The 71,113-nt window shown below is 39.8% G+C and overlaps 4 protein-coding genes and 1 non-coding gene across 7 annotated transcripts; 2 read left to right on the forward strand and 3 right to left on the reverse strand.

Moving 5' to 3' along the window:
* Positions 1-445: 445 nt before the first annotated feature.
* On the forward strand, positions 446-24,257 carry LOC120717577 (voltage-dependent L-type calcium channel subunit beta-4-like). 3 transcript variants are annotated; one of them, XM_040005721.1, is made up of 14 exons: positions 446-673; positions 2,137-2,220; positions 12,542-12,712; positions 12,869-12,991; positions 13,091-13,218; positions 16,046-16,122; positions 16,600-16,619; positions 18,361-18,441; positions 19,399-19,457; positions 19,681-19,790; positions 19,897-20,048; positions 20,960-21,055; positions 21,368-21,553; positions 22,614-24,257. In XM_040005721.1, the coding sequence occupies exons 1-14, from the start codon at positions 611-613 to the stop codon at positions 22,875-22,877; spliced, it is 1,614 nt and encodes a 537-aa protein (XP_039861655.1). In that variant the 5' UTR covers positions 446-610; the 3' UTR covers positions 22,878-24,257. The 3 variants fall into 3 exon arrangements, with proteins under 3 accessions (XP_039861655.1, XP_039861751.1, XP_039861818.1); XM_040005817.1 differs by lacking the exon at positions 16,046-16,122 and having other exon boundaries at positions 449-673; positions 16,601-16,619; XM_040005884.1 differs by lacking the exons at positions 446-673; positions 2,137-2,220 and adding an exon at positions 7,063-7,575.
* On the forward strand, positions 14,608-14,713 carry LOC120721081. The gene has a single exon (XR_005693111.1). It is a non-coding gene; the product is annotated as a U6 spliceosomal RNA (small nuclear RNA).
* Positions 23,040-34,048, reverse strand: LOC120720697 (uncharacterized protein in ribF 3'region-like). The gene is made up of 8 exons (XM_040010500.1): positions 32,589-34,048; positions 32,269-32,336; positions 31,807-31,997; positions 31,498-31,697; positions 31,333-31,351; positions 31,016-31,128; positions 30,852-30,919; positions 23,040-24,395 (listed from the first exon to the last, which is right to left on the reverse strand). Exons 3-6 carry the CDS (start codon positions 31,984-31,986, stop codon positions 31,018-31,020), a joined length of 510 nt encoding a protein of 169 aa, XP_039866434.1. The 5' UTR covers positions 31,987-31,997; positions 32,269-32,336; positions 32,589-34,048; the 3' UTR covers positions 23,040-24,395; positions 30,852-30,919; positions 31,016-31,017.
* Positions 34,049-34,166: 118 nt separating this feature from the next.
* Positions 34,167-41,269, reverse strand: LOC120718996 (inosine-uridine preferring nucleoside hydrolase-like). The gene is made up of 8 exons (XM_040007854.1): positions 41,086-41,269; positions 40,510-40,690; positions 40,221-40,400; positions 39,638-39,749; positions 39,402-39,538; positions 39,166-39,243; positions 34,475-34,591; positions 34,167-34,397 (listed from the first exon to the last, which is right to left on the reverse strand). Exons 1-8 carry the CDS (start codon positions 41,151-41,153, stop codon positions 34,245-34,247), a joined length of 1,026 nt encoding a protein of 341 aa, XP_039863788.1. The 5' UTR covers positions 41,154-41,269; the 3' UTR covers positions 34,167-34,244.
* Positions 41,270-47,376: 6,107 nt separating this feature from the next.
* Positions 47,377-67,016, reverse strand: LOC120716613 (protein-tyrosine kinase 2-beta-like). Its single transcript, XM_040004199.1, has 30 exons — positions 66,580-67,016; positions 66,152-66,483; positions 65,570-65,748; positions 64,926-65,013; positions 64,774-64,853; positions 64,623-64,685; positions 64,160-64,214; positions 63,925-64,065; positions 63,630-63,701; positions 63,403-63,504; positions 62,959-63,073; positions 62,351-62,390; positions 62,055-62,086; positions 61,907-61,954; positions 59,357-59,451; positions 59,123-59,204; positions 57,564-57,664; positions 57,360-57,475; positions 57,024-57,124; positions 56,815-56,904; positions 53,895-54,099; positions 53,689-53,794; positions 52,671-52,718; positions 52,323-52,442; positions 52,124-52,156; positions 51,272-51,296; positions 50,985-51,019; positions 50,726-50,860; positions 48,168-48,248; positions 47,377-47,871 (listed from the first exon to the last, which is right to left on the reverse strand). Exons 2-30 carry the CDS (start codon positions 66,353-66,355, stop codon positions 47,623-47,625), a joined length of 2,841 nt encoding a protein of 946 aa, XP_039860133.1. The 5' UTR covers positions 66,356-66,483; positions 66,580-67,016; the 3' UTR covers positions 47,377-47,622.
* Positions 67,017-71,113: the final 4,097 nt, after the last annotated feature.

Consider the following 71,113-nt stretch of genomic DNA (forward strand, 5'->3'; position numbering starts at 1 on the left):
AACGTTTGAAGTGTGCCGAGAAGAAGAAATCTTTCTGTTTTTGTAGAGGTGTAGCCTCTAGTAAATTAGCAGTGTAAATGAAGCTCATTTACTCTCAGTGGTTTTTAAATTGTTTTAAATTTTGTTTACTATTTTGAACACACATGAATACACGTGAAAACAAGATAAAACAAGACAAAATAGGATGTTATATGTATTCTTCATTATCACACTTCAGCAACAGCAGTGGTTTTTTTTTTTAATAAACTGCCGAATAAATGTGTCAGGGGCTGTTAGGGCTTTGAGCTTAAATTAGCTCCCTGTTATGTTTAAAATAGTCACCTGAGGCGTTTTAAATGGTAACACCCCCCCACCACCCCCTCCTCTGCTTCTAAAATAGTTCCGTCCATCATCAGGGCGCATCTGGTTTTGAGTGGCTCGAGCGGCTGCAGTGTGTCTGATTTAGCTCCCGGCGCGCGCGGCAGGAACAAGCAGCGGGAACACCTGTCTCGTGACGAGCGCTCATGTTCTCCTGTGTGGCGTGAAACTGGAGCACGCAGCCCGGAACCCGCCGCCCCTCCGCTGGGCTGGACCGGAGCAGCCAGCCCTCTGGACCGATGTCCTGGCCGAAATGTCCCGGCACATCTACATACGAAACAAGATTGGCGAGGGCATCCAAGCGCCCATCTTTCAGGTAGGTCAGGTGTCTTCAAGGCTGCTAGTTACAGTTGCGGAGGCTACATTTTAATTTAAAAGTGAAGAAAAAGTCTTTTAAATTTAATTAAAATAAAAATGTAACCAGAATAATTCAGTAGCTCAGTCCACTACAAGCGTTATGGTGACCGCAAAAGGTAGCTTTGTTTTAAAAAGAAAAACAACCCCCCGTTTTAATACATTATGAATATAGGCTTTAAAATACCTAACTGTACTGTTTTAGTATTTAAATATCGATGAGACCGTTGACACAAAACAAAGCAGATGGTCAACTCTTTATTTTTATTTTAACTTTGTGTTTTGCAATGCACATCTTCCCACCTTTATACTCTCTAGGTGACAGTATAGTTTAGATATTAAGAACAATAAATGAACTGTGTCTCGGGGAATAACAGATCAGTGATGTTTTACTTACGTAAAAGTTTTATTTTTTGAGTGGACTTTAGTTCTACTTAATAAACTACATTATTTGGAAATCTCGCTTTCATAATGGTTTTATTGACTTACTGATTCACCTCAACATAATTATTTTGAGCCTTTACACATGCTTTCTTCCTTGTTTATTTATGAATCAAAGCATTACAAAACAGATAGAAAAGACATAGTCATACCAGTGTGTCAGCATTTCATTGGCTTCAGTTTAAGGTGCATTCCACTTGATGTTTAAAAGTCATGCTTTTCATACAGTTTTTTTGCAATTTCAGCTCACAGAAATGCCTTACTTGCCTTGCATCTATAAAGAACATAAGACTGGCCTAAGCTTTCTAACAGTGCATCTATTTTAATAGCTGTGGTAGATATAAAGGGAAGGAAGTGCATCAGTCCCCCGATATCAGCCCCCTGCTAGATAGCTGATAATTTATTTTTCTCCAGTTTGATCGATCTTTACTGTGTGTAATAATAGCGGGTCAGTTCTTGGCTTTGGGCTCTTAGCTTGAAAGTGAGAGGCAGAAGAGGGATGGTGACCCAGATTAATGGCCCTGTTTTATAAATTCAGGGAAGTAGGCTCTGACTTTTTAATGGTGACATTGTCATTAACTCTGGAGATTTGAACAGAAATGGGGCAAATCACTGGCAGATAATTAATTTACCTCCCTGGAGATGAACTCTGTTGGTATATTTGGATTTTTTGGAGGAGAGCAAGAAAGAAAGTCACGAGTGAGGTAAGGAGAAAAGTAAGTTGGCAAGTGCAGCGTATAATGCAGAAACATATAATAGAAGTTAGCTTGTGTTGCATGTCAGATGGCTTGTAAGGTTGACCTTATCTAATCTTGGAAAGAGCATCAGCTGCTGTGTGAAGCACATGTGCCCGAATGTCACTTTGCATCATGTATTAGTCTCATGTGGCATTTCAGCAAGCGATCCAAATATAATGGATGTGCACAAGAAAACGTAAGAGTTGACACTGTAGCTGCTGGTTAAGAGTTCATTTTTTTCCGTCAGGTGAACCGAGGGACTTATTCCAGGAGGAGTCGCCTCAAGAGGTCTGACGGCAGCACCACCTCCACCAGCTTCATCCTCAGACAGGTACTGCAGGGAACAGATGCTCTGAATGGTTGTAAAATTGTGGTTTGACGTGGATATTTCTGTGCAAATCAAATTTTTCCCTAAATTAAATCCTTGTTAAGATATTTGCTTACCCTGTGTTGTAAATGGGCTACATCATACATGGTGTTTTTTACTGAACAGGATCTTCATACCTCAAGCCCCCCCCCCCCCCCCAGCTATTCATGATTTTTACTCTGCTGAGTTTCTGATTGATGATCACACATTTACGACATACACTGCTTTTGACTGCAGGGGGTGGTAAAGTGCCGGTAGTAGAAGGTGGCAGTGCACCAATAACATGTTTAGATGCAGTTATACAACATCTTTTCTTTCAACATAAAGTACTTAACAATATTATTAGGTCACCTGATATAAAAACAAGACAACACCAGTATTTTAAAAGTCAAAAATGTGTTCAAGCTAACAATTATATCATTATTTATTAGGCAAATACCAAATTGAATTCACATTTTCATACCCAAATCCGAGCTGGCACTCTGGACTACTCTGAGAATACAGAAATTAACAAAGCATAACAATCAAGCACTAAAATGAATTGCAAATAAATAACTATAATATTACATCTTAATCAAAAAATATCAATGTGCTTTACAATTTTTTTCTGTTTTTTTGTTAAGCAGTACATTTGAAAATTTATAAATAACAATAATAATCAGATTTTAGCATCAAATTTCTAATTTCTATTCAAGAGCTTGGATCAACCATTACAGAAGCATAAAAATGATGCTGCTAATTACCAATAGTGTTAATTTAGGGCAGCTGTGGCATAAACCCTACATCAGGCAGTGTCTAATACTGCATAAAATGCAAAATATGAACATTTACAGCATATCTGAATATGGTGTCATTTAGTTATTCCTCAAAACAATCAATCAGTTCTGGTGCTTTACTGGAAACATAAGGGGCAGTAGATTTTACTGTTTTATTATTGTGTAGTGTTGGTTGGTATGTTGAAAATTTTGTCTAATGATATCTTTAAAATTATTGGCGTTATAGGCAAAAGAGTGAAATTATTATTATTATTATTCTTGTTGTTATTATTAATCTATTTTTTGCATAAGCAGGGATTTATATAGGATTACAATGGCCCATTCCTCTGTCATTTATACATAAAAAAAGAAAAAATAGATCAAATATAACAACCAAAATAACCAAATAGTGTAGCATTCTTAGTCTCTATTAGAAAATATTGTGTTGTTGGCACAGGGCTGTGGAGTCGGGCCTCAGCAGGCTGGCTGTTCTGCTTTTAGGTTAAATGTAATGGTAGTTTTTGCTCCCACTGTTTTTACTCAGCATATGGCTCATTAGTGTTAATGTTTAATTAATGTTCCCATAGCTAAGTTGGCTTTTAAAAGTGGACTTACATTTAGACTTATATTTCCAAAATTTGGGGCAGAAATTATTCTGCATTGAGGAAAAATACGTGTTAGTCTTGAGTAAGATGTTGCCTCTTCTTCACCGAACAAACCAGTTTCAATATTTAAAATGGAAAAAAGTGCATAAAGCAGACACAGCTCGTCTGTTTTTATCAAAAGTTATTTTTGGAGCATATCTGCTCTCTTTTCTTCATCCTCCATCTGTCTTTACTGTTGTTGAATGTGGCACAGAGCCTGTCACAGCTCTCAGCAGACTCTTATTCATGGTGTTACCCAGCATGCTATACTCAGTGGTGTAATTTTTTTTTTTATAAATGTGCCGTTTCTAGTGTTAGTAATAGTTATTCTGTACTATTTTTTATGTTGAAGAAAGTTTATTTAATGTATATGAGTCATATGGTTGTGAGTAAGGCGGTCTGCTTAAAATACACTCATCAAGCTTCTAGTTGCCAGTAATGTAGTGCATTTAAACCCCAGTGCACATTTTGTTGGTTCACTGGTATATTAATATTGGAAAAATGAATTTTATGTTAAGTTGAGAGCAGCATCTGGGTACAGGGTATGTTAAATGTGCTTGATTATGGTAAAAATGATCAGTACTAAAGTACACAGCTATTTCGTTTAGTTATCATTAACATTTTAGCCATTGCTGAAAATTATAAACAATTTATATTTGTTAGTCTGTGTTCAAAGAGCTAAATCTAGGGGCTAAATGCTAAGAGCTAAATGTACTTTTCTTGTTGACCAAAGGCCATCTTTTGTCGTCTTGGCTCAAGCGAGCTAAACATTAATTTAATTTGAGCCTTTAGGTAGGCGCAGAAGCAAACCATTGTAAAGCATGAGCCAAAAAAAGTGTGAAACTGATTATTATTAGATTATTGTGCTGACAAGTTATAGTATATTTTTCAATTTGTTTAGACCAAATGTGAAACTGAAATGGTTAGCCAATTGAATTTGCTTATTTCTCTGTTTTGTGACTTAAAACTGAATTTCTTTGAATTTGGAACTGTTCATGTGATTCTATTTAAAAAAAAAAGGTAAACAACACCTTCTCATCACATTTGGATTTGACCATCCAACGAATAAGCTGATATTCTTTTTACTTTTAGACAAGATTTCCCTAATTTTTGTGTAGTGATTTATTGACTAATTTGCGCTCTACCCAACTGCTCAGAACATACAAACATGTGGTACCAAATGGGAAGCTGCAGAGTGCCCTCTGGTAGACAACCTATGCAATATCAGCACTCATAACATGGTTGAAGGGTGTTTCTCCATTCTTTCCTTCCGTTTTTAATATTTTCATTTGTGGTTTCATTTTTATTTAAAAATGATGATACCAGTCAATTGTCAAATAGCTAATATCTGCCAATTATATTGGTCTGGCTCAAGTATTTTCTTAATTGATTTGGAAATTCTTTAAGTTAACCAGAGTTTTCTAAAGCATGTGTCCACTAGGGCTGCCACAAACGACTAATCAGATCATGCATCCATTGAACGTAAAACGTACAGCTTATTGCACCAGCAGCATCTGCTCTTATATAACTATCATTAGCTTACAGCTTTAAGTGTTTCAGGTATGTGCTAACTAAAAATAAAGACAAGATGATAGTTTATTAAATTTTAATGAAATTCGCAGATTGTTTCAGTGAAGTTTAATAAACTCCTTGCTATCTAAAATATAACAGGACACCGGAGTATATTCTCCAGCATCTCACATTTCTGATAATCAGTTGTCTGCTTGACGTTTATTCAGCTGTGTAAAAACTATAACTTTAATCTCAGCCAAACCGATTTACTCAGGAACAAATAAAATACTGAAAAAAGCCAAACAATAACATTTTTAAGTTATCTAAGTGACTTATATATCATGTTTAACCTGAGTAGCGAAAGACGGCGGTGGGTTTGAAAATGATTTGCCGGGAGTCCGGTGTTCTCACCGGCTCTAATGAGCCTTGAACCCCGGCTAGCTATCGAGCTAGTGGGTAACAGACGTCTCCGAAAATTTCGGAGCGCGTTTGAAAATATGTGGTGTCTTGATAAACTGAGCAGATATTTGAAGTTTACACAGCTACATTCTCGCCTGAAAATATGTTTAACGTTTATTTTGTGACCCAGAAAGAATAATACGAGTAATATTGCTGCTGCCATTGTTGGAAATGGAGTAGGGCTGCGCTATGAATTCTGGGATAGGTTGGGCCACGAAGTATACACCCGACCCATCCTTCAAATCTGGGGAAATGAAGGGCGCATTTGTCGGAGTCTTCGTTGTGTCGCTGTAACGTAATCGGCCTACAAATGCGGGTAGAGGAGGATGCCGTTCCTGAATTTGGACACAGCTACGATACCGGACACTGCTTCTTCTTCTTCGGGGTTTAACGGCAGCTGACATCCTTGTACATGCAGTGCTGCCATCTTCTGTTTCAGTCCGTTATTACACTCTTAAATCCTACTACTTATTGCCACGTTTTTGGGATCTTACAAAGCTTCAAACGACGCATCGACTATTAAATTAGTCGTCGACGATTTTGATAGTTGACATAATCGTGACTAGTCAACTAATCGTAGCAGCCCTAGTGTCCACCCTTTTTTTTTTTATTTTCCAGTAGCTAAATAATCCGGTATCATAGATAAAAGAGATTATCAGCAAATATTCACCCACAAAATATTCATTTTTAAGTATTAGTTGTTTCAGTTTAGTTGGAGCAGACCTTTTCAGCAGCAGCTATTTTTGGCTTAGCACAGGTTTTACTGATCACATTAATTACGCCTGTGTACATAAATAGAACCGATTCTCTGCAGGTCTCATCAGTAACACCTGTGTTTTTGCACCATTTCAAATGAAAAGCGTTTGTATTCAACTGCCATGAAAATGGTTCCTTATTATTAATAACATATTATTTAAGCATTAACTTCTGACTGTGTGGAGAGGACTTTGAAACCACATTTAGGCCTTAATGCCAGGAAATGATTTATAAATATAAAAGTTACATTAACATTTAAAGAGATAAGGAGATAAGGCGTGTTTGGACTGTGATACCCTAAGAAATAGTACTTTCTATGTCTTTAGTAATTATTTTAAGTATTTGTTAACAAAAGATTGGCTCAGGTTCAATCCAAACCATTCAGTACCTGACTTTTATTTTATTTTATTGGTATTAGTGGTGTAGATGTGTCACAACCACATTAATTCTCAAAAGAAAATGAACTTCCATGAATTTAAATCCATGTTTCTAATAATGCTCCTGTTATTTTAGCTATTTAGCTGTTTTGTCTTTCTCTGGAGAATAAATAAGCAGAGTGAGAAAGAGAGGTAGCAAGGAAATGGAGGGTGCTGATCCCCCATCCCCCTCCCCCGATCCCTGCTACCTCCCCGCACTAACAAAAAAAAAAAAAAAAAATCAAGGAGAGCGCTCATCCAAGATGAGTGGACAGCCAGTCAGCCAATCAGCTTCTTGCACATTGGCTCTGTCATCAGGCTTGGATATTGAGGAAGGATCCACTGCTCTGCTGCTGCCTCTGCTGCTCTCGCTGTTGTATATGTGTGTGTGTGTGCGAGGAAGCCTGATGAAATGAAATGCCAGGATTGGGCTACCTCCAGGGAGAGCCTCTCCATCCTATAACGTGAGCCAGCCAGCAGCACTCTGGGATCGGGGAGAAGCTGCATCCATCAAGCGACGGGCCTCCGGAGGACCAGGCGTGATCCAACGGGAGGGGAGATTTTTTTTTTAAATCATTCTTCTCTGCTGTGGAGAGAAGGGATTGTTGTCACCCCCCACATCCATCCTTTTTTTTTTTAATCTGGGGCCCCCTCCTTCCTCGTCCGCCTACACTCTTTTTGTTTTTTACCCCCTCGTTCTTCTAGAGGCGCTCACTGGAATATCAAACCTCCATGTATGACAATTTGTACCTGCATGGATTTGAAGACTCGGAGGCGGTGAGTGTTTGGATGGGTGTGTGTGAGTCTGCTTTTGTGCTCTCAGCTGTGTGTTTTTTGATGGAAGTAGCTCACTGCACACACACACATATATACACACATATGAGGCCTTCGATGGGTAAGCCAACGGTACAGTGTAGCGTGATCGTGGGTTATGCTTGACTAGGAGGGGGTTGGGTGGGTGGGTGTTTGGCAGATGGCTTCTGATGTGTGACATTCACACTGTTGTGTGTGTGTGTGTGTTTTGCTTTATCTGCATGTGTAGTTGTGCATGTGATGGCAATCTGCCTATAAAGCTGTAAGATTGGACGTCAGGAAACCATCGGATCCAGAAGGAGCCATTTAGTGCTCATCACACTCATGAGGTGAACCAAGCCCAGATTCAAAGATTCAAAGATGCTAATCACTCGTTTCTCCACTCTGATAGATCCTCATTCCCATATTTGACTTTCTCAAAAATTGTCGAGCTGAGTGTTTTTTTTTGTTTTGTTTTTTTAATCTGATCGTGCCACTGTGTGCTGTAAGGGCTCTGACGAGGCTTGGCGAAACATGCATCGTGATGTCATGAAGTGGATTCTGATGCTGATGAGTCACATGCTGAAGCTACTCCATTGGATAATAGCTCAAGTGCTACAGTGCACCCTCAAATCTTCCGCACAGATACATGAGATTGAGTTGAGCAGTGATGCAAAAATCACATCGGGGGGGAAAAAGACGTTTTTATATAAAATTGGTGGACTTGTGAAAACCAGATTATGAGACACATGGTCAAGATTAAAAACTGCAGAGACTAATGTGTTCTGACTTGTAATCTAACATTTAGACATTGTGCCCAATGAACTGCATCCTTATAATGCAACTCTGTCATTATTTGCTCCTTTCTTTCTGACTTGATACCCTGAAACTGAAGCTCAGGCCTCCTGTTCTAAATTATCACTTCGCCTCCAAGTTAAAACTGAGATAACCCAAATTATATCATTATGACATCAGCAGGGTTATTTTCCCCCAGACCTGACAAAACTCCCTTTAGAGCCACAGATAACACCATGTAACAGCTCTCACAGGCTGAGGGTGAATAAACTGTACAGATGGACTATGTGTTTGATACAGCTGAAAAACAGCCAGCAGGAACATAGTGATGTGTTTGTTCCTCTGTAATCTTTTTGTTCTTGGAAGTCCTACAAAAACACCCAGTTAGTCTGGGATGGGATGCTTACATTTCAAATGAGCAGCATGCTGAAGTCAGGCCTTGCCACTGCTGGCTTGTAAAAAAAACAGCAAAAAAACAAAACAAAACAGAAAGTGCTTAGCTGTGATGACTAAATTGATTGATCTTCTTGGGAGTAATGGTCTTCCTTAATTGAATCATCATTAGTGGCTGATTGTTTAGATTAAAACAGCAGAAGGAAGCACTTGATCCAGTCGTGTTTGAGCAAAAAATGTTGCACTGAAGGAATTCCTACTGGGTGGCTGGATGAACTGCTGCAAGCCTAGCGGTTTTTTTGAGGCTCTAAGTGAAAGGAAAAATCCTGACAGGTTGCAAAAAAATGGACCACCGATATCCTGTATCAGATGTAAGGGATACGCAAGCAGGTGCCAAAATTTGTAAATTAAATGTACACGAATAGCATGCTAATAAGAAATTTTCAGCATAACCGGTATAAAAATGTTCAAATATCATCCAACAAAGTGACAAAAGCTCCTTTTCTCTGTCAGCAAACTACCTAATTAAGTACTTGAAGAAGATGACGACTTCTTATGCGCTGGCGATTGACATGCTAACATTAGCTGCAGGTCCTTTGGCAAATTTGGCTTTTAACCTATCAAATATTCTCCACTTACCAGCTTTTAGAGATATCATTCTTTTGTGTTTAACCAGGTGTTTCCGACAGGTTAGATGCATTGCCCTGACCAGCTTTGCATTTTGCACTACAAATGCTGCCGAGAGCATAGAGTCTGCATCGAGTTTTGTTACAACACCTGCTTTCAGCTCGGCACTGCCACCATTACCTTGCATTTGTTCTTCAACACATCTCAGGGGTCACGTCGCGTGGCCTCGCTCCGATTCTTCTTCTCTAACTCAGATCTGCTCTGTTGGTGTATAGGGGGGAAAAGTCAGGACAGTATAGTATTGCAGTAGTTGCACAGACACACCACATATTGATATTTTAATAAATACATTAAAATGCACTGACAATACCATTAACCAGAGATCTCTTATCCATCATTGTCCTGAGCTAACATTAGCCAAGAAAACTGAAATTAGATTGGCTCAACTAAAAAAAAACATCCAACAGTGGACACATTTAGCTGAACAAAGCTACCTTCTAATTTGGAGCAAGCCAACGGCTCAGTCACACGAGTAAAAACATGACAGCAACTGCTTTACATCTAAAATAATAATAGATGGCTGTCTGATTGTATTGAATTTTGTTTTACATATAATAGAAGGAGGGTAGAAGAGGACTTTACTGCTGGTTACCAGCTGGTTGTATATCTTAAATGTAAATTTCTGTATATGTAGATAGCAACAAATATGTAATAAAAAAAAAAGGGTTTATGACAGTGAATTACTGCATTATCAGAAACAGATTACATGTAATCACCAGCTTGACCCCAATCAATTGCAGACCGTCTGTCTTATTAAGCGAGGTTTTCGTCACAGTGTTGTTATGTTTGGCATTTGGCATTTTTTTTGACCCAAAACAACAAAAGAAAATCTGAAGTGAGATAACTTTATCTTATTAGACAAAACAGGTATTAACATAGTTTAACTTTAAGGACATAATTTGGAGCTGGTATTGGAGTAACATTGTATCGTGGGGTGCTTGGGGATTCCCACCTTTAGTGCTGTGGTTACTTGGTAGTTTTGACCCAACCCTGCTGATTAGAGGTCTTCAGTTTACACAGTGTGTTTTGTTCTGTAAAACAAGTCATGGGCAGATACTTGCATATGTTTGTCTTATAAAAGCAAACAAGGTATTACTGTTTTAACTGCACCAAGTAAGCGAGCAGAATAGACAGTCATGTTTGTTAAAAATAATTAACAATTTTTTAAAAACAGTTTTAGCAAGCTTTTTTTGTGGTCACATGACGTTTTCATTGAAAACCTTACAGCAAGGCCTGCACATTAATTTAAATCAAAAGGAAACTAATGCAAATCTTTTTCCCCAGTGGTCACTCTGTTTAGTGTTTTTTCATTGTTACTCATTAGTTTATATTTCATTTTCTTATTTTGATATTCTTTGGTTTTAATAGTCCATAGTAGCTTTATTTTTTCTGTAGGGAAAGGTGTTCTACCAGAAAAACCAAAATGTTGCCATGTGCATAAATGTCTGTGGTTATGTTTGAAGTATTTTCTGTAGCTGTGTAGACTGTAGTTTGACTAATACAGTTTCATGATTGTATGGGATGATTGCTTCAGATGAGTAAAAAACAACTAGAAGACATCTCTCACTCTGAGAACAGAGAATCATCTTCATCAATTAAATGTATGAAGACATGCAAACTGCTGACAGCACAAGAATAGAAATCCACTTTGTCTGAGATGCTCCTGGCAGCCTACTCTTTTTTTATAAATATATATATATCGTTGATTTTACCTGTTCTGCATTCAGTGTGCCAAGCCACCACTCAGTATTTGGCACTGTGATTGTAAGCTGATGCGCATTGAATCCCAAAACTTCAGCAAGTGATCCCATAAACATTTATCTTTATGGTGCTTAGCAGCTCAGATGCTTTCAGATAAAGCTAAAGCACATCCTTGTTTTGAAACGTGTCCTCTATCACCATGTGACTGAATGAACCTCAGAGCCTTTGTGCTTTTTTTTTGTCTTTTCAGGGAGAAAATTCAGGTCATTTGGGTGCATCTGTCCACACTGTTCTAACTTTTTCTTTAAAGTCCTTGATATTGGGACAGTGTTTCGCTGTGCAGAGATGTTTTTTATGTTAGAGGCCTTGAGTGTAGTTTTCATTTTCTTTAATAACCCTATCAGGAACAGAATGCTAATATTAGTTTGGATTAGCCATAACTTGATAACAAATTTAAAGCACTGTGACTATTTCCTGTTCTTGTTGGGCAGCAACTCTTGCTCTAGAATAATTTTGCCATGCTTAAAGACAACATACTCCCAACATACACCCATCAGGCATAACTTTATGACCGCCTGCCTAATATTGTGTTAGTCTCCTTTTTGCCACCAAAACAGGTGTGCTGTGGTATCTGACACCAAGATGTTAGCAACAGATCCTTTAAGTTCTGTAAGTTGGTTCCTTCTTCCCATAGTGCATCCTGGTGCCAGATATTCCCCAGGTAAGCGACTTGGTCCTCCACATGATGTAAAAGAAAATGTGACTCACTAGACCAGTCTACCTTCTTCCAGTGCTCCATGGTCCAGGTCTGATACATGCGTGCCCATTGTTGGTACTTTTAGCAGTGGACAGGAGTCAGCATGGGCATCCTGACTGGTCTGCAGCTATGCAGCTCCATATGCAACAAACTGCGATGCAGGGTGTATTCTGACACCTTTCTGTCAGAACCAGCATTACATTTTTTCGCAGTTTGATTTACAGCAACTTGTCTGTCTGATCACATGGGCCAGCCCTCTGTACCCAATCATCAGTGACTCTTGGCCACCACTGTTCCTTCCTTGGTCCATTTTTGATAGATACTGACCACTGCAGACTGGGAACACCCCACAAAAGCTGGAGTTTTGAAGATGCTCCTACTCAGTTGTTTAGCCATCACAATTTGTCCCTTGTCAAATTTGCTCATATCCTCATGCTTGAATATTTTTTTCTGACTCAAACTCATCAACTTTGAGAACAAAATGTTCACTTGCTCCCTGATATATCCCACTAACAGGTGACCTGTCAGTGGCCATAATGTTATGCCTGATTGGTGCACTTATCAAAAGATGTATCCAGTCTGTATAGTTTCAGTAATCTCTGTGATTTCTTTTCGTAGGGATCAGCTGATTCATACACTAGCAGACCATCAGACTCAGATGTCTCTCTCGAGGAGGAGCGGGAGGTGCAGGCTCAGGTCCAGAGCCAGAGCCCAAGCCAGAGTCAAGGACCGGGACAGAGCCGACAGGAGAGGGAACAGCAGGCTGCCGTTCAACTGGAAAGAGCCAAGGTAGACAGGCTGTGACAATGTTCATGCTAGTTTATCTTTATTATGGATTTTTTCCCAGATCAATAAAAAGTCTTCAAGTCTGTTAGAGTACGAAGTTTTTAATCATTTTAAATATACTTTTCTGATCCTCACTGAGCTTGTGTTTCCGTCCTTCAGAGTAAACCTGTGGCATTTGCTGTAAGGACCAATGTCAGCTATTGTGGCGCACTGGATGAAGATGTTCCAGTGCCAGCCACAGCCATCTCCTTTGACGCCAAGGACTTCCTGCACATAAAAGAGGTTAATGAGTACTTTGTATTAAAACATCATAACTACGGCATATATGTGATGATACAAAATTCAATTTGATCTGATCGCTTTTCATGTTTGCATCTTCAGAAGTTCAACAATGACTGGTGGATCGGTCGGTTAGTGAAAGAGGGTTGCGAGATCGGCTTCATTCCCAGCCCTCTGAAGCTGGAAAACATTCGACTCCAGCAGGAGCAAAAGAGAGGACGAGTCCAAGGGTAAGTAGCACAAAACCACAGTCGTCGTCTCATTGTTTTTCTCACGTAAATCAAACCTTACTTGATCACACAAACGTTAACGTAAGCACAAAAACCTGGCGTCTAATGTGTTGAGTAACAAGAAGACAAGGATCATTTAAAGTCAACTTTGCACCAAAATTGTAGCATTTTTGATCGTGAGAAGCAAACATTATTCAGATAAACCAGAATTTGGTAGATTTTGTAGCTTGCACTGAGCACACTACTTCTACGTGTTCTACTTGCCACATTTTTTTAAAGCAAAGTATTTAAAATCTCATGAATCTAGCTAGATGACATTTTATTTAAATGCATATATTGCTAGGAATGAGAATGAGGTAGCATGGAAATAGATGCCATCAGTAATTTTAGATCATCTTTGGACAAATCATGGTTATAAACAGGTAGAATTGCCCAAACAAACAAACAAAAAAGACAAATAGTACATTTTGGTAATAATTTAATTAACCTTTCCTGTGTAAGGTTTCGTTGTTTTTCTTTGCTTGACAGTGAACTTGCTATCTTTGTGTTTAGGATTGTGTTAATGGGACACAACAAGACATTTAAGCAATTCAACTTTTATATGGAACTACTGTGGACATGTTTTCAATTTTATCAACATAACTTTTGTTCAGCTAATGAGATAATGAAATTGCTCAAGAAAATCCTGTAATTAGTTGGGGGAGTAGGAAGGGAAGGGGTGCCGTGGGAATTTTGACTTGTCTTAGCGATGGAAATGGTGATTGATTGCGATCCAAAATGCCAGTTTATATTAACAACCTGAATTGATTCCTTTATCAGCTTCACACCTTTGAATATTTTGATGCAATACTCTTGACACAGCCCCTGAGACTGCTGTTTAACCAATACAGAAGTTAAAATAAATTCATCCTATATAAAAGCATGTAACTTCTCCATAAAAGCCTTGTCATCTGTTTGACTGTGTTGGTGTCTCACTGTGTGTTTTTTTTTTTTTAATTTTTTTTATTTACTCCTTAAAGTTTCCTTTGACTCTTTCGTGACTCATGCCCATTTACTCCGTCCTCTCCACTCGTGTCGACTGTACCAGTCCAGCGGTTTCAATAGCTGTAATTAGCACACCTATCAGCCTTCGACTTTCCTTGTGTGTGTATAATGTGTCTTGAATGTTCTGTCATCCAGAGTTTGTACAATAACTCACAGGCAGTTCCCCGAGCCTTGCTGCTGAGTTTAATACTAATCCTACTCGACTGGAATGCTGAAGCTTCACTTAACAGCGTGGCTTCTGTGGCTTTTTGTCATCGAACCTCACAGACAGGGAGAGACATTCGAACCCCCGTTAAACAGGACTACTCTGTGTAACTGAAAATTAGGACCACTATGTTAGAGATTGCTTGCTTCGGCAAGCGCGTACGCTAAATTGGATACGATACAGAGAAGATTAGCATGGCCCCTGCGCAAGGATGACACGCTAATTCGTCAGTAGCAATACTTAGGCAGGCTGGGGCATTTACATAATGATCACTTGGTACAAAAGGAAACACACTGTGCCAGGAAAATATCCCCCAATCCATTACACAACCACAACGCCAAGTTCTAACCAAATGCCAAACCAGAAATCATCAGAGCAGGCAACATTTTTCAAATCTTCTATTGTCCAATTTTGATGAATCGTAGTTTCCTATTCTTACCTGACAGGAGTAGTGTCTGGTATGGTCTTTGGGTGCTATAGTCCTCCTGCTTCAAATTTTGCCATGTTGTCCATTCAGAGATGCTCTTCTGCAGACCTTGGTTGTAATGAGTGGTTGTTTAAGTTACTGTTGTTCCTTATCATTTCTGAGCAGTCTAGCCATTCTCCCCTGACCTCTGGCATTTTCACCAAGAAAGAAGATGCTTACTGGCCCTTTGAACATGAACAGTCACATTTAAAATCACACACAACAAAGAGTCTTTGAAAAGGTGTACCTAATAAAGTGTCTGCTGAGTGTATAATAGCTGAATAACAATGAGCCTCATACTCTTTTAAAAATGGACATCTGTAACAAAAAGCCAACCTAAGGTGAATTCCCAAGTTTCATGAAAATTATTTTAGTTCTAAAAGAAGATGCAACTTTCACTCAGTTTCTGTTCAAATTATTCGCTGTATATTTAAAAAAAGAAAGAAAGTAACTTGAAAAAATTCTTGAATTAATAATTGTTAATGCTGTGATTAGTTTTGCCATACTTAAGATGATGTAAATATTTGAGGAAGATGTGAAGTTTTATGGGGAAAAATTCAGCAGTGGACCTAAGTGATGACAGAAGGGGGAAATCCAACTTGGGCAACAAGCAGACACGAGAGGAGACTCAGGAGAAGTAGGTAAAAAGATATGCGAACTAAATGCACACCAGGGAGAAGGGCAACAAGAGATGAACTCAATCAGAGAGTAATAAGGGCAGGAAAAGAACAAAAGCAGGAAGTATAAACGCAGTCACATAAATTTCAAAATAAAACTGGAATTAACTATGCTAAACACAAAGAGTAAAGCCAAACAGACAATCAGGAAGACACAGGAAGGAACACAAAGAGAAAATGAAAATACTTACAGTAGAAACTATTAGAAAAATTAAAAAATATGGGAAACTGCAGAGACTTGTGTTACGGTGTTCTGATGTTTAAGGTGGTGTAGCTGACCAATATTAAATTAATTAAATGTTCATTATTATTAGTTTTAGTTTTTATTAGTCTTAGCATACTATAGATTTTTTTTTTTTTTTTAGGTTTCAGTCCTTTTCTGAATTAATACTGTGGGTTTTTTTCTGTCTTTCTTTTTCCCATTGTCTTTTCCAGTAAGTCTGGAGGGAACTCTTCTTCCAGTGTGGAGGATGAGGTTTCTGCCTCTATCCGACCACTCATATCCTCAGCAGGTGAGAACATCGGACAGGGGGAGAGGGCTTTTAATAGCCAGCTGCCAGCTTAGAGCCAAGCTTCTCGGCCACAACAACATAGAGAAAATAAGACTCTAAAACCTTCCCATGTCTCTGCGTAGAGCATAAGTTCAGAGTTGTTGGTACATTTTCCCATGATCCTCCTCTTCCTCCAGTTGAGGACTGCAGGCGCTCTGAGACTGGGGCTTACCACAGTGTGAACCCAACGACAAGACTATGACCCCCCCTCTGAACTGCACTCATGTGACTTTGTGAATATAACCTTAGGACAATAGAACTGCTTTTTTTTTCTATTTTTCATATTATAGTTATCCTTGGTAGGTTTCATTTGTTATGGCTTATAATGGAAAGTTGCATATGTGAAGCATGTTGGAGTGTTTCTGAAATATTCTGGTGACTCCTCCTGTGGCAGCAGCTACTGACATCACTGTCGCTGTCTTCTCTTTCCTCCTACAGGAAAGCAGAAACAGAAAGTGGTAAGTTGGTGACGGTAAAACACACTCATATACTATTCACTCAATTCTTGTTGTTGTGACAGGAACGGGTAGCATTTAGAGGAAGTTACAGTAACAGCGTACAATACTTCAGATCTACTGAAATATCCAACAACAAGTTATAATGATTCCTGTGACGCCATCAAAGTGCCATCACTGCGCAACATAATACATTATGATAGGTACTTTACAATAAAAAAAAAACTGTCTCTGCTGTGTGGATTAAATATGAAGCCACATGTGGTTACCTAGTCTTACTGTTGCATAAAGGAGAGGAAAATGGGGGAAAATGGTTGACCTGGCTATACTAACCCCCCCCCCCCCAAAAAAGCCAGTAACATCTTATGTCTAAGTTTATTATATTCACATTTTTCAGTTTGTAAGGGAATATGACATAGATCAGTACATATATAACAAGCATGAGAATTTATGCATCAGGCCATTTTTGCAGAAATATGTTGACTGAGTGCCAAAAAACCCAATCAAACCAAAGGCCAAGGAGTTCAAAACCAAGTAATCTAATCTAATCTAATCTAATTGAATCTAATCTAATCTTGTAAATTATATAAAAGTTGGGATCCAAAAAAACTTACCTGAAACATTTCTCATTATGAACATTGTTTACTGTCAGCTGATATACTTAGAGAGAGACAGTGCAATAGATCATTATAAATTGAATTAATATCTGAATTTTGTAGGCAACTGCATATGCTATTTGGAAATTCAACCACCCCTGAATGCTTAATGTGAATCAGTCTCATCCATTTACATAATTTTAAGTTGTGCAGTTGAACGATCTTGGTTTGATTCCAGAGAAAGTTAAGCAGTGATGTTAAAAGACTATGCCATGTCACCAAAAGTATTATTAATATTTACTTTGTCCTAAACTTCAATGTTTTTATTCACCACAAAATATACCCCAATCTGATATTGTTATTACCTTGTAATACACAGTTTTTGTTTAATAAAATGTGGCTTTTAACTGTGTGAACGATCTACACATGAAATGTGTTGGCTTACATAACTAAATGATACCAAGTGTTTGCTGTTTTGAGTTGTACTGTGTCGTGGTGGTACCTTTATTGTGAAATTGGGTTCAACTGTAGTTTTGTGAGTGTTTGGGCAAAATCTGTGTACAGTGGTCGTTTATGTAGCAAATGATAAACACCGGTGCATTAACCACATTTTGTAAACTAACATGTTAAATTAACGTTTATTTGAGGTAATGTGTTAGATTTTTTTGTAAAGTTGAGTAAAGTTGGGACAATCTAAAAGTATTCTTAATATTCTTATTTTTTTTCTTTTTGCTTCAATTGTGACAAATTAACTTACCATTTGCTACATGCCCTGACATGGCAGTAAACCAGCTTCCCATTTACTACGTGTGGTTGTGTGTTGAGCTGACTCTGCAGTCCAGAAACCCGTTTCTAGGCAGACGTTTCGCCTCGTCACTGTAATGAAAGCATAGGTATAATAATGACTGCTTAGCTTTATTTAGTGTTGCAGTGACTCATGATAGTGAACCAGCATCAGCAAAAGCAGGTCCTGCCCTTAATGCAGCCATCGTTATCACACCTGTGCTTCTCCTGCTGTGGCGGAGCCACGGCGTCTGCTATGAAAAAGGTTTATCGCAGCTGTCTGCTTTGCTTTTTCGTCAGTCTGTTGTCTCTTGTGGTTTTATTTTTGTCAGCCTGAGTGTACCGCTGCTTCTTTGTGTTAACAGACGGAGCACATCCCCCCGTATGATGTGGTTCCCTCCATGAGGCCTGTAGTTCTGGTGGGACCCTCACTCAAGGGCTACGAGGTAAGCTGCCTGCCTCTACAGCCGAATGAACAATCGGACGTTCTCACATTAAAAACAAACAAACATGAATAATCTGAATTTAATTACAAATAGGACAAGAAATGAGATGACTCCTGTACATTTTTCACTGAGTCCCCCAAAATAGCCTTCTGTTGGCACTGTTAATTATGAACGTGTCATCGCCCACGTAACATCCAGATTGCAGCCAGACTAGCAAGGAGACGAAGAGTTCAGATAAGAATATGTTGAGTAATTGGCAGATTTTTTCTTGTTGCTTCCAATACTGCTGATAATTGTGGCTTGTAGAAAAGCAGAATACTAGAACTGCTTTGAGGTACATCTGCAGTGCCAGGTATGGGACTGCGAATACTCCTCAATGATCACCAGCTTGTAGCTAGCTGTGTCCGTCATGTCCGTTTAGTGCTGTGAAGTCTAGACTGTTCTCAACTGTGAGCTGTGAGAGCCAATCAAAACCTTTCAAAGTAAAACCTAAAAGCTAGGAGTGTCTGAATGCTGACTTGTGGAAAGGTTGTTATTCAACAATGGTTTTTATGTTCTAAAGTATATTTGTACAGACAAATTATGGTCAGTTATTACAGTGGTGCAGGGTGCATGCCTTTTACCATGTTTCCTGTTTTAAAATACCAATTATAACAACAAATATCATAGGTAAATGAAAAGAAAAAACTTTATACATAAACAACAGTACATTTCATTGATTTATGCTGCATTTGGTCACATGGTAACTATCTAAGCTGATGATGTCATTTCCATATTGCTCGCTCAGATGGGGCATCCGACATCATTATGTTTTTTTAGCAGCAGTAAAGTGCCATCTGTCTTGTTGTCCTGAATTTGCCTGATGGATGGTGGCTTATTCATACTGAGGATCACAAAGCACACAAAGCCATATTCCGAGATTAAGTCCCTGACCAATTTTTCATTTTTGCTTCGCAGGTAACAGACATGATGCAGAAAGCACTATTTGACTTCCTCAAGCACAGATTTGATGGCAGGTAAAGACAAATTAAATGCACACTTCTTAGGAAGAACTATAGAACTATTTTAATTCTAACATAGTCTTTATTCACTCCCAATAAATGGTAAGTAAAATATAAAGTTACTTGCAAGAAGAAAAAAATATGGAGAGTAATTCTTATTGGTCCTTTTTCTTCTCTGTGCAGTCTTCAAAATCGAGTCAGTGCCCTGGTTAAAAAAATTATGTCTTCTTTATTACAGGATAACTATCACACGAGTCACAGCAGATATATCGCTGGCCAAAAGGTCTGTTCTTAACAACCCCAGTAAGAGGGCCATCATAGAAAGATCCAACACTCGCTCCAGTTTAGGTGAGTTTCACGTATATGTTGACTGAGCTATAGTCTGAAACTGTGAAGTTTAATTGTAAGTAGTGAGAATCATGCAAATGTCTAATGTCTGTCTTTGTCCCCTTAGCTGAAGTGCAAAGTGAGATTGAAAGGATCTTCGAGTTGGCCCGCTCCCTGCAGCTGGTGGTTCTGGATGCCGACACCATCAACCACCCTGCCCAGCTTCTCAAGACCTCCCTGGCCCCCATCATCGTCCATGTTAAAGTCTCCTCACCAAAGGTACTCGGATCATAGGCAGACCTTCAAAGAGGGAGATTTTTGTCGCACTAAGAAACATTTTTACTCTCTCTGATGGGTTTATTATCAATCAGGCCATGGGTTACAAGGTTATCAAGTCAAGGCTGGACAAAACAGGAAATTAAGCATATATGATCTTCACAGTGACTGTCCAACAGAGTCATTCAGTTGGAGACAAACATCGAGAATAAAGGTAATGGTCTCTCTGTTAGGCTCATGTTGTTTATCCACGGGTGTTACAGCTCATCACAAGCACAGTGTTACCTCAAAACTAGCATGAAGTCCTGTACTTTTAAAGCCTCTGATGAACACACGTGTGTGTGTTGGGGGGATATAAATCTGCACTTTGGCACTTTTGCATGGGAGAGTATGTCTTCTTCACCTCATCCCTCAGCACTGGGACTACAACAGTAACCACTTTGATCAACTGTCTGTCTTTAGGATTAAGTTTAATCAGACTGAGAATCTGCTGTTTACTGTTTGCACGTGTTTTACAAGACATCTTCCTAGCATGCTTTTCTACTGTTGACCAGTAAAACTGACCAGTGTAACCAGGAAGAAGCAGCAATATTAGGCGTATAGCATCACTGCATTACTGAGGTCATGAGTCCTCCAACATGTTTGGACTGTTTATTTATTTCAACCAATAATTGTTACTTGTTTTCATCACATTTTGGTCATAAACGTTCTGGCTTAATGGTGATCATAAATAAATATTTTGAGGCTAAATTTGACACAGTTTAACCCCATTGGGTATAATGTTTATTTGTAGATGTAAACATTATTAAAAATCCCAAATTCTCAGAAGAAGGTGCAGATGATATGAGCAGACAGTTCACCCAAAACTGAGATACTTTTGGTTTCTTTGTGTGCGTTTCTGCTCTTTCATCCAGGTTCTGCAGAGGCTAGTCAAGTCCAGAGGGAAGTCCCAGAGCAAACACCTGAACGTCCAGCTCGTGGCAGCAGACAAACTAGCCCAGTGTCCACCGGTAAGCCAACGTTCTCCTCCTGTGCTGGCTTGTGTGGCTCATTGTTCTCGTACTTTTACAGTTCCTGTATTTAAAAAGTTGCCCATAAACTTTGTTTCTGCACTCCCAAACAAATGCATCTTAAGGTCAAACGAGAGTCAGGGAGATTTTTATGTCTTGGAGAGCAAAAACTGGAAGCACTTGTATTTATTGAAGCCGTTGATATGATGTTTATTATCATTAGTCCTTGTGCTAATGTACATTCATAGCTGAGCCTCACATACAGTGTAAGAGTGGACATAATGTATTTCACGTGTCCTCTGCTGCTAACAGGAAATGTTTGACATCATCCTGGATGAAAACCAGCTGGAGGACGCCTGTGAGCATCTCGCCGAGTATCTCGAGGCATACTGGAAAGCGACCCACACCTCGATGGCGACGCCCCTGAACCCCCTGCTGGGACGCAACCTGGGCCCCACCACACTCACGCCCTACCCCACCAGCATCTCTGGACTGCAGGTACACATCCACCTGTGCCAAAATGATTTTCTTTGACCTTGATGGGTGTGGTTCAGATAATAAAAGTAAAAAGAGTAAACCCAGCCTATTGCAAATCATTTTTATTCATTCTCCTCTTCATTCATGTTATTTAAAAAGAGTTATACCTTCCGAATTTGTAGCATTTGTTTTTTGAAATAAATTGTTGTGTCTAGTCACAACAGTTGGAGTTGTGGCATTTTGTTCTCTGGGAAATAACAGTTTGTCCATTAAATCTACACCAGAGTGTTGGCACTGTAGCATCCTGCATAATCCAGCTGCTTTATTATCAGCTTAAAGAAAGATCCCTGATTTAATGTGTCAACAAAGAAACCATTGATGCTTCCCTCTGATAACCTTGCAGATATGGAGTGAGCTGTTCTTAGTGTGTCTTCAGTGAAGAACCATGAAATGTTAAATATTTTCAGTGGTGCCAGAGCCTAAATCTCTGTCACGCTCAAAAAAAAATACAGAAGACTCTGCGTCAATGCAAAAGTCATGTACACATTTAATCCATGTATGTTGACTCAGTGTGGACAGTAAGGGACAAGGATAAGCATGTTTATCAAAATGCAAAACTTGCAAAAGTATTTTTACATTATACTTACTGTCATTGTCGCTGTGATCTTTCTTCTTCTCCCTGCGTCATCAGCAACTCAGCACAGTCCCACATATCAGAGAAAGTTAAACCTACACAAGTGTGTCGTTACATTAATACATTTGGTCAAACTGTTTTGCTTTGCCATGTGTTTGCATGTTATTACTGTCATCTGTTTGCCTAACCGCGCAAATCCGACAGTGCATGTTTGATTCGACCTAAATTCTATCTCTGGCTCCTCCTCTTTTTGAACAGATTTTCACAATGTCCATGCTAAGCAAGTCATAATCCTATTTGCTGCAGGCAGTGAAATCTACACCCACTGATAACTCCCCATTGGAAATTGAAAGCAAACACGTGTGCATTTGTGTGGATACTGTGTTATTAGGTCTCTTCCTTTCCTCCTGAGCCTTATCTATGTCCTTGGTATGTTCGTGTGATTAGCAGAGCCAAAGAATGCGACAGAGCAACCACACAGGAGACCACTCGACCCCAAATGAACGTCGCAACCTGATGACATCAGATGAAAACTACCACAACGAGCGGGCACATAAGGGACGCAACCGCATGTCCTCTGGCTCCCAGCATAGCCGAGAGCAGCAGGACGCCTACCAGGACTACCAGGATCCCTATCAGGATGCGTACAAGCCACATCGCAATCGCAGTTCACCGGGCAGCTATAGCCATGACTCCCGGCACCGGCTCTGAAAACACTCCTCTCGCCACAGTGGCCCACACGGCCCAAAATTCCACCCAAAATAAACGCTGCAATAGAGCCAAGATGGTCCCAAATTGTACCTTTTTTTTCCCCCCCCTTTCTTTTTGATCTACTTGGCTATTTTTCCTCTTTCAAAGTAAAAAAGAATCACATTCAGGTATTTTCTTTTTAATCAAGCTGTCAGGGCAAACCCCCATCAGTCAACAGTGTGAGTAGTGAGGAGGTTCAGGCCAACATTAACAAAACTTGTAAAATTTCTTTAAGTTTCTGGGACCTTTTTGGGATTTTACTAACATAATGCTCAGCAGATGTGCAACACAGTGCTTGTTGCCGGTGTCAACAGTCTAATTATGGATAGTAGTCAGATGGTGATGATGTACTGTATGGGCTTCTGAGTGCCTGAAGCGTCACACCAGGTCAGATGGAAGCCCTCTGCACACAAACTGCTGAAAGGCTGCTGCCCCCTATCCTGGGCCATGTATAAATCCTCTCTTCATTTAGCTTATTGCATGCTTGTAGTTGATCAACCTCCGCATCCACTTCACTGATATTTTACTCTGGATTCTCCCATGATGAGGTGTAGATATGGAGGTCCAATTTTCACCTCGTTGTGGATGGGCGCTCGGTGGTGGGTTTGTGGGTTGGTTATGCAGATGATATCTGGCTGCTAGTTTTGAAAACTGGTGCTTCACATTCCCAAACTATTTTGCTATTTGAAAGTCACTTTGAGCAAGGCCAGCTTTTGTGTAGCATAGCTTCAGGATTTTATTTGGGTGAAGACCCTGACCGTCATAAGCAGAACAGACTCTGATGGTGCTGGGATCAGACCTCTGTTACACTGTAGAGGAAGGCAATACTGCTGCTGTTCTAAACAGCTAGCACTTAGAGAGTTAGACAAGGCAATAGCCGAGACTGTGTGATATTGTAGTGGATTACAATAGCAAAATTCTACTTGAGATGCAGTTGATACTGTTGAAATATGGACTGGCATTAAAACCAATGCAGGAGGAGCCTCTTTAGCTGGCTGGGATGTTCTTTCTTGACATTTTCGCCCCTGCCAGCGTCTTGTTTTTCTTCTGTTTGTTTGCTTGTTTGACGTGAAGTTCCATCTGCTGCTGAAGCTACAAATTATTTTGCATTTGTTAGCAGTAAAATCACAGTTACGTAGAGGTAAAACACACATATTGATGTCGGTTAGCATTAAGTCAAGTCACTGGTTAAACTCTGTCAAAGTTCCTTTTGTTGGCTTTAAGGGGTTGAAATGATATAAATGTTACACGGCAGGATTGGTTGCACCATGTTCGTTCCCTGTGTAGCTGGCATGTTTTCCTGACTGCAGAGCATGTTCCCTCCAAAGGTAAAAAAAAAAAGCCCACTGTAATCAAGTTGGTGTTTGTACAAGTATGAGGCACGTTTCTCCAAAAATAGAAAAAAAAGAAAAGAAAATGTCCCAAACTGCAGACGAATGATATCTCTGGATCCTTGAGGGTAATCGCTCATTCAGTACACTGAAACGACACAAGCAAATATTTTGATAATTTAGAAAATGTTAAAGTGGCCTGCATGGTATAAAAGTGAAGCCATCTCACTGATAAGTTTCTGTTAGACCAGAAATATGTTATATATTAGAAAGTGCACTGAAACAACCGACACAGGCTGAACCCTCACAAAAAAGGGCAGTTTGCCCACATGGTGCTTTGTATGGAGCATGAGAGCTGCTGTGTTTGCTAATGATGATCTTAAGTTTTGTTAACAGAATTTGCTGTACATATCTCATTCTTTTAAGAGATAGTATTATCTTGTGATTCTGACTTAATCATCTTACTATTTCCAGATAATAAATGGTACCATTGGACCAACTTTAAGGTTTTCTATTAAAACAAAGTACTTTAAAAGGTATATTAGGTAACATTCAAGTGTCCTATTATAGTTTATGCAAATAAGAGAAAGTCATGAGGATAAAGTAAGGAATCACGTTGCGTGTTATCAGAAGATAATAAGATGAGTAAGTCGTCATGTTGACAAGAAAAACTGCTGGAACATTCTTTATTATCTTGGAAATTTGTGCTCTTTCGATAAAAGCTATTGTAAATTTGACAGTTTTTTGGCTTCCATATTTCTCCAGGACCAAAAACACAAAGAACAACCTAAATGCCTGTTTTTGCAGTGTACCTCACAACTTCCTGTATGTGATATGATACATACAGGAAGTGAGTGACACGGCTACATCACAAGGATTCAAATGTTTTCTTTCACTGTATGGAGGACCAAACGCGCCATGTAATTAAATACTAAATTTAAACCATGTTTACTGAGAAATGAATTAAAGCATTAAATATAAAGTATTTATTCCCCCAAGAAAATCAATCAATCAATCAATAACACTGAAAAACTGAGTAATAACAATCTACTGTAATAACACAGTGCAGTTACTTTTAACTAGTTTGCTTTAAAAATCTATTAATTTTTTTAATAAGCTTAGTTTGGTCCCAATCATGGCAAAATCTGAGCTTGGCACACCTGGAGAAATGTGATTTTTAGGAAAATTACCATATGTACAGTAAGAATTAGAATGTGTGTCAAAAGAGTTTTCTTTGGCATGTTAAACAAATACATCTATTCTAAATGTTAGTTCCCTTATGACAAAAACGATGTACAGTACTGACTGCTGCAGCACCAAATTAGATTGGTGCCTTATAAATAGCAAATTACTATTATTGTTTTGTCCGAGATCTATACAGAGTGTTCTCATAAACGTTTAATAGGAAGTGGGAGCTGTTTTTAGGCAGATTTTTATTATATTACTTTTTTTTTTTTTTAGTTAACCATGTTCAATTACGAATAAGTACAATTTGTTCACAAGATTTTTCAAATTTGATTCTGGTATGGTGTTCTTATAAATGACATCAGATGGTGATGTAGCTACAGCACAAATAAGGATAAGCATGCTGCAGCCACTAGGTGGCAGCATGAGCAGGCCTAATAAAGTCTGTGTTGAAGCTGTAAAAGAAAATTAGCACTGAAAATCTTTGGTTGCTTGTGAGATGCAGAGTTGTCCAACATAGGACATTAGCTTTACTAAATCTTGATGATATGCACTTCAGCCGGTCAGGAGGAACTTCTTCAAACTGTAGCATCTTTATTCTTTATTTGAATATTCAAAATCTAGACATGAACCACGACCCATACAAGAGATATTTAACAGTCCCCAACAGTTCTACAGCCTGAAACAGTTTTGAGCTGTTGGGAGGCTTGATTAGATCATTTGGGGTTTTTTTTTTTTTTTTTTAGAAAAGGAGGCTGACGTGATATAATTTGACTTTCCCTGATTTTAAGCAGCTCTTATAAATGGATTTAAATGTAAAAGAAGGTGCAGTGGATCACTTTGCATAGATCTGGATAAAAGTGCAGAAATAAATAATTTATGAAACAAATTGAATAGCACAAATGAGTAAGCAAAAACTACAGTGGTTATTGAGCAGCTGTTCCTACAATGTGAATCTGGGATAAAGGCACAGATTGTTTGTTTGCCTTGGTTTCCTGGTTATTTCCATGTTATCTAAATGGGAAAAGAGTGCATAAAACTACTGTTTACAAGCAGCTTATCTGTCTCATTGTGCCCCATAGCATAAAATCCATTGGTTGATTGAACAGCGAGACATTTACCATTCAAAATCAAACCAACCAATGCTGAGCTGGGCTGCTTGAGACAATCAGAAGGGATTTCCTGACCAGCGTCCCACCATTGCTCTCTTTATGAAGAGAAATGTAAGAATGAAATAATGCCACTTTCACTCACAGACCTCCAGACCTGCTTTTCTTTGTTCCTTCTGACTTTATGTGTCAGCAAAAGTTTCTCTGCAAGCAAAATTCATCTTTGATTGATTTTTTTTTTCTCTGACTAAATCTCCAGGTGACCACAAAACACAGGACGTGTAGAGAAGATTTTCTTTGGTATAATATAAAACACAAAAAAGAGCGAGGAAGTAAAAGAATAAACATTTATTCCAGTAGAAAAATAATACATGAATATTTGCTGTCAATTATTTTTATAAGAGATAAATGTACATAATGTCTTTGAGATGCGATTTGCTGTATACATGTGCTGAAATAAGACGAAGTCAACCCGTGTGGGACAACAGCAAGGTCCAGTATACAAAGTTTCAGTAATGTGCAATACAAGACGGCATGCTGTTTTAAAATGAGGAACTTCATGTACTGTACTATGCAACCGCAAACTGTGTACATCGCTTCATGCTGTGGCTTCTCCAAACACCCTTTTCCAAGCAGCTTCATCTGGACTTTTAGCGGATTTTTGTGTTTCTCTCTGTTTTTTTTTCTGTGGAAGAAGAAAATCTAAGCGGCTAATGCGGTATTGCATGCATAATAAACCACTCTAATTTATAAAAAGGAGTTCAAGAAAAATACATGGAACTGGAGGTGACTGTGTTTCAGCCAGAGCTTCAAGTGACTTAAAAATATTTCTTTTTCAAAATAAAAGAGTCGTTCTAAAGTCGTGTGCTTTAAATTCTTTAAGCAATGTTTCACACAAAAGATTAAAAAAAAACAAAAACCCAAACATTATTTGTCATCCTGTTAGAAGTAGCAATCAGAAAATGAGTACACTGTACACGCCCTAATTTCCTTTGGGATTAATAAAGTATTCTGATTCTGATTCTGTAGTGCTGAAGGGATGGATGTGGTCAGCAACAGTACCCAGGTAGGTTGCAGCATTCAAATGAAGCTCAGTTGGTATCAAGGAGCCCAAAGTGTTGAAATTGTTTCACACCATTATACCAACAACAGTATGATACATTTTAGTCCATAGGTGTCAAACTCTGGCCCGCGGGCCATACCAAATTACTATTAGAGCTGGCCTACTGGTATTATACAGCTAATATATATATTGTTTAGTATTAAGCTTTGCTTGTTCCATATTCAGTTTTCCAGCAAAACTTATTTGAGTCCATAAGAAAAGATTCATTCTTAAATCTGGAGGAAGATTTTTTTTTTCCAATAAATATTAACGTTAGCCCGCGACTTTGTTCCAGTTTTGAATTTTGGCCCACTGTGTATTTGAGTTTGACACCCCTGTTTTAGTCCATATTCGTAGTTGATCCACACTTTCATGTCGTTTACACCTAAATCTGACCCTACTATCTGAATATCACTGCAAACATCAGGACCAGTCAACATTTTTCCACTTTACTGTTTTTGTGTGTGAATAGGTGAATGAGCCATGTTGTATAAATTGCTACGAGTGCTCAAGTACAGTAGAAAACCCCCCAGTCCATTTACCTGAGCTGGATTGACTAGGTAATCTCTCATGAAAAAACTGAAAAACTGCAGATGAATTAAACTACATGTGAAAAGGTAATAGCACTTAAAAAAAACCCCACAACCTTACAGGTATTGAAATTTTACAAAACATAGTTTTCGCAAATGTTAAGTAAATAGTTACAATGCTAATATTTTACCGCTATGTCTGTTTCACATTTTCATCACCTAATTATAACATCTAATCTTGCCTCTGGTATTTTATAAAGAGAGAAAATTAATAGAGAGTAGTGTTGAGTTTGGCTTACTGAGTTTATTCAGCCTCTACGGAAAATTAATCTCACACCATGATGTGTAGTTATACTACACTGAACAAAAATATAAATGCAACACTTTTGTTTTTGCTCCCATTTTTCATGAGCTGAAACATTTTCTACATACACAAAGGACCCATCAAATATTGTTCACAAATCTGTCTTAATCTGTGTTAGTGAGAACTTCTTGTTTGCCATGAACATCTATGCCACCTCACAGGTGTGGCTTGTCAAGGTACTGATTAGACAGCATGAATATGGCACAGGTGTATGGGGTGCCGTTTGTAAAGTGAAACATGCTGAAATTAATGGCAACATTTTTCCACATCTAGCTCAAAACCTTACAAAAACATGTTTTTCAAGTCATTTTTTACAATATTTAGTAAAATGTTTGTAACTTTTCAAATTTAACCACAATTTTACATGTTAAATCTAAATGTTAAATCTAAATAATATATTTAAATCTAAATCTAAATGTTAAATCTAAATGTTAAATGTTAAATCTAAATGTTAAATGTTAAATCTAAATGTTAAATCTAAATAATATATTTAAATCTAAATCTAAATGTTAAATCTAAATGTTAAATGTTAAATCTAAATGTTAAATGTTAAATCTAAATGTTACAGGAAACTAAATATTTAGCTAACATGCAAATTAATTGTACAGATCAACGGAAATGCCAAAATGAAAGCTTTACGAAAACCTCCGGTGCAAAAGTGTGCTGGTAGTAGTCAGATTGTGTCTGCTCTCCCCAGATGGTCACTTCTCACCGCCATGAGCGGCTTCACTTCTTGCCTACCAGCCCTTGCAGGTTTTGTAAAGCTTTCATTTTGGTATTTCCGTTGATCCGTATAATTAATTTGCATGTTAGCTAAACATTTAGTTTCCTGTAACATTTAGATTTAACATTTAGATTTAACATTTAACAGTTAGGTTTAACATTTAACATTTAGATTTAATATTTTACATTTAGATTTAAATATAATATTTAGGTTTAACATTTACATTTAGATTTAAATATAATATTTAGATTTAACATTTACATTTAGATTTCAATTTAATATTTAGATTTAGCATTTAGATTTAACATTTAGATTTAACATTTAAAATTGTGTTTTAAATATGAAAAGTAACAAATATTTTACCCCATGCTGTAAAAAAATGAATCGAAAAAAACAAACATGTTTTTGCAAAGTTTTGAGCTAAATGTGGAAAAATGTTGCCGTTAATTTCAGCATGTTTCACTTTACAAATGGCGCCCCATACAGGTGTGCCTTAGATCAGCGGTCCCCAACCCAGCGGTCCGTGAGTCGTTTGGTACCGGGCCGCGAGAGTTGAGGCTCAGGTGTGAAATGTATGGTTTTCAGGGTTTTTATCGGTTTTCAGCGTTATTTTGTTATCGTTTTTATCGTTAACTCGGTTTTCCTGGGTCTTTTCACGTGTGTTATGAATAAATTTTCTTTTTTTCGGTACCGGTACTAGTTTTATTTTGTTGTATTTATCCGCGACACCTTAAAGGCCGGTCCGTGAAAATAATGTATGTGGCATAAACCGGTCCGTGGCGCAAAAAAGGTTGGAGACCGCTGCCTTAGACTGCCCACAATAAAAGGCCACTCTGAAATATGCAGTTTGATCACACAGCACAATGCTGCAGATGTCGCAAAACCAGTCAGTATCTGGTGTGACCACCATTTGCCTCACAAGGTGCAACACATCTAATGGAGATGTGTTGCACCTTGTGAGGTAAATGGTGTGCAATGGGCATAGAGTTGATCAGGTTGTTGATTGTGTGCTGTGGAACGTAGGTCCACTCCTCTTCAATACTTGTGCAAAGTTGCTGAATATTGGGAGGAACTGGAACACACTGTCATATACGCCGAGCGTCCCAAACATGCTCAATGGGTGACATGTCTGGTGAGTATGCTGGCCATGCAAGTATGGGATGTTTTCAGCTTCCAAGGAATTGTGTGCATATTCTTGCAATATGGGGCCATGCATTATCATGCTGTAACGTGAGGTTATGGTCATGGATAAATGGCACAACGATGGTCTCAAGGATCTCGACACGGTATCTCTGTGCATTCAAAATGCCAACAATAAAATGCACTCATGTTCATTGTCCATAACCCCACCACCACCATGGGCCACTATTTTCCATGGCTGTATAAGAACAAGCATCTAGCCATGCAGTCTGCCTGTGCAACATTCTGCTTACCCAGTCAGAAATACTGTCATTGCATCCATTCAAATATTATTTTAAATGTCATTTCTGTCAGTGTCAAACCTTTAAAACAGTATAATTGTTGATTGTAACAGAACTTAAGCATACAGGAAGTATGCTTAAGTTCTGTTCAGTTTGTTTCTCTCCTCACCCATGACAGGCTGTTCCTGCAGGTGAACTCCCAGGTGGAGATGTAGATTGGGCAGGTGTTACCTCTGGCTGCACACAAACATTTTACAGTTCTTGTTATTATTAAAATAGATACATAAACACATAAATCACTGAAAAGATACAACAGAGTAAATAAAAGCCTACATTCAGTGTTTCCCCCCCATGATGTAGAGTGCCTTAAGCTTTTTTGGCAAGGAAGGGTCCAACTGCACTGCGACAGCCAGGTTAGTGAGGGGGGCAGTGGCTACGAGGATCACCTGAAGGCAGAAGACAGAGTTGTGTTGATAACTGGTGTGCTCTTGTTATTTATGACATAATTATAACATTATAACATATGCATCTTCTTTTTTTAAATAAAAATGTGTTGAGACACTTTTTCAGTCGGAGAAATTTGTGCTTTACTAAGATGAAAGTTTATATAGAATTTTTCGTGTGCATATGTAAAGAGGAAGCAAATGTACCATCAATGAAGGCAGCTCACTATTGGTCAGGTGATGTGATTTCATGTGTTAGAGTTCAATTAATTTGAACGCCACATCACCATTACACCATTTTAAGAAAATGGAAACGTCAAGGCACCTCTATTGATACAATGTTGTCACTGAACCAAGCCACAAAACATTTACAGAATATGAGTCTGATAGATGCATTTAGATAATAAAACCATTCCACTTCCCCAGACAGGTTTGACAAAGCCATCTAACAGCAGATCCAAGCCTGGAGCATCTGGATCCGGGACATCCCCCAGCCCGTCTTTCCCGTGGTAATCACCCGCATGCTGTTTGCGGGCCAGCAGAGGCTTTGAGCAGCCACGATACACTGGAATCTGTATTGTAGGTTGCATTTAATAGCAGGTCATCCAGCATGCAGCCATGCAGTCAGATCTGTCACCATATCCATGTATAAGGCTCTCCCACACTCTGCTCAAAACTTACATCCAGCCTATTGCAGACTTTCAGGACACGCAGCGTTTTCTTGAGGACGTTCTCCAGGGGTGTGTTGCCATGGCAGCAGGTGATCCCCAAAATCTCCACATCAGGGTTGGCGAGGGCCACCATGATGGCCATAGCGTCATCCACCCCAGTGTCCACATCAATGATGAGTTTCTTCTTCATCCTGTGTTTTTCTTTTCACATTGTCATAAGCTTTTACTTGTAGAACAACCTTATGTTTATAGTAATTCCAAAATATGAACATGAAATACCAATGAAAGACTCCTTCAACGGGTTTTACGGCCAAGGCACGAGAATATACTTTAGATCCCTTTTACACCTTTGCCTTTAGGCTAGTTTTCAGTGTTATAATGTATGCACTATTCAGTGTTCAGAATTGCATTCTAATGTTACTCTAAGTTTCACAGTATAGTGAGATTCTAAGATGAAATGTATAATGCTCACCTGGTGAATGGATTCTGACAGATGTTTACAGCTTACTGATATGAGCCACTGCAGCTGAATGCTGTGATCTGAAGAGTGGATAGAATTACTTAGAGAGAGGCTGCATTAGCTTTTGGCTAACTCTGCCCAGTGGGAGGTGGGAATTCCTTCATAACCTCTGCGGTGTAGAGCACTTAAATTGTAATTCCGCCTCTCATGAGAAGGAAGAAAAAACTTGAAGATCATAATTGATGTATCTGTGCTTGCCAAGTATTTGGGAAGCCAATTACTCTCACTTTATAGAAACTTGTGTCTTGACTCTAGAATAATGTTTAACTCACCGACTGTAAGATACTCAGGTCCTGTGGCTGCAAAATAAGCGAAGGTCATTACCCCTCTATCACCATTCTTGACATGAGTTATTTGTGCTGATATGTTTGGATTGTTTTTTATTTGACTCTGTGCATAATGGCCAAACGTCTCCAATCTGGTTTCATCTGTGCAAAGCACATTGTTCAAGAAGAAACGTAAGCTATGCTGCCATGCTCTTTTTAGAGAAAAGTTTTTTTTCTCGTAATCCTTCTATAAAAGACATAATTGTTTGGTTGTTTTCTAATTATACTGTCATGAAGTTTAACATTCAACATACTAACTGAGGCCTGTAGAATCTGAGATGTAGCTCCTGGCGCTTAACAGTGTTTCTGAGGATTGCACAGTTTGACCAAAATCTTTTACATCTTGTGAGACAGGTTTGGGCTTGGTGACGCTAGCCCTGACCCGAGCCTAATTCACAGCATTCAGGAGGTCTATGGAGTTAAGAGCAACAATGTTAGCAGCAGCTAACATCTGCTTCTGGCACTCCTCTTTTAGTGATATTATGGAGTTCTGCTGGGCCAGTCACATCTTATTGAAGGTTTAAGAAGGTTAAGGTGATATATTTGGGTGGCTCCTCCCCTGTCCGACCGTACCACTTCATAGTCTACGTCCCTCACTCGCCCTGTGACCATGAAGGGTTCTTGCCACTTTGCAAGTAACTTTGCGCTGAAAAAAAGTTAGCAATACAAGCATCTTCCGGTGAAAATTGCCTATGAATAGCACCTCTGTTGTGCTGCTGTCATTCCTGGGCCTGGAGCAAATTCTCTCTTGATTACCTCCCCAACATGTGCAGCTTTGCTCTCAGGCCCAGAACCTATTGAATCTAATTATTAGGTGGGCTCAGACCTTCCTCCCAGTTTTCTTTATTCAAGTCCAACAAGCCTCGTGGCTTCCTGTTGAACAACAACTCAAAGTGAGAAAATTCCGTGGAGGCATGGGGCACCTCCTACACTGCAAACAACAGAGGGTCTAACCAGAGATCCCAATTGCGTTCATCCTCATGAGTGGAGGACTGGACTTTAAAGTCTTATTCAGCCGCTCCACCAATCCATCAATCTCAAGGTGGTAGATGCTGGTCTGAACAGATTAATGCCCAGTAATTTGTATAGCTCTTTCAGTGTGTGAGACATGAATAAAGTTCCCCGGTCAGTCAGTATATCTTTCAGGATGCCGATGTGGGAGATGACCTGAAAAGTGCCTGCGCCGCACTCTTTGCAGAAATGGTGCGCAGCAGCACTGCCTCTGGATATCCGCATAATATGCCGCATAATCGACTAGAACAAATACAAAGTGATATCCTTGTGCACTTTGATAAAATGGCCCAATAAGGTCCATGTCAGTGAACTCAAACGGGACCTCCATTAACAGCAATAGGCATAAAGGCACTTTTGGAATGGCTGGCTGGTTCAACAGCTGACACCACAGAGACATAAGCCCACATGCTTGGCCATGAAAACTGGACCATTATTCACCGTGGGGTTATAGTGAGCGACCTGGAAAATCAACTCCCAGCAGCTTTTAGGCACCAGCAACTGGGTGTGCTCTTTTTCAAAGAGAAAAAAAATCAGTTTTTATTTCTTGTTATGAACCAAACTCAAGCATTCAGCATGCATAGAAACATTCTATTTGAGTGCATTGGTCAACATTTTCTTTAACTTTTCCAAGTCAACTTTCTTCATGATGATGGCTTTATGGTCTTTCTTCAGCTTCTGGATGTAGTCCACCACCATCATGCCTCGGGTGTAGGTCCCCTCCAACTCCACTGCCACCGCAACCTGAAGGAGAAACACAAGAAACTGTTAAACAATACTTGAAATTTTACTTAACCTGATAAAAATCAGGAGTTGCTTACCTCTTCGCTCTCAGTTATCAATGTATCATCGATGGCAGCAGCTAAGGCATAGACGTCACAGGAATTGAAACCAGTTCCTGCAGTAATCTCCTTCTTATAGTCAGCTGATTGGGCTTTCTGTCAAATCAGTACATCACAGGTATTTAGACATTTTGTGATTATCAGTGTAGGGACTAGGGATGGGTATCGAAACCCGGTTCTTGTTGAGAACCGGTTCAAACTGTTTCAATTCCTTGGAATTGTTTGGCATTTTTGCAAACGATTCCCTTATCGATTCCAGTCGCCCCGAATGACGTCACCACGTTGCGGAGCGTCATTTACCTGGCAGGAAACATGGCGCCTAAGCGGCTCAAACGCTCAAAAGTTTGGTCATACTTTACGAGAACGGATGACAACAGGACAACTTGCAATACTTGTAAAGTAGAATTTCATTTAAGGGAGGAAACACTACGAATATGCAAAAGCATTTGCTCACAAAACACGCGATGACCTTAAATGAATGTCGTGTTTTTAATTCCGCTCCGGACTCGTGAATCTCAACCCAGCAGCAGTGGTAATGTTTGCACGTCCTCTCCCGTTAATGCGGCAGGTAAATAATCAACTAACAGTGCATATTATGTTAGCGCGATCTGCCTTATTACAAAACCTGCCATTACTGTGCTGGCTCAGATGCTGGCAGTTCTCACTGCAGTCTACCGGTAGCGTCTCCTTTCAGGCCAGGATAGACAAATGTCACTGAGCAGTGACTAAGTTTGTGGTCAGAGGCTTGCACCCATTTGCCACAGCAGATGCCCCCGATTTCACTTTGGTAAGTGAATGTTTAATTGTAGGCAGGAACATTACTGGGAATTCTTGTGTAATTGCTACAGAATAATTTGTTATACTTTGTTATTGCTACAGAAGAATATTTATTTTATTATTTTACATTTACAATTTTTTTTCCTGGGGACCCTGTGACACCCCATGGAAGAGCCATAGGCTGTGGATCTCTTAAGATCTCACTGTTGGGTTTGTAAGGCCATGTTACTCCTAAATTTCTATCTTGTTCAAAGAGAAGATATAAAACAAATTTCTAAGCTAATCGACCTTAGTGTTCTCCTTTTTAAAAAAAATAAGAATCGATAAGAGAATCGATAAAGAATCGAATCGTTAAACAGAATTGAAAATGGAATCGGAATTGTGAAAATCTTATCAATACCCATCCCTAGTAGGGACTAACACGTTATTAAGTAACGCGTTACAGTAACTACGTTATTATTGTGGTAACGAGCATGGTAACTAGTTATTATGCCAAAATCAGGAACGCGTTAATCGTTACTGGGATTTAGATAGGGTCGTTATTCGTTACTTCTTGCGGTGGCTATCATGGAGCGTCAACAGATTCAGTAACATTAGCAAGTGGTGGAGGCCAGCAGGTGGATGAGGGAAAGGGGAGGCAGGAGGAGCAGAGACCCGAGGTGGCCGCCGGTCCGAGTGTCAGGTGAACTGAACTTCAGGTAAGAAGTTATGACCTGCAGTCTATCTGGGTCAGATATGAACCAAGTTTAGTTGTAGTTTGTTTTCGTTGTGCTGACTTTTTTGTACTGGGTACTAGCTAGCATGACGGAGTTTCTATACAGCTGGGTGGTGCTATGATGTTGATGTTGAACTTTATTTTGTTCATAAGGTTAATTATTAGAGTTTCCACCCGTCCCTAGTAGGCTAGAATCATGGCGGCGGTCAACGACGGTCCAGGCGTGGGATTTCTCTCGTGGAAATATGCACATTATTTTTTCCTTTCTATTGGTACGTGGCACAGTGCACTTGTGGCAAGTAAGCAAGCTAGAGGACTGACAATCTTGCTGGGTATCCAGTTACGGAAGCAACACATTAACAAGAGAATTCTGAGTAAAACCAAAGTTACTTTCCCTAGTAACTAGTTACTTTGAAAGTAACGAGTAACTTGAAGTAACTGAGTTACTTTTGAACTAGTAATGTAACTAAGTTACTAATTTAAAGTAACTTGCCCAACACTGGTGATTATCTGTAAGCCAGTGGAGGACCAAGGTCTAAACAAAAAAAGTTGCCACTAGAGGGCTTCAACCAACACCTGTAGACTCCTCTTTTCACACTCTGTGGTTACCCTTGTATAGTTGAGAGACCTTGGGGAGTATAATGCAAAACCTTTGGTCTTGTTAGCTTATTAACACCATTTAAATGTCAGTTTAGAATTTGGAAGTGGACGTCCTGGCACATCAATCTGGCTATGTGCCACAAGCCAGTAGAGTAACCCAGATTTCTTGGAGTCACTGGTTGGGTTGAAGAGTGTTACATCTAGGGACGTAATTGCTCTGCTGGGGGATTTAACCACTTATTTGGAGAGCAGTGTGACCTGGATGGGTGGAAGGCTGTACCAGCCAGGAGTGCATGGAAGATACCATTGAATGAGAATTTTGGTCAGGTTCAAAGCTAACCATCAGACAACTCAAGAGGGGTAAGTTGTGCTCTTCTCACACTGTATACAATGGTAGTTTGGTTTTCTATGGTGTTGATCAATGTTCCCTCTAAGCTGCGTGCGTGCGCAATTGCGCACTGCTGGCACGGTCTCTGCGCACAGAAAATCTGCCTTGCGCACAGAAAAAAAATCTAACCTGAATTGAAATTAAAATTAATACTTTAACATTTCTGTTTTGCAGTGTTAGTCAGTAAGTGACTGGCTGCTCCCGTATGGGATTAGAACGATGCCACCTTATCCCATAGTCCAGCCAATAATGCGATTCACATTCGTATATACGCAGCTAATCAACGTGGTTGACAGGCTATGACAGTGTCCTTATGCGCCGACACCGGTGCTTTAGCTAGCAAAGCGGCGTGGCTGATGTGGAGGGAAGCCACGTTAATGACAACGTGTACAACCATTGGAGATGTGAGCAGGACAGACGGAACAAATGATGGAAAAAGTGTGGACTTTATACCAGTTTTTAAATTGTGTTGATCGGCCACGTAAAACCAGAGTTATGATAAAAAATATATGTAATGTTTGGTTTTCTTCCTGAATACTGTCGTTGTTTATATTTACTGTGGGAAGAAACGGTGTTTTATAAGGAAAACGCTGGAAAGCCTGTGAGCAAAAACAAAACCAAACCCCCCCCCACCCTTTCCTATTGGTGGAAAAACGTACCATGTCAACCAATCAAAAAATTATATGGCAACAGATGTTTAGGAAAGAGGGAAGTTTTAGGAGTGACGTGTTTTGAGATGTGACAGATTTGCGACGTTTAGGGCAAATCTTGTGTAGTTAGTGTGTAGTGTAGTCAGTAGTTTTGTTGTGTGTGTCAGAACAATGAGGCGACTGCTGAATGTTACAGGTGTTACAGGAGTGATACATCTCCTGTTGTCAGGCCTGCAGGTATCAGGCTGTTGTTCTCGTTTATCTCATAGTGGACAGGAATTATTTTTTGGAGTGGCACAAATTGTGTGGCATCAGATTTGATGCAGAACAGCTGATTGTTCTGTAAATAGTTTGAAATGTATATTTAAAAAAACGCCTTGGCAGCATTTTTAGGTAAACAGCTGCAAAAAACTTTGTTGTTTGCATAACTCAGTTACTTTTTTGAAGAAGTAACTATATAATTCATTGCCCAACGTTGGTCATTATATACTGTATTTTGCAGACAGAGGGTTACAGACTCTCTCACAGACCACAGACACATACTCATAATACAAGTCAGAGCTTTACAGAAAATCATAAAATAGAAAGTTGTGTTTTCAAAATTGGAGTTCAAGTTATTTTTACTTCCAACAGTGTTAACATGCTACACAAGTCATGAACAAGATTTTTTTTTAAATTTTCATTGTAAGTGGGCTAAAGCACTTAATTAAAAGTAGTCTAACATAAATGTAAATGCTGTAATTTGATTATTTTAATAAACCATGTGACTTGGATGGATTTGATGCTGGCGTGACTACAGTGCACACGTCTGCTGTTGCTCACAGTAGTCCAAGGGACCGCTCAGGGAGTTTGTGTGTTCGCTCAGACACATGAAAAATTAGAGGGAACATTGGTGGTGATCGTAGGAAAATCTATGCTTCTCTGTTCAGGCTTCTGCCCCCACAACCTGAATCAGGAGAGCGACCTTTCTGATGTGAGAATTACACCACTCCTTGTAAGAAAAGCTGCAATCATTCAATCATTTTATCAGTGCGACAGTTTTTGTTTCTTATGTATTATGCTTCTCCCCCCTTTCAGCAAATTATAAATTAAAGAACAAGGATGTGTAACGACATGTATGTAAGTGTCATAACATTCTTTTGGCAGCACAGTGTGTTGAAGCCTGGCATTATTGTGTCACAGCACTAAGATCCTGCTTAGACAAGTTCATCTGGGAGGAGTGGCAGTTTAGCTCACTGGGCTGAGCTGGTGAACACATGACACGATACCAGTCTGAGGTTTAGTTTGATCCGAGGCTCTCTTGGCCTGTCTTCCCCCACTCTCTTTCTGCTGTTCTGTCTCATTTTTCCCATGGCCTATCTAATAAAGGTGAAAAAACTTCAAAATTGTTTAACAGAAATTCCTCATCATTCGCAGCACCTGGGGATCCAGTGCTTCTTGCAACATATTTTCTTGCAAAAATGTATTAAGATATAAATTTGTCACACTTTCTGGGGATGGGATTCTAATTATTGTAATAATATCATTTGCACATTCTTACCGTCCTTGAAAGACTTGAAATCTTTTTCATGAAGTCTGCTTTCTGAGTAGATTCGGCAAGCCAGGTGTCACAGAAAGACTACAGGAGGAAAAATTGAGGGTGAAAATTTAAATCACTGTGAAATTTTCAGTCAAGCCAACAGCAGCATTATTACAAATATTCAAATATTATTTTAAATGTAATTTCAGTTAGTGTAAAGCCATACAGCTTGCTGTACAGCTTGTCTGTTTCCTTACCCACGGAAGGCTGTTCCTGCAGGTGAACTCCCATGTAGCCATGTAGGTTGGGCAGGTGTAGCGGTCCAACACGATGTAAGCCGCCTCTGGGTCGGCTACAAAGTTAAACTCTCCACACACTGTGGTGTTACCTCTGGCTGCACACAGACATTATTAATGCAATTCTTGTTATTATTCATATAGAAAAAAAAATCATAAATCATAGAATAAGTACATCAGGGTAAATAAAAGCCTACATTCAATGTTTCCCCCCATGATGTAGAGCGCCTTCAGCTTTTTTGGCAAGGAAGGGTCCAACTGCACTGCGACAGCCAGGTTAGTGAGGGGAGCAGTGGCTACAAGGATCACCTGAAGGCAGAAGACTAATTTGTGTTGATGACTGGAGTGCTCTTGTTATTTATAACATAGCTTTGGGATGAACAAAACCCCTACAAATAAAGGTTTTTTATCTAGAAATTTACTTTTTTAGTGAAATTCAATAGATCATTTACATAGAGTAAACCTTTATGTTTACCTTTTTTTAAAATAAATAAACCATTTCAAGAAAATCCCAAATTCAAGGCACATGTAGTGAAACGATGTTGTCATTGAGTTGTGTTTTAGATACATAAAACTTAATAACAACTGAACTGAAATGAGCAAATCCACTCTAGAAACTAAGCCGAACTAAACTGAATTAAAAACAAAAATTAAAATAAATAAAGAGAATCCAAAAACTATAATAATTCTGGTATGCATAGAATACATGCATACACAGAAAAATTTTGCTCTTAAATTTTATTTACAGTACATTAGCAACATGTTTAACAGAGCACTCACCTCTCCAGCATTGTCTTTCACAAGCTTGATCATGGCCTGCACAGCTTTCGTCTTCTGCAGCAGATCCAAGCCTGGAGCATCTGGATCCGGGACATCCCCCAGCCCGTCTTTCCCGTGGTAATCACCCGCATGCTGTTTGCGGGCCAGCAGAGGCTTTGAGCAGCCACGATACACTGGAATCTGTATTGTAGGTTGCATTTAATAGCATGTCATCCAGCATGCAGCCATGCAGTCAGATCTGTCACTATATCCATGTATAAGGCTCTCCCACACTCTGCTCAAAACTTACATCCAGCCTATTGCAGACTTTCAGGACACGCAACGTGTTCTTGAGGACGTTCTCCAGGGGTGTGTTGCCATGGCAGCAGGTGATCCCCAAAATCTCCACATCAGGGTTGGCGAGGGCCACCATGATGGCCATAGCGTCATCCACCCCAGTGTCCACATCAATGATGAGCTTCTTCTTCATCCTGTGTTCAACCACAGCATTAAAAACCTGAAGAGATATTGTTTCTAATAAGGCAAACTTCATTCCTCTAACATGATCTGGAACCATCTATCCCTCCATTTTTTTTAACGGCTTTTCTAACTGGAGCCTATCTGAGCTGTCAGAGGGAGGGAAACAGGGTACACTCTGCACGGACCACCAGTCTATCTATCACACATAGAGAGAGAAAACTACAAAAATAAAAACAAATGAAACACAGCGTTTTTTCTATTGATATTTAGATACTTTTTACAGCATCACCTTTAGGATGGTTTCCAATGTTTAAATACATATGCAGTAATTAGTGTTCAGAATTAAATTCTTATGGTATTCTAAGGTTCATTCTAAAGTAAAATTACTTAAATGTAAAATACTCACCTGGTGAATGGATTCTGTTTACAGCTTAATGATATAAGCGTCCGCAGCTGAATGCGTAAACTGAACATTGGGCAGAATTATATAGGGAGGTGTTGCATAAACACATGGCTAACTCCACCTCAGGGGATTTTCTCTAGGTGTTATAAATCTACCCCAAACTTGGGTTTGTCCGCCTTTTTGTTTAACTTTTGTAAAATGAAATAACTGCATGCTCTTTTTGGAAAGAACAACATTTAATAATAATATAGAGGGGACGGGGGTTCAAACTGTGTAATAACTAGAATTGTCTGACATTGTTAAAATAATATTGTTCAGCTACAGGTGTCTAGAATTAAAGGGGCTACTGAAGGCTTTTTAGTTAAAACAAATACACTTTAAAAAAGAAAAACAAACCATTCAGTTTCTCTATCTTAAGATAAACTCTTGATCTAGAAAGTGGACAATAGAAATAATTAATTACATAATTACATTCTTGAAGGATTTTCATTAAACCCAAATATGGTAGAAATGTATTGAAAAGAAGGAATTTTATAGCCATCTTAAAACAGCTACTCTAGAGAAACCTGCATCCAGCCAGTGCACAGATTTTTAATGTGTAACCTGTATCCAGTGCCGTCACATAATGGATGTCTTTATCCTCTGTAAGAAGACTAAGAAGACTTTTATTTTGAAAGAAACACCTTTAGTGCATGTGTTCATTTTCTCATATGATTTGTGACTAAACAATTTGCATCTAATGTAATTCACGTTTCTGCAGACGTGCTTGCAGCATGGTTAATTTAAATAAGACATTTCTTTTATAAAGTCTGCAGTATACAGTTTACACGTGAAGACGGTAGAATTTTATAAAGAGGATAAGCTGGATAAGCTCTTGGCTAACTCCGAAATTCCTTTATAACCTCTCCTCTATAGAGTTTAAGGGTATTCGTGACTTCACAAAGCCTCTTTGAGGCTTCACTTGCTTAAAAAGCAAATTTCTTTCCTCTCATGAGAAAGAAAAGTGAAACGAAATCAGATTTGATGTGTCTGCTTGGCAAGCCTGTGACATTACCTTTGTGGAAACTTGTGTTTAAGACGAATCTGCTGCAGGGCTGAAACATTGGTTGTGAAAAGATCTATTATCTTATGATTAAAGGGTATGTCAAAGCTCTGCATTCTTAACAATTGACTTAATCAGGTAGCATATATCACCTCTGTGCTGTGTTTGCAACATACCTTGCTATTATTGTAGTCGGCTTAACTAGTTTAATGAAACTATTAAGTCAGAAATTCTACATATGTGGTGTGAGATGTGTTGATCATGCAAACATGTGTTAAACTTTTTGACTGCATGATGATAACCTCAGTTTTTACTGGCTTGCAGAAGTTGGTATCAAAGCCTTATTTCCCTTGGAAATGACAATAGACATTCATGAAAGTTTTCACGTCACTCTGTTTGACTTTATCTGTCTCTCACATTATTGCAGAGGAATTTTGGTCCACTGCTATGTACAGCATTGCTTTATTTCATTCATGTTTGCAGGCATTTGTGTTGAGGTCTGTACTTTGTACAGTACTTTTCTGTACTGGTGCTGGAAGGTGCTCTGTTGTCCTGCTGGGAGACTTCAATGCTCACGTGGGTAACGACAGCGAGACCTGGAGGGGCGTGATTAGGAGGAACGGCCTCCCTGATCTGAACCCGAGCGGTGTTTTGTTATTGGACTTCTGTGCAAATCACAGTTTGGCCATAACGAACACCTTGTTGGAACATAAGAGTGTCTATAAGTGCACGTGGCACCAGGACGCTCTAGGCCGCAGGTTGATGATCGATTTTGTAATCGTACCACCAGACCTGCGGCCATATGTTCTGGACACTCAGGTAAAGAGAGGGGCTGAGCTGTCAACTGATCACCACCTGGTGGTGAGTTGGATCAGGTGGCGGGGGAGGACGCTGGACAGACCCTGTGCACCTAAACGCGTAGTGAGGGTGTGCTGGGAACGTCTAGCAGAGGCCCCAGTCTGCGAGATCTTCAACGCACACCTCCGGCAGAGCTTCAACAGCATTCCGAGGGAGACTGGGGACATTGAGTCCAAATGGACCATGTTCAGCGTCTCCATTGCCGAAGCTGCTGTATTGAGCTGCGGCCGCAAGGTGGTTGGTGCCTGCCATGGTAGTAATCCCCGAACCAAATGGTGGACACCAGAGGTGAAGGGAGCCACCAGGCTGAAGAAGGAGTCCTATCGGGCTTGGTTAGCCTGTGGGACTCCGGAGGCAGCCGACAGGTATCGACAGGCCAAGCGGAATGTGGCTCGGGCAGTAGCTGAAGCAAAAACTCGGGTGTGGGAGGAGTTCGGAGAGGCCATGGAAAAAGACTTTTAGACTGCCTCGAAGAGATTCTGGCAAACCGTCAGGCGTCTCAGGAGGGGAAAGCAGTGCTCTAACTGCACTGTGTACAGTGCTGGCGGAGCGCTGCTGACGTCGACTGAGAAAATTGTCGGGCGGTAGAAGGAATACTTCGAGGACCTCCTTAATCCCACTGACACATCTTCCGAGGAGGAAGCAGAGTCTGGGGATGAGGGGAATGACCAGCCAATTTCCGGGGGCGAGGTCACTGAGGCAGTTAAACAACTCCTTGGTGGCAGAGCCCCTGGTGTTGATGAGGTCCTCCCCGAGTTCCTGAAGGCTCTGGACGTTGTAGGGCTGTCCTGGTTGGCATGCCTCTACAATGTTGCGTGGAGATCAGGGGCAGTACCCGTGGACTGGCAGACCTGGGTGGTGGTCCCCATCTTTAAGAAGGCAGACCGGAGGGTGTGTTCCAACTACAGGGGGATCACACTCTTCAGCCTCCCTGGGAAAGTCTATGCCAGGGTGCTAAAAAGGAGAGTTCGTCTGCTAGTCAAACCTCGGATACAGGAGGAACAATGCGGTTTTCGTCCTGGTTGCGGAACACTGGACCAGCTCTTTATCCTCTCAAGGATACTTGAGGGTGCATGGGAGTTTGCCCAACCAGTCTACATGTGTTTTGTGGACTTGGAGAAGGCATTCGACCGTGTCCCTCGGGGTGTCCTGGGTGTGGTGTTCCGGGCATGTCCCACCGGGAGGAGGCCCCAGGGCAGACTCAGGACACGCTGGAGAGATTACATCTCTCGGCTGGCCTGGGAACGCCTTGGTATTCCCCCGGATAAGCTGGAGGAGGTGGCTCGGGAGAGGGAGGTCTGGGCCTCTCTGCTTAGGCTGCTGCCCCCGCGACCCGGCCTCGGATAAAGCGGATGAAGATGGATGGATGGATGGATGGATGGATGGATGGATGGATGGATGGATGGATTATGGTCAGACATCTCCACTTTGGTCTCTTCTGTTTAAAGGATATTGTTCCAGAAGAGTTGTAACTTGTTCAGATGAAACTTTACAAACCTGACATTTTCTTTTCCTGGCAGCCTTTCCACCAACAAGATAATTATGGCAACACTTGGCTGCTTCTTAGCCTCTGAGTTACTGTGGGATAAGCTTAGTTTTTCACAGGACTGCTCAGATTCCTGTGAAAACCTTCTTTTTCAAAAGTCTGTGTAAAGACATTGTTAATTCTGGTCAGAGGTTTATATACACTCATCATGGCCACCAGTGTAATTTTAAGCTTTTAATGATTTCTTTGAACTGTTCTTTTTCCAGCGTGTAATGATTGTACAGCCATGTCTTTATATAAATAAATCAAATATATACAGAAAACCCCACCACTAATATTTGATTGTCCCTAAGCAAAAGCTTCCAAAAGCATCTAACCAAAATCTTTTGGTAGCCATCTACAAGTTCCTGGCATAATTCTGCCTTCAAGAATTTGGTAGTAGTTCTCCTTCTTCATTATTCTGTCCACTTACAAATGTAACAGTACCACTGGGAGCAAAACTCCCACAAAGCATGATGCTACCACCACCATGCTTGACACCTGGGACAGTGTTCTTATGTTTGAAAGCCTCACCTTTACTACCCCAAAACATACCTCTTGTAAATGTGTCAAAACAGCTCAATCTTTGACTGGTCTGACCATAAAGCTTTTCTCCAGAAGGTATTTGGCTTGTCTATCTGGTAAGCTGGAAATTGCAGCTGAGCTCAAAGGTGTTGATTTGGAGCAGGAGCTTCTTTCTTTATTGGCACCCTCTCAGTCAATAGTGTTGCAAAACACTGTGGACAGTGATGCTAGTGTTCCAGCAATTACCAATTCATGGCAGGTTTGAGCCTTAGTGGTCCCTGGGCAGACCTAACGAATTTCCTGAGGGTGATGGTTTGGGACTTCCTCCAGACCTTGGCAAATTGGTCATACATATCTACAATCTACATATCTGGGACTCTGATAATTGTTCAGTCCAGTGAATTTTGTGTAATAAATCATTTTTTATGCTAGCAAGAGTCAGGATAACTAAGGCAAGTTAAGAAAGTTAAGAAGTTAAGAAAAGTTAATAGGCCTTGTCAAGTTAATAAAACTTGACAAGTCCAAAATTTCAGCACTACTTATTAAAAGATTTGGATGAGTGCGTGTCAGCCTACAAAAAAGTAAGGAAATTTGTCTATTATCTCTAAGTTGTAATGATGCTTCTTGGCATTAAATCTTATACCACTGAAAAGCCCCAATTTCCCCTATAGTGGTACCAAGTTTGTCTAGGAAATGTATTTTGGGGTTGAGTAGGGTTGAATATGTGGGTTACACCTAATAAAAACTCTGAAAGGTTCTCACTACTGAAAACCAAGCTGTTTCAGGTGAAAAGGAAGCCGTTTAAACTGAATAGGAAGATGTTTTGGGTGAACAGGACAGTGACCAGTGAGAACACATTTCAAAATACAGATAACATTACATTAATGTCTGCTCAACAGCCTGAAAGTGAAATATATTAGTCTTAAAAGAGACCATCAGAACTCTTTAAAATGTGACAGCCATGGAGCATCAACCTGCTGTAAGTATAAGTGTGGATGTGCTGAATAGTCACACTTTGGCACCTGGACATCAGACACCAGAAACAAGAAATCCCAATAGAGTTTGTGTATAATCATCTAGCACTCCCTCTTGTCTAAAATTGTCTGAATTTTTGTTTTGAAAGACTCAATACATTGCAGGGCACAAGTGAAACATTTTTACGACATCCTCTTCATTGCCTCTCATCTCAAAGAATGCATGTGAAAAATTCAGGGTATCAGATAAAATTTCATTGTAGTTGAGGTACCGTCACACAGTCCTCTTTCCAGATTGTAGGTGCAGCTAGCATGGTGCAACTTAGCATGGCCAGGAGGTCTAGACTTGTTGCTATCCTACAACAGTGTTTGGATAGTCACTACCAAGGCCAAAAAATTGTTCTCTTATGCTGCTAACAAGCTGTTGAGTAGACATCAGCGTGGTTTTCATGGTATTGAAATGTACTGTTTGTTTTTCTCAACTTCCTGTTCAACTGAAATCTTCTCAGTTTTCATTAGTGTGTGTGTGTGTGTGAAAGTGTTTTAGTAATGTGTGTGAAATATTCAGTAGAGTGTGTGAGAGCGTTTCAGTAACAACGTCCCTAAAGCCCACTCATAAAATCTTCCCTGTCAATGCCAAACAGCTTGTTCTGCTATCGACACCTGTTTCGTGTCATTTGCTGGATTTCACGATTAAAGTCTGGAGAAACAACACATATTAACATTTTAACAATTTATTCACATTACAAACAGGAAAAATAAAAATTTTTAAACTGTTTTGTCAAAAACAGTATTTCTAGTTGGCCACTTTCCTTAGAAGCAACAATATAGTCTTTTTTCTTTACTGTGAACGACTGAATAAATGCAGTTCAAGTCTGTACAGCCCACCCAAGGCTGCCCAAGGTTGTCATTGCACAATAACAGCTATGCAAATTACCTGCTAGAGAGTTTACCCCACAGCCATTTAACAGGACTGATGTTAAAAGCACAATATTCAAGGGTGTGCTGATGGCTTGCTTTGGTAACCACATGAGCACATGAACAAACTTTAGTACATCATTTCAGTGTAGTTTTTTACCTTTCAGACGTATTGTTGTCAAACTGCTGGGCGGGTAGCCAGCATGGACAAGCAAGTTTGTGACTGGGATAACTCCAGAACGAGGCGATGTAGGTTTTTCAAATTGATACCAAAATTTAAATAAAATCAAATTTTTTGAATGACTTCAAACTGAAGTGAACTGGACCTAAAGATCAAGGTCACAGGTGTGAATGCAATAACTTGAGAACAAAGCAACATAGAATTTTTACATTAATACCACAGGTGTATCATGTATCATTAATTTATATCATAAAATGACCACTGCAACACAGAAAGGTCATAATTTTTAATAGTAAAAATATAGAATAAACACTACAAATATTATTAATACATTCAGCGTTTCAGTTCAGTTGTTTAAGCGCATATACAAATACAGTATGACATCTTTCATTAGCTGTTACACCCCTGTCCCCTCGGGACAGAGCTGCACCATAATAGCCTCCACATGTCCTCAAGAAAAGAACTGATCCTTTCATAACTAAAGCCAAATTTCAAGTTCGTTTGATCAGCAGGGAACCTATGTGTCTTCCCCAGAATCTTCTTCATCTTCTGAGTCACGTTTAGGCTTGGCAAGGTTGGCCCTGACTCGAGCCTGGTCCACAGCATCCAGGAGGTTTTTGGAGTCAAGAGCAAGAGTGTGAGCAGCAGCTAACATCTGCTTCTGGCACTCCTCCTTTAGTGATGTTATGGAGTTCTGCTGGGCCAGTCGCATCTTATTGATCAGCTCTGCCAAATCCTTGTTCAGCAGTTTCTTCGTGCCCTCAATCTAGGATGGACCAGAAGGAAGATCAGATCATACAGACAACAGGAGGTAAAAAAAAGTATAAAGACTGAAAAGATGATCTAGTATGCTTATATATGGCATAAAGTGTCAAATGGTAATAATCTCTATATTGACACACATAGAAGCCAAAAAGCCTTTTTGCACTGAGTATTTAATGTTGTTTCACAACATAACTTCTGTTTATGTGAATCTTCAAAGAAAATCCCTCTGCATCTGGTCTGCTGGCTGATATGCATACACTGTCACAAAACATAAGGCAGGCAATATTTGAAACCTACCTCTGAGGTGACAGAGGAGTGCAGAGAGGGCAGGATCTCATCAACACTTTGAATCAGGGTCCGGAGAGTGATACCCACTGCCTGCAGGTGGATGATGGAGAAAAGCGAAGATGAATGGAGTGAGAGATGTGGAAGTAAGAACGAGGAAGGATAAAATGATCAATTACTCAAATACAAACAGTCTTCCTTGTTTTAAAAGCTGGAACTCATGTTTAGTTGTGTAAACTCTCCATTACGTGATAGTGAGCTTTATGTGTGCATGAGCTAAAACAACAGCGCCCTCTACTGTCAGTGGCTCAAACTACTCCTGAAAAAAGGTCCGTGTATCGTACAGTTACAGCACTAATGATGGACATGATGAGTTTGGGAGTTGTCTCCAATGTTCCCTCTAATTTTTCACGTGTCTGAGCGAACACACAAACCTCCTGAGCGGTCCCTTGGACCACTGTGAGCAACAGCAGACGTTTGCACTGTGGTGACACCAGCATCGAATCCATCCAAGTTACATGGTTTATTAAAATAATCAAATTACAGCATTTACATTTATGTTAGACCACTTTAAATTAACTGTTTTAGCCCACTTACAATGAAAATTAAAAAGACTTAAAAATTAAAAAAAGTTAAACTTTGTTTTTATTTTCTGTAAAGCTCTAACTTGTATTATGAGTATGAGTCTGTGGTCTGGGAGAGAGTCTGTAGTATATAATGACCAACGTTGGGCAATTAATTATATAGTTACTTCTTCAAAAAAGTAACTGAGTTATGCAAACAACAAAGTTTTTTGCAGCTGTTTACCTAAAAATGAAGCCAAGGTGTTTTTTTTAAAAAATAAACATTTCAAACTATTTACAGAACAATCAGCTGTTCTGCATCAAATCTGATGCCACACAAATTATTTGTGCCACTCCAAAAAATAATTTCTGTCCATTACGAGATAAAGGAGAACAACAGCCTGATACCTGCAGGCCTGACAACAGGAGATGTATCACTGCTGTATCACCTGTAACATTCAGCAGTCGCCTCATTGTTCTGACACACACAACAAAACTATTGACTACACTACACACTAACCACACAAGATTTGCGCTAAACGTCGTTTTGTTGCGTTCGAGCGTTTTCCTTAAAAAACGCAGTTTTTACTGTTTCTTCTCGCTAGTGATGGGATTTCCGGCTCTTTTTAGAGAACCGGCTCTTTCGGCTCCGAACAGGCTCTTCAGGTTGTTTTGTTGCTTTAATTAATTTATTATTAACAATAATATAAAATTATGCACAAAAAGAATTACTAATGTAAAAAAAAAAGAAGAAGTTTTATTTATATATGTTTATATATAAATATATGCGGTGGCCCCTAGAGACAAAGCACGTACAAACTCCAAAACACATTTCTAGCATTAACTGAACTTCCAAAACAGAGCTACCTAGATCACTTAAATTACACAATTGAAAGCATATGTGTATTGTTTATGTATTTATACACAAGCACTCATATATATTCAAATAATTTAAAACTTTTTTCATTTACCTGTTACTACCACACACCAAATCTGGTCGTTGGTACTTGCTGGCTTGTGTAGCCACTAGGTAACAAAAGTTCAACACTGCCCCTAACATCCTGGAGCACTTCTGTTGTATTTTGTACGTGTTTTGAGTTTTATGTGCTTCTGAGTTTTTACGTGTTTTGGAGTTTGTACGTGTTTTGGAGTTTTTATGCGAGAGAGAGGGTGAGAGAAAGAAAAAAAAAAACCACGGCTTGCGTCGTTCACATCAAAGATCCGGCTCTAAGAGCCGACCGACACATCACTACTTCCCACAGTAAATATAAACAACGACAGTATTCAGGAAGAAAACCAAACATTACATATATTTTTATCATAACTCTGGTTTTACGTGGCCGATCAACACAATTTAAAAACTGGTATAAAGTCCACACTTTTTCCGTTAATTGTTCCGTCTGTCCTGCTCACATCTCCAATGGTTGTACACGTTGTCATTAACGTGGCTTCACTCCACATCAGCCCGCTTTGCTAGCTAAAACACCGGTGTCGGCGCATAAGGACACTGTCATAGGCTGTCAACGATGTTGATTTACTGCGTGTATACGAATGTGAATCGCATCATTGGCTGGACTATGGGATAAGGTGGCATCGTTCTATTCCCATACGGGAGCAGCCAGTCACTTACTGACTAACACTGAAAAACAGGAATGTTAAAGTTTTAATTTTAATTTCAATTCAGGTTAGATTTTTTTGTGCGCAACACAGATTTTCTGTGCGCGGAGACCGTGCCAGCAGTGCGCAATTGCGCACGCGCGCAGCTTAGAGGGAACATTGGTTGTCTCATTGTTGCCCCTCTAGTGCACCTGTTGTTAATTTTAATAACACTACAAATGTCCCATGTTTTAAATGCTGGAACTTATGTTTAGTTGTATAAACTCTCCTACACCTGATAGAAAGCTTTATGTCTGCTTGAGTTAAACCAAAGGCGCCCTCTGCTGTCAGTACTGTGTGCTCTGAAAAAAGGTGATCCTCATGGTATCATAGATACTAACATAGACCTACCTTGACAGCATTGGGATACTCAGAAGCCGGCAGTGTGTTGACATCATTCTTCAGCTGGACGACCTGTTTCACCATCGCCATGACGCTGGTGTAAACCTGATCACCTGATCGGTCCAGCTCAGCTGTGGGACGAGGCTGCAGCAGTACAAGAAAGCTCTTACTGACACGTAGCTTCATTTAAGCTTTAAAATGTCCACATTTAAACCTTTTCAACCCTTTCTTAACTATTTTTGATGAAAAATTTATTGTGCACTTTTACCTGTGCAGCTGGCATTGGAGGTTTCTGTGGAGGACCTGAAACACAGAAGAGAATCTAATAAATCAAAGCCATGTATCAGACTAGTAATGCCAACAGCACAGGATTTTGCACACTCCATGAACAGCTGATGCTTAACAGTTTAAAAAAAAAAAAGGATTATAAATGTTGGAGTAAATTTGAAACGTACTAATTAGTTAATTAATTAATTAATTTTGTACGTTACACTGCAGTTAAAAGAGAAAAGTGTATGTACGCTGAAGACACCTAAAAATTTAAAGTGGACTCACCGTTTTTTGAGCTGTTGTGAGGAAGCTGCAAATAACAGAGAAACAGTGACACAGATACTCTTTATCAACTTAACAGAGTACGGTTAGCCAGCAGCGTTTAAATAATCTTTGGAAACTAATATGTTTAAACCAATCACCCTCCCAACCCCCACACCATTACCACATTTTTGAGTAAATCAACTTCCTCATTAAGCTAACCACACGAGTTATTTAAAGCACAACAAGGTTTGTATCTTAAAAGTTTAAACTCTGTTGATGAAAACAAGTCACTGAATTTTTGTCAGCTCGAACTGTAGATGGAAGATCAATTTAACATTTATAGTTTTACACTATATGGACAAAAGACCAACGTGTTTCGACTTGTGACCACGATGAAAGCCATAAGCTGAAACACGCTGGTCAACCAATAAAGTTGTTCCTTAATGCTTCATGTGTTGCTGAAGCATTAAGGAAGATCTGTCACCAGATCTCTGTCCTTCTCCTCGCACCTTGGAAGTAAGTTCATGAAATTTCTTCCCACCTAGATATTTCACGATCAAATGTTGGCAGTATTGCAGAAAATCTGAAGCATTTAGGAATCATGGTAACTTCGCCAGGAAGTGGGAAATCACTTAAAGTTGCACAGTGGGTTTACTCACTGCTGAGGTGGTTGCATAGCTATAGCTAGTACTGTAATGACTCAAACACTGCAGAGCTCCAAATCTCCTCTGGTATTAACATCAGCACAAAAACTGTGCATCAGGAGCTTCACGGCATGGGTTTGCATGGCCGAGCAGCTGTATTTTCAACTGGGTTTCTGCCTCGCGCTGATCAAAGCATGATTTGCACAAGAGGAAAAGAAGAAGAAAGTACCTCGCTCTGTGTATCTCGTCCCACAACAGGACCCTACAGGAAAACACATTTAAAAATAAGCTTTAGTGCTTTATGTGTAATCAATTATAGTCCCATGAAATAGTATCAGACATGTATCACTTCATTTTGTTACACTGCTAAACTCCTGTAGTTCAAACCTGGCTGCATTATGTGTGTGTTTGTGTGTGTGATCTCTCACCAGATGTTTCTCTTCCTGCTCCAGCCACTTTTTGTCCATCATCATTTCTCTTCTTTGTCTTTCCAAAGTTTCTTCCACTCTCTCTTTCTCCCATGCTGGGATGCTATCCTTTGGAGGTACCTACACATGCACAAACACACACACAGACACACACACGCCCTTGACATGTTACTAATTTTATTATACCGGTGCAGATAGTTATATACGTATATACGTATATGTATTAACATTCACTGAATATGTGTTTCCTGGGTAAGGGGACGCGCGCAGCTGAATCTGAATTTAGACACTAATATACATGTATGTGTACACTATTGTATATCTGTGTGTGTAAGTGTGTTTAGATACCTGTATGTGTGAGCCTTGGGGAAGGGTGCTGCCTGCTGATCTGGAAGGCTAAGAGAAAGAAAGAGGACAATATGTAGGTTAAAACATTTACATAATTTATTCTGCACATAACTTTAAACTGCATACACATGAAAAAAGACATTTTAAAAATCACAATAAGCGTATAAAAAAGGCAACCAAAGATAAATGGTTGAAAATTGCTTGTGAAAAAGAAAGTGATCTGTGTGAGTTAATGAAAGACTGGATTTTCCCCATTTACTTCCACACTATCTCCAGCTTTCTAGGAACCTGAATATGGAGGAACTAGCATGTAGCATCTGCAGATGCAGCTTCATTTATGAGACCAAAGTGAAAAGTTTGACACATTTAATAAGCAGAAACTCTGGTGTATTTCACTTTCAAGATGCGTTGTAACGCAACAAAAATATATGTGTGTGCAGTGCTGTGCAAGTCTTGAGCCACCCCTCATTTCTTTGGGTTCTTGATCTTTATCTGTGCCACGGGCTTTCTGAAGGTCTTTGGCTGCTTTTTCACTAAGCCACTTAACAATGACCTATAAATAGTTTAAGCATAAAAAAGGCACCAGTGTAATGTGTAAACACATAACAGACAACTTAGCAAAGAAGCAATTTTAAATTGTATGTTCAGGCAAGTTTTGTCTAACGGTTTTTCAAAAAGCACATTATTTGTTTCCATTCCATAGATTTTTTGAACTATGACTAAGTCAAACTACTATAACAGACAAAGAGTGAAAAACACTGAGATAAAATAAGCAGAAAAAGTCCTTTTTAAGTCATTTAATCAACTAACTTGACTGTAAGGAACCAGAAACTTTATAATAACTCTGTTGATGTCTTAAGATTTCATCTGACATAATCGAAATGTCATCATTTCTGTGTGCAGTAATTCAGCCTAATCTGTCTATGCTGGTTTACACCTAGGTGGAAGTTTATTTAAAGACAGCTGCAGGGAGGAGTTTAGACCCTCTGAGATTCTCATATTGGTGCATGTGTGGTACCTTTGGTGGAGGCTCCGTGTGGTTGGGATCAAATGCTATCGAGTTGGACCGTGGTTTGTTTCGCCTCTCATCTTTCTCCAGCTCCACCTCCATTCTGTGGATGTCACTATTAAACACAGGCATCATCAGTTTATATAACTTTGAATAGTGGGATCAGTTCTTCTGCATGTACTGGGGGTCATGTGTTCAGTTAGGTGAGTGTGCACCTGAGGGAGCAGGCAAGCTGGCCAAAGCTGGGACGGCCACTGGGCTCATAGGCCCAGCAGCGGGTAAGCAGCGAGTAGATGATGGGCGGGCAGAGCTGCGGTTTGTGGAGTCGAACGCCCGCTTCCAGCTGGGTGATCACCTGCCCGTTCTCCAACCAGAAGAACGGCTGCTGGGCCATTGAGAAGATCTCCCACACACAAACAGCTGGTTGAACACATACACACACACACACACACACACACATGATTAGCTATATTAAAAATAATCTATGTTTATCTATTCACACTGAGACTGGCACTTACACTTTCATCATGCAAATGCGGTTTATAAATACATCAGCAGATTTGTCTCTAAGATGATTCCCAACTAAACTATTATTTCAGACATGAAACTTGATTTAAGCTTGAACATCAGATTTTAGAGAGACACACTCATGATGTTTAGACACTTTTAATTTTGTTTCAAATCAAACAAGGTGATTTTTCAGAAAAATTAATAATTTTATATCATGCTTTTTCCTGTGACCTGACTGTAAAAAATGGGAAAAACAATTTATTTTTTTTTGGTAGATATTTTAAAAACAGGAGCGTTATTGTCATCATTTATCTGCTACTTAATTACTTTGGTGCAGTATAAATTTCAGTGGCAGGGAGGGGTCTTTATTAATCGGAAAAGCTGTAAAATTTATGAAAATGCATGTGAAAATTTATGCATTCTGTCACATTTTTCAAGCTGTCCATTGGCCCAGATTGGAGTCTTTGCCCAACCAAATCTGGTGCCCGCGTATGTTTGACACCTCTGCATCACATGAACTGAGAACTGAACTTATACTGAGCATGTCTTCAGTCCCATAGGTGTGGGGCTGCAATTATTCACTGAGAGACTTGATTACTAAAAAAATCCCCAATGTAAATTCTTTACTGCGATGCTTTGTTAAACCACGACTATGCAGCACTCAGCTGCCACTGACCACTGCACAGTTGTGAGCCTTTCACCTAAATTTGTGACTAAAACCAGTACAAATGTATTTAGGAGCACGCGTGTGAATAAAATGTCTTACACCATTAAGCTCAAGCAGCCCCTACTTATCTCAACAAAAAGACTCATGAGAAACAACAGCAGCAGTGAAGATGACGCTGTAATAGAATAAAGAGGAGTCTGTCTACGCACACTGTTACCGGAGCTGTAGCTGTTACTGGCAAGCTCAGGAAATGTCCAAAACTGCAGCGCTTGTTACTAGTAACAATTACTAGTAATTTAACATTTAGATTTAATATTTAACATTTGATGAAAAGTTACAAACATTTTACTAAATGTTGTAAAAAATTACTCAAAAAAAACATCTTTTTGTAAGGTTTTGAGCTAAATGTGAAAAAATGTTGCCGTTAATTTCAGCATGTTTTACTTTAAAAACGGCGCCCCATAATATGCAGCATGCATACTAAATTATATTCAATTCTAGGCTTTAGTAACATTAGTTTACAGCAAGGGTGTAAAACATACGGTCCGGGGCCAGAATGTGGGACATTGGACAGCTTTGGAAAATGTGAAGAAGTGCATAGATTTTTACCTTTAAGTTTTACAGCTTTTCTTCTTATTGATTGATTTGTATTATTGTACGGTCTTTATGTCCCATATAAAGCACCTCAATCTACATCTATTTAATTAATAGATGTATAAATAATTGGTAGATAAACGATGAAAAACACATTCCTATTTTGACACCATCTACTACAGGAATTACAGTTTTTTTAACAAGAAGCATTTTTTTTTGGTGATTTTACGATTCATAACGTAGTTTCAGTGGTCTGGTATGGCCCACTTATGGGATTTTTGTAGCCCACAATGTAAAAGGATGATGGCTGGTTCACTTGTTTCACTGATTTACAAATGAATAATATAAAACATAAATACATTTTGTATTGTATTGATAATATTTTTAAAAAAATATTTTTTAAAAATGTGTACATGTTCCAGGAAAGTCTGAGCCTCTGGCTTGGGTTTTTTAGGTGGGTCACTTAAATATTATTAACAATAATTACTGACAGCTGCAAACACCAGCACGCCTGTTTTCGGCAGCAGGAAGCGTTGCATCAAAGTGCTCACTTCTGAGGAAGTTGATATGCTCACTTTTCTTCATTGTAGCTGCCACATGCTCTTTCAAAGGCTTACAGACAAACATACTCAATCACATTTTCACACTTGCTCATATGCACACGCACGCACACAGACACACATACTTAAGCTGGGCATACACTGTGCGATTTTTTCAGTCGCGCGATTCCTCTCCTGCTCAAATTGGGTCTGCAGGGTCTCACACTATACGGCCCGATGCTCTGATGCGACCTGAGTGCTCACACTGTGCGTCCATAAAAATGAAGGTTATAACAGAAAATCTGTCGCTCACTCACCCTCTCTGTCTTTCACTCACACAGACACACACACCACCATCAACTTTGCTAAATTTCTAGCGAAAAACATTGATCAAGCAGCTATGATTGAGCAGCAATGTACAGTGGGGCAAAAAAGTATTTAGTCAGCCACCGATTGTGCAAGTTCCCCCACTTAAAATGATGACAGAGGTCAGTAATTTGCACCAGAGGTACACTTCAACTGTGAGAGACAGAATGTGAAAAAAAAATCCATGAATTCACATGGTAGGATTTGTAAAGAATTTATTCGTAACTGTGTGCTATGAGAGATGGAAGGACTAAATAACATGGTTCACATCAGTCTACAGCCTGAGGAATTACAAATCAACTGAGTGAAAACCTCAAGCTGTACCGCGGTGTGAAACTAACTTTAAGCACTACTTGTTTCTGTTCCTGGTTTAATAAAAGCCTGTATTGTGTTCAGACGGAGTAAAGACCTACATGTGTAACTGAGAGAATGAATTTTTTTGTTGTTGTTTTTTCTCACCGAACATCCAGACATCACTGGCTGTGGTGAAACGTCTAAAGTTGATGGATTCTGGCGCCATCCATTTGATTGGTAAACGACTCACTGAAGCTGCACACAGAGGAGAAATTGAGATTCACTAAGTTAATGGGTGCAGTTAAACGGGCAAAGCAAAAACATGACATTTATTTTGACTTCTACAAACATTCGAAACGTGTCGATGTGTGCACCTTTATAATACTCTTGTTCGTCTACGTAGCGAGAGAGGCCGAAGTCACCAAGTTTGACGCATTCTGGAGACGCCACCAAGATGTTTCTCACCGCTATGTCTCTATGGCCCGCAGACAGACAGATAAAATAGAAACCACAAGATGACGCGAAGAATAAAGAAACATCACACCAAAAGAAATCAGCATGCAAACCATTTTCACCTAATATCTGCACAACATGCAGAGAGGCTTTAAAGTTTCTGCAAAACAAAAATGTTTTTATTCAGTCCTGCTGAGCTTCTTTCTTAAAATACACTGCAGGTAATGAAAGCACACTACTTGTGGAAAATGTGCTACCTGTGCACCATGTTGAGACCTTCTAGGTAAGCCAAAGCTTTGCATATCTGTAGACAGTAGAGGACAAGCGTCGCTGTGCTCAGGCTGTACTGGTTCTCTATGAGATAGTTCCCCAACTGTGAGCGAAACAAGGCACAGTTGCAAGTCACGGTTTAGGTTGTGATACTTTAGGTTTACCATTAGAATAAAAACACAAAAACATACCTCTCCGTGTTCATAGAGCTCCATGACAATCCAGACAGGATCGGCCTCAATGACTCCAATCAGACGCACGATGTGGAGGTGATCCAGATTTTTCATCAAGTCTTTAACAGAGAGAATTCAGACTTTATTAATGTAGAGACAGACAGAGATTACATGCAGCAATGGTTCTTGGTTATATTATGGCTTTTTGTTTACAGATAACAAAAGCCATACTAGTCCCAAAGTCCTGCTTACAATTTTTTTTTAGCATTACTCCAGCCTAGGCAGACAGACAACTACACAGATTAACCTAAACCTACTGACTGCATGGTTTCAGAGAGAACACTGGGAGCATGCGATCTCCTCACAGAAAGGCCCCAGGCAGGTGGTGGATTCAAACCCAGGACCTCCCCACTATGAGGCAATGGTGCTAACCATCACACCACTGTGCCTAACCTAAGCTCTTTATCTAAAAATACATTTGACTTCTGCTTTTCGTGCAAGTCTTGTTCATACTTTATGAGGAAGATTCTAATTATTTTCTTCAGAAGCAAAATCGATAGTTCTCCCCTCTCTTTTCTAAGCCCCTCCTATCAGATGAGCATGGGCAGTTGCTCATGTTTGATAGGCTTAAAAATAAAACATGTTCAACTTTACTTTACAGAGGAGATTTGAAAACCAGAGCCATCATGTGGCATCCCCTAAAAGACCCCACAGCTCTTTAATCGAATGTCATTATATATTTTACTGTCATACACCCAAAAGTGCATGTTTGATTAACTCTAAAAACCTGATTCCAGAGGAGTTTCTGTTGCTCATTTTGTTTTAACACCCACTGCATGCCCAGCAAAGAAACGTGCGGCTAGCTGGTGAATTTGCAGCTAGTGAAGCGTGATGAGTGCAACAGGACAAGGTTGAGACCAAAACAAGTGCTACATAGAAATGCAAATGTGAATGCTGGATTAAACAAAGAAAATAAGAAGAGTGTTGCTGGTGATCATGGAAGAAGAAGCAGGGCATTTCTGGGGGAAAAGCGTAACAAAAATGTCGGATATTTCGTCCTGTGACCATGAAATTTCAAAATGTAACGCTTGATTTAAACAGTTTAACCATCAGCAAAGATCCGGACCTCAGGAATGTTTTGTCTATCTCAGAACAGAAAACTGCAAAGCTTGTTACGTCTCAAGCTTTGATGTTTTTGCAATGGATGATAAAACCTGCGGCTTCCAGACTCCCACATCTAGCCGTCGGAGTTATTACATGAAACCACAAGCAGACAACAGGAAGTTCACTACATCAGCCTCGTTACTGGTGCAAAAACCTTCAAATGATCTAAACTAGCACATTTCACTCTTGGCTTGTCACACTTTACTCATTACTTCTTTAAGCAAAAATTAGCCAACACTTTCATTTTCAAGTGTATAAGAACCCCCCCATATAAGACCCAACTTGGCCCTAAAGTGCTTTTTTTGTTATAAATTCCTACGTGCTGCAGTTGCGTCACAAACCCCTGCACACGCTGGCTGACATGTGTAGTGCAAAAGAAAAGGAAACAATCACTGCAGCTGCAATGCACTCACCGGCTTCACTGAGAAACTTCTCCTTTACATCAGCCGAACAGTCCTTACATGTTTTGATGGCCACTCGGATCCTCTCCCCTGTCTGCAGACAAACACACACGCACAGTGGTTTACATTTGCAAACCTTTTTCATATTTTCAGCTTTGGGTTTGATGGATATTTGTGGGATGTTCTTATCAAGCATGTCTGAGCCTTAGCATGAGGCTAGTTAGTCAACACAACAGATGGACTCACTGGGCTTTTATAAACTCCATCGTGAACCTCTCCAAAGAATCCCTCGCCCAGGATCCGTCCCACAACGAAATCCTCCTTGGAGATCTTGTGCCTTTCTGCACACAGAAACAAAGGCACAGGTTGAGAAAACTCCACGTTTCCCTCTTTTAAAAGGTAGGTGATATGCTGTAAATGTAAAGCTGTTCAAACAAGACAAGACAACAAAACAAAAAAACAAAAAGAAAAGCCTACACACAACAGGATGTGTGGTTTGTCACTATTTGTACTTCCTTCCTTTACATGTTACTGGGACACGTTTACATCCTCTGTGTCACACTTTGCAGCAGTATGTTCATTTTCCGAGTCATATAAAGTGAAACTACAATGTGAGCTGTGATAACAGCTCATGCATATAATTTGATGTAAATATTAATAATAATAACCTTAATTTAATTGCAAAATTTTCTCCAACCCAGGCACTTTTTGTTACTTACCCACATCTGGATATTTAAAGGAACATAGCAAGCAAGTATAAAAGAAAAAAAAAGGAAAAGCTACCTTTGTTTTTAGTAGTGCACCAAGAAAACAAGTAAATAAGATCTAAATGCCCTAAAATATTTATCAATCAATGTACTTCTATAAATATATAAAGCCCTGATATCTGTGTTTAATAGTGACATCCAGAGTATGGAGGTGGAACTGGACATGGGTAAGAGGTGAAACAGACCATGTTACAACTCGAAAGTATTTGACACCAGCCACAGAGAGGCTGCACCAAAGGTACCGCATACACGCCACTACAAGTACCCAGAAGGTGTAAACTCCTCACTGCAGCTGTCATCTAATAAACTCCCTGCGTAGGTGAAAACCAAAATAAATATACAGTACTATGTAAAAGTCTTGCCAAAAATATACCACCAGGAAAATAGGTGCAGCTATTTATTGAAACATCTGCGCACCTATATAAAAATACTGTAAGTCAAAAACAGAGTTTGTACAATTCCAATTCAATATTTGGTATGACCACCTTTATTCTTCATCATAGTCTAAAGGCAGCTTTCTTATCATGTCTTTAAGTAGTCTTCAGCAATAGTTCTCCAGAGTTCTTGAAGGACATTCAAAGCTTTTCTTTGGATGTTTCTGCCTTTTGTTCTGTTCTCTGTCAACATGATCCCACACTGCTTCAATAATGTTGATGTCCGAGGTCTGGGGAGGCCAACCTGTGACTGATAATGTTGGGTTTCTACCCCGGTGTTCTTTAACTGCATTGGCAGTGTGTTTGAGATCACTGACATGCTGAAAAATGAAGCAGTTGTCGACCAGTTGCTTTTCAGATAGTATTTCATAGTGGATCAAAATTTGATGGTACTTGTTGACACCAGCTGGCCATTGAACCAAGACCATTTCTGATGAGGCTCCAGCGAACACATCGACCAACCCATCAATAGCCAGATGCATCTCCCACATCTGCCATTTATTCTTTTTATCCTCCATTTGTCCAGTTTCTTCAGATTTTTTAAGGACACGCTGCACACAATGTTGAGAAATCCCAAGCTTTCAGCTTACAGATCTTTGGGGATCACCTCACTGGTGCATAAATATTATTTGTATGTCTGCCATCCATCCATCCATCCATCTTCATCCGCTTTATCCGAGGCCGGGTCGCGGGGGCAGCAGCCTAAGCAAAGAGGCCCAGACCTCCCTCTCCCCAGCCACCTCCTCCAGCTTATCTGGGGGAACACCAAGGCGTTCCCAGGCCAGCCGAGAGATATCATCTCTCCAGCGTGTCCTGGGTCTGCCCCGGGGCCTCCTCCCGGTGGGACATGCCTGGAACACCTCACCCAGGAGGCGCCCAGGGGGCATCCTTGTCAGATGCCCGAACCATCTCAGCTGGCTCCTTTCTGAGCCCCTCCCGGTGCCTGTCTGCCAAACTGTGTTATCTAAATAATTTTTCATAGATTCAACTAAAGAAATTGGTTCTTTGCCAAGTTATTATGTGAAAACAGAACACTGGCTCATCCCTTGAGTTAGGTGCCTTTTTATGTTTGAATGATTCATAAGTTTGAAGTACCTTAACAACAAAGAAGCAAACAAAAACCCCAAACCAAGTTATAGAACTGGTATAGAGCAGTCAATGTCCAAGGAAAAACATTAAAAGACTTTCAGGAAGCTCAAGGTTACGTTAAAAAAACCTAAAAAACAAAACAAAACTAGATTCAGTCTTTTTGGAAGGGAAATATACAGAAATGAGGGCGGCTCAAGACTTTTGCACAGTACCGTATAATTTTGGTTAAACCCAGGAAAGTTTTTACGTGTACATTTTTAACTTTCCACTTACTCACTTTGAATACTCCAGCTTTACTTAGTTTGCTGTTTTGCAACAATGTTTTAACATTTTCATTCTTTCTCAATACGGAAGAGAGCAGCAGGGTATTATATAACAAAATCCCCACAACTGACCATCGCAATAACACAAACACCTTAACTGACAGATGGTTTTGGCTCATTGGTAGCGATACAATCTGCGTGAGCTTCAGGATCAATTTTGATTTAAAGTAAAATGCTACTCACCACTAATGTCAGCTCCGTCTTCAGGGATTTCAGCATAAATATCAGAATCTAAAGTTAAACGAATAAAAGAAAAACACATTATTAGTATACATACATACATTGCTTTTAAAGTTAAAAGTAAAATTCTAGAGGCTGGATTAGTACTTACTGAAACCTTTACTGTGAGCACTGGAACCAGCACTGGAAGAAGAAGAGAGAAAAATGTTTCTTTCTTTCTGTAACATTTTGTATACAAGCAAACGTTTCAGCAAACATCTGTGACATATCAGCTGTGAGCAGTAGACATATGAAAAAATGAACACAGAGGAGGAAGGTCTTAAAATAAACTACACCCACATACGTTATGCTTCTACTAAATTATCCCCACCGAGGGAAAACAATGTGTCACCTTTAATAACATTTTAAAAAAACCCACAACTTTCCAAATTGACTCATCACGCTCACCATTTTGGGATGTCAGGAAGTTTCATTCGCGTATCTCTCCCTGTAAGAGTCAGATATCTGGTTAAGGCATAGGTGGCAGGAATAGGCAATTAAAGGTTCTTTCCACAGTCTCATGCTCTGTTATACTAAACCTTACTGCAATAAGTGGGAAAAACATGGCTTAATTTTAATTTTTTAATGTCAAATGTAATATCAAATTCATGGAAAGTGAGAGCCAAGAGGCCAAAAGTAAGTGCCAGGATTAAGCAGGATGAGTGGGTTACATGGAAATGTCACATGTTATCATGTAAAAAAAAAAGAAAAAAAGAGTGCAATAGACTGGCACTCTGTCCAAACTATACCCGACCTGTCAATCTATGATAGCTTGGACGTACTTGAGCCCTCCCACAACTCTTAGCTAGATAAGTGGTTAAGAAGATGGGTGGAAAGGCATTCCTTCCCCCTGGAATGAGCTGCAGAATGAATATCTCGTAAAATCTCCAGTATGCATGTGATACCAGTTTATGCAACTCTATTATACAGCTCTTTTTCTGGCCAGGACACGCTTGTAAAAGACATTTTTTAATCTCAAGACCCTTACTTTTTGCGTGGATGGACATTACTTTTACCTTTGTTGGGGCTGACAATAAGTGAACGTTCAGCGCCTTCCAGTCGGCAGTAGCCATCAATCAGGTCAGCCATGTTTTCTGCTACTGCCAGGGAGGAGGTGTTCACTGACAGCGGCTGGAGGGTGGAAGATACATGATATTTAATCTGCACTAAGAACTAAAAAACACTGGGTGCATTAAGATATAGCTAATGCGACTTCTACAACACAACTACTGTTTGTAAAAGCAGTGTGATTAAAAAAAAAAAAAAATCCAGATCATAAACCCTATCACTCTCCCCCAGTTATGGGGACAATGATACCTACTGTACTTCAAAATTTCATCAGTTCTTTTTCATTACTTCCCTGGAAGTCTTTGACGATTTGACGCCTCCAGGGAAGTGATGAAAAAGGTAGAAATGAAACAAAACACAGCAGTTAAACAAATCAGGAAGTTCAGTGCTACCTGTTTGGCTCCCTCAATGTGCGCTTTGAGCAGAGCTCGCCCATCACTCTCTGCAGTACAGGAGATGCTGCGGACCTGAGAGAACTTGGCCAAACAGATGGGCTGAAAAGATTTAAAAGATTTAGACAATATATTTATATATAAATAGACACACACACACACCATGACAGATTTGTTTTAAGAGATCAAACAAAAATTAATAGAAGTAAGAGAAAGTTCAAACTCACCGTTGAGTTCTCAGTGTGCTGACTAATCCCATCAGGGTCAATAACTAAGTCTATTGTTAAGCTCCAGCCTTGCTACAGAGACACAAAGCACACACATTAATAATTTTGAAACCTCTCTGAGAAGAGAAGAGATCCCATTTTTGTGAACACAAAGAAATGAAAAACATAAATATATAAAGCACTGCACTGCGTTTTATCTTCAAACAAAACAAGTTTTTACTGTTAGAATTCAGTCACCACTTGTTTTATTCAGTGCCAGTATACGTGACAACCAGTGCACCCATCAAATACTCACCACTAGTTGGCAGGCGAAGCTTTCCTGCGTGAAGCACCAGCACTGAGACAGAGTGGTGAAGAACTTCGCCATGCACTGGTCCTGATTCAGAGCCGAGTAGCCCTGAAATGTCTGCTGGATCATGCGACGCAGCTGCTTGGGCTGATACACAGATGCAGACGGAGACAATCAGGCACATTTTATTTCATCCTGTAACTTTAGGCAGAAATTGTATCGAAATGTTCTGGCTCCATACCTTCATGCTGTCAATGAGCTCTTTGGGGAAGAAGAGGTCGAGTCCTATCTCCTTCCTAATGGAGGAATAAAGGGAAGTCAGACAGCTATAATGAAACAAAAACTTGATGCAACACCGCATCTCTCTAGTTTAGAACAATATGTAATGTGAAACTTTCACTTTTAGAAATATGCACTTTATGTAGCTTTTTGTGTTAACCGGAGACTGCATCTGGTCATTTTTACTTTTCCTTTTCATCCACCTTTCACCACATATCCACATATCAATTCTCAGAAATAGAAAGCCCTTCTATTTCTGAGAAATGCTGATTAAATAGGTGGCGCAGGCCTATTTAAAAAAAAAACAACTAACAAAAACAATAAAGTGGTACACACGCATGTACCACAAAGGCATGAAAGGCCTGAGGTAAAAGGTAAACAGGCAGTAGCATGAGAAGTAGGAAGGTTATGCATGCTAAACTTACTCCAGAAATTCAAAGTTTGACTTTTTCTCCAATCCGTTTGGATTCATGTCTTTGCAGAACCTCCTGTAAGTAGTAACAGTACCATTCATCAGTTTTCCATGAAAGTATGCACAATTATTTCCCAGTTTTTCTTTTGTCCATGAGATGTTACCTGATTTCCAGACAGCCAAGCTGTAGAGCCATTCCATCGCTTACTTTTGAGGCATACTGCTGCATATAATCACTTCGTACCTGAGGGTAAACGTGTAAACCTAAATTAAACCGCTAAGACGAAGGTGCAAAAACACTGACAATTTTACTGACCTGCTGGTAAAAGTAGAGCATGGTGGTTCTGTCATCTTGGAATTTTTTCATAAAGTCTGATGGGATGTATCTGATCCTCAAGTCATATCTGAACAAATAAAGATCACAGTTCACGGTCATAAACTTTATATTATTTTTGAGATATCACAAATAGCAATAATGTCAGCTGGTTATTTGTGAGATATCAGATTCCTGGCTTAGTATCGATACTTTTGTTAGATTTAGATAGATAGAGTACACTTTATTTGAATATTTTCAGTGTGGGATGCTTAGCTCAGTGGGTACACAGGCGACCAAATGCTGTATGGCTGGAGAGGCCTGCCTTCAAGTCTGACCTGTGGACTTTTGCCACTCGTCTTCCCCTCTCTCTCTCCCCACTTTCCTGTCTCTCTAAGCTGTCCCTATCCAAAAAAGGCTAAAAAAAAACTATCTTTACTGTATTTTAAGATTGTACATACCAAGCACATTTCTTTAATGATTAATCATATGAATAAATAAAGTTTTGATTTTATACATTTCAGCTGCATTTTACTCAAAAATATCGCTCCATGTTTGCCGAAGAATCCTTTTTTGTGTTTTTGAGTGTACCGCCCAGTCAAAACCAGTCAAAACAAAATATTCAGCGATGTGACAGGTTTACCAACCTCCACTCAGCTTCTAGGTGCTGCTGCTCGTAGCGGTGGGTGAGCTCAGCCACAGTGAGATCAGGGTGCAGCCAGTGTATCTCTGAGGATTTGAGGTGTTTGAGAAGGAGGCCGTAGCATTGGGTGTATTTTATCTCTGGACCAACGCAGCCGCTGGACAGCACCGTGCTGATCAGATTCTGGGATTGAAATAAATACAGAGAAGCACATTGAATTTTAGCTTTCCAGTACAAGCTTGATATCAACTTTACAACGCGTGCTGTGTCATGCGAATAAATTCCGTTCTGATGTAGGTTTAGAGAACTCAAGCGAAGGCTAAATGCCAGTGCAAGGCTTGTTTATCAGTGTGTGCATCCTGTTATCAGAAATCCAAAACAGACTTCCTTGTTGTCCTAGAAGAAGGTATGAAGAATACATCTGAGTGCAGTGATGCCAATAAAGTCAGGAAAACTTAGAGAAGAGTAGCTGAAAGCAGGGCGGCAGAACATTATTAAAGCATTTCAGTCTATCTGATAAGCACAGCAGAGTAAAGCTTTTATAGTTTTAGAGTAGAGTATGAAGTAAGAGTAAAAAAAGGTCTACCTTGACAGTCCATCCCTCCTCACAGCGGATGAGTTTGAAGTTCTTGCCCAGGTTGGGGCTGTTGCTGAGGAAACACACTTTGATGATCTTCACCTGGGAGAGGACATCCCTGTGGACACCCGCTGTTGGAGACAGGTCCGAGGAATCTGACTGGCTGGTCAGAGACATGCTCCTCCAGGAAAGGGTGCTGGTGTCTCCCGACATCACGCACTCACTCGACACACACACAGACACACAAACAGCTACTGCACTTAGACATCCATGACTGTCCAAGTTTTCAGTCTGCTGCTTCTTTCTCCCTCACACAGAAAACAGGTAGGGGCGCATTGAAGCTGGGGACATGTAAGAGATCACCGTGTTGTTAGACTTAAAGAGCTTTCATGTGTCAGTAAATGGCTTAAATTCTGCTGCGATGTCTCTGTACTCACCAGTCTTGCACAAGCTTCACGTACGGCTCAATGTTCATGCGGTCTTTGAAAAACGAAGACTATTCAAACCCAGCGACAGAGCGCACACCGATTACTTTGTAAAGCAAAGTTTTGTGTTGTTTGTGTTCTTCTGGAGATTAAAAGAGCAGACCTATAAGAAGTTGTCTGCTGAACAAGAATCATATCAGTTCGCGAAAGAGGAAACAGCACTGACGAGCCAATGAGGAAGTTGAAGTGCAGCTACAGAAAAACTGACAGGACTGATGAAACCGCTGTGTCACCCCCCATCTTACGTGCAATGGCACAGTCCACAACCGCAAGTCACTGCTGTGCAAAAGTGGCATAGCCCACGGGACATTTGCTTCCTCTTCAAAAAGTCAGCAAAAGTACCTCGCAGGTGAAATTGGAAAGTGTGGCCTGATTACTAAACAGGCGATATGTAAAAGGAACAACTTGCATGAATTTTAAATCTAGACACATATGTAGATATGGCTATCAATTCTTTTTTTCTCCACTTGTTAAGCAAGCTAAAAATAGAAAAAGCATCTATCTCAAGGGATAAATCAGCAAAAGAACCATTTTCAATTGCTTTTTTAGGAACTTTTCTGGTGACAGCCTGTCACAAAAACACATAACTCCTTCCCATTTCTTTGGTTGAATATATGAAAAGATACAAAGATACAAAAAAGATGATCCCCACATATCTTAGCATGGTGTGCAGTGTATCCTTGAAAAATGTGAGGAAACTGGACAAGTGGAGGACAAAAGAAGAAATGGCAGGCTTAAATACTCTATTCAGCAGATCAACAGTATCTGAAAGTCGCGTCCTTAAGAAACAAGAAAAAGTCAGACAAAGACCTGACAAAGAAGCACATAGCAAAGCACAGAGTAGAACACTATCAGTCGCAGATTGGTCTCCCCAGAGTCTGTGACTCAACATTGAAGCAATGTGGGATTATCTTGATAGAGAACAGAAGATAAGCAGCCAACATCCAAAGAAGAGCTTGGGATGTCCTTCAAGAAGCCTGGATAACTATTCCTGAAGACTACTTAAAGAAATGTCAGATTAGACTATGCTGAAGAATAAAGGTGGTTGTACAAACAGTCTTTTTGCCTTATATATTGTACTTCCATATATGTTTCCACATATTTTAATAAATAGGGGCACCAACTTTTGATTTTTCTGCAAAATATAAAGAAATTAAATATAGCTCAAGACTTTTGCACAGCCCTGTATGTAGAAGTGCTCACAGCCCCAACTGTACTTTGGGGCTACAAAAAGGGCCAGTGTAAGATAAATAAGGATTTTCTTTTTTTAACTATGAATCCTTCAAAGCTACTGTAATAGAATCAGTGTTAGAATGAACAGAATAAGTCCCTTTAAATTGCTTAAATCACCAGCTTGACTTTAGGGACAAAAAAACTTGGATAACCGTGATGGTGTCTTAATGTTTTATCTAGCACCATCAAAAGGTCATCATTTCTGTGAGCAGTAATTAAGCTTAAACTGCACTATGTTTAGTGTCAGCATATCTGAACCTGCTGTAGATCACCATTTTAGCATAGGTTTTTATTGAACTTCTAACTTACTGTGGAGTACACTAAGAGCTGTCCACCTTAAAATGACCAAAAGTACATCTGACAGTTTTGTATATCTCATCCTGTTATAAGAGGTTCCGCTTATCTATGGAGTTCTCTTGTTTTACATAACAAAAATGTTTGTCCTAAATAGAGGATTTATTTAAAGATGCAACTGGACAGTTTGCAAATGTGTTTAGAGGCAAGGCGTACCCTGTGGTGGCCATGATGGAAAATTCTTTAGCCTCCTGGTTTCAGGTTCTACCTCAGTGGTTTTGCTTTACCTCTGTTGACTTTGAGAATGAATTAGGTGGTTCTCTAAATGAGTATATGGACGTGTGTGGGTTGGATCACATATGCATATGGAATATGTACATGCAAGTACGAGTGTAACCTTTTTGCATTTTCTAGCAGACGCCAACACAAAGTACACAAAGTACACAAGAAAATGTACATTTGTCTGACATTGTCTTATAATACTTCTTGAAAAGCTACATAAAGTGCATATTTCTGGCCGATGTTGACTGGTTGACATTAACTATTTGCCTATCTATTGGTATCTGCATTTACAGCAGTTGAAAAAAGATAACGTGTTATGAGTGTTGACTTTGCATAGTTTATTCACCAACTTCCCTTTTGGCAGTGTTACAAAAACAACAAGCAGCTGCTTATCCAAGCAGAGTTGGACAGAGCGGATGAGGTAATAAATAATAAAGTGATAAGTTTGAGTGATACCTCGGGAACACTTAAGAAATTTGGCACGGTGAATTTACTATAACTCCAAGCAGTGTCTTAAGTAGGCCCAGGTCAGACTGCTGACATTTGTGTTTGCTCTTGATTCTAAGTGATATCTTAGATAGCGGATACACTCAATATGGTCATCTCAAGCACAGAAGCCCCGCCCACCTGCTGTTTAAGCCTTCTGTTTGCCAGAGACAGCCAATCAGCTTAAAGGCAGAGTAGGCGGTGCTAGTTCTAGAGTTTTTTTAATGTGAAATCATCTCCACAGTGAACTGCACAACAACCTGAAAATCACACCCAACCGATTGGAGAGATGGATCTGTGGATGTAGACAACATCTTCCAAAAGATATCAGTTGGCGTTTTGTTGGTGATGAAGCTCGCCATGTTGTATCAGGTTAACCTTTATCAGGTGATTTTTATGATATTCCAACTATTCAACTTGCATTTTTTCCCTACTTGTTTGATTTTGATTTTCTTCTTTAGTCTGTTAATTACTTAATCAGTAGAAATGCCTTCTATCTGTACAGCAGCCAAGCCAAAGGAATATGCCAAGTGGAATTTGACTGTAGGCCAGCAGCTTTAAGAACATCATGCACTGAATAGTCTCACAATATGGAGTAATTTACATAATCTACATTTTTAAATTATGTATTTGAACATAATTTATAACATATTTATAAAAATAGGGGGATGGAAGATGGAAGATTCAGTTACTTTTTTCAGACTGGGTGTGTCGTGCTCAGCATCTGTGCCTGTGTTTTCTCCTCTGCAGACTCAGAAGCAGTAAGTCAGCATGCTGACTATCATCTCTGGCCTGGCTGGTCACTGAGATCTGGGGTTTACTTTATGGAGGATGGTAGCTAGTGGCATTCTGCTCAGACCCTGCGTGGAACTCATAATAACAGATGAAATGAAGGCTTGTGCAGCAACAAAATAAAATTCAAATGAATCGAAGACATGCGAGTTGTAAATATCATCAGCTACTGGCAGCGGCAGAAAAAAGTCACACATTGAAGCGACTTAAGGCTTTTGGAATATATAAATTCTTAGTGTGACATCCTGTTTAGCGTGATCTGCCAATTTTCTTTTTCACACCCAACATGACCCAGCCCAGTTTGCTTTGAAGTCTAAGATCAGTGCATTTGTGTCACACTTTTCTAGAGGTGCAGTCATTTAACATTTTACACTTTATTTGAAACAATTAGTTATCGATCGTTAAACTACAAGATGCTGTTTTTGCAGATGAAAACGCAGAGATGCAGTCAGATAAAGCTGTGGGATATTAATCTGGCTTTGGTGTTAATGAAACTAACAAGAGGTGCACTAGAAGGGCAACAATGAGACAACCCTCAAAACAGGAATGGTTTTACAGATATTTTTTCCCTCCACATCTTTTCTGACTGTTTTTTCCACTAGTTTTTTATCTGACTAAGGCCAGTGTCACTACTGGTAGCATGAGGCGATGTGGTAGAGCAGGTCATCTACAGGTTTTAGCCCTGGCTGTTCCAGCCTGCATGTCAAATATCCTTGGTCAAGATACTAACCTCAAGTTCCTCTCTGAACACTTAAGCATAGAAAAAAGTGCTTGTATGAATGGGTGAATGAAGCATGTTATATAAAGCCTTTTGAGTGCTCAGTTAAAAGAGAAAAGCACTATAAGAACCAGTCATTTACCATTTACCTGGTCCCAACAGAGGTTGCACAGGTAGTCCAACTCCTCTAGGATGGCACATCAATATGTCCCATTGCCACAAGGTTTGCTATGTCTCCAAGAACAGTCTCATGAAAATGGAGGAGTTTCCAGGAGACAGTTACTGTGGGAGAGCTAACCAGGGCCGTAGAAGGTCATGAACCCATCAGCAGGACCGGTATCTGCTCTTTTGTGCAAGGAGGAACAGGACGAGCACTGCCAGAGCTACAAAATGACCTCCAGCAGGACGTTGGTGTGAATGTCTCTGACCAAACAATCAGACTTCATGAGTGTGGCCTGAGGGCCTGGTGTTCTCTAGTAGGCTTTGTGCTCCCAGCCCAGCACCGTGGAGCCCGACTGGGACTTACCATCGAATACCAGAACTGGAAGGACCACCACTGGTGCCCTGTGATTCACCCTAAGCACATCTGACAGACGTGAAAGGATCTGAAGAAGCTGTGGAGAACGTTACGCTGTCTGTAACATCATTCAGCATGACCAGTTTGGTGGTAAGTCAGTGATG

This window comes from Simochromis diagramma, unplaced genomic scaffold (assembly GCF_900408965.1).
Source record: "Simochromis diagramma unplaced genomic scaffold, fSimDia1.1 OVJJ01000381.1, whole genome shotgun sequence".
Classification (NCBI taxonomy): domain Eukaryota; kingdom Metazoa; phylum Chordata; class Actinopteri; order Cichliformes; family Cichlidae; genus Simochromis; species Simochromis diagramma.

Bases quoted from the DNA above. Each gene is read 5' to 3' on its own strand.
- LOC120717577 (XM_040005721.1), top strand. From the start codon at position 611: ATGTCCCGGCACATCTACATACGAAACAAGATTGGCGAGGGCATCCAA. The intron at 18,442-19,398 runs GTAAGCTGCCTG...TTTGCTTCGCAG, and splicing joins CCTCACTCAAGGGCTACGAG to GTAACAGACATGATGCAGAA. The intron at 19,791-19,896 runs GTGAGTTTCACG...TTGTCCCCTTAG, and splicing joins CAACACTCGCTCCAGTTTAG to CTGAAGTGCAAAGTGAGATT.
- LOC120720697 (XM_040010500.1), bottom strand. From the start codon at position 31,986: ATGAAGAAGAAACTCATCATTGATGTGGACACTGGGGTGGATGACGCT. The intron at 31,698-31,806 runs GTAAGTTTTGAG...CCTACAATACAG, and splicing joins AAGTCTGCAATAGGCTGGAT to ATTCCAGTGTATCGTGGCTG.
- LOC120718996 (XM_040007854.1), bottom strand. From the start codon at position 41,153: ATGTTCAGTTTACGCATTCAGCTGCGGACGCTTATATCATTAAGCTGT. The intron at 40,691-41,085 runs GTGAGTATTTTA...GGTTGAACACAG, and splicing joins AAACAGAATCCATTCACCAG to GATGAAGAAGAAGCTCATCA. The intron at 34,592-39,165 runs GTAAGAATGTGC...CTGATTTGACAG, and splicing joins TTTCAAGTCTTTCAAGGACG to AAAGCCCAATCAGCTGACTA.
- LOC120716613 (XM_040004199.1), bottom strand. From the start codon at position 66,355: ATGTCGGGAGACACCAGCACCCTTTCCTGGAGGAGCATGTCTCTGACC. The intron at 57,125-57,359 runs GTAGCACATTTT...TGCGGGCCATAG, and splicing joins GGTCTCAACATGGTGCACAG to AGACATAGCGGTGAGAAACA. The intron at 56,905-57,023 runs GTGCACACATCG...CTCTGTGTGCAG, and splicing joins CGAACAAGAGTATTATAAAG to CTTCAGTGAGTCGTTTACCA.